This window comes from Camelus dromedarius, chromosome 8, assembly GCF_036321535.1.
Source record: "Camelus dromedarius isolate mCamDro1 chromosome 8, mCamDro1.pat, whole genome shotgun sequence".
NCBI classification, from domain to species: Eukaryota; Metazoa; Chordata; class Mammalia; order Artiodactyla; family Camelidae; genus Camelus; species Camelus dromedarius.
This window is the reverse complement of record NC_087443.1, coordinates 48834333-48893404: the sequence shown is the minus strand read 5'-3', so window position 1 is coordinate 48893404 and position 59072 is coordinate 48834333. Positions and strand designations below refer to the sequence as shown.

The window sequence follows — 59072 nt, the reverse complement described above, 5'->3', positions numbered from 1 at the left end:
CCATTCCCCACTGCCATACCCTGAGAGGGGAGGTACTTAACTATGTATACTGAGATCATAAATTCCTTGAAAGGCTATTTAGTATGGAGGCTAAAAGCACCATTTCTGGAGCCAGACTGTCTGCTTTCAAATATTGCTCTGCCACTTAACAGTTGTAAGATCTTTGGCAAGTTACTTAATCTCTTTGTATCCCAGTGTCCTCGTCTATAAAATGGGAATAATAATAGTACTTACCTCACAGGGTTGTTATGAGGATTGAGGGAGGATATATACAACACCTAGAACAAGACTGGCACATATCAAACACCATATAAGTGCTCCTTGTTAGCTGGTACCACTATTGAGTGCTGATACTATATCTAATTCAGTTGTATTCTCCTTGCTGCCATGTCTGACACCTTGCATATTATTTGACACATGGTAAGCTTTCAGTGAATGCCAAATGAATGACGAATAGCTATCAACTGTGCAAGATGGGAGATGATAAGAAAATAAGGGTTCCCCGGGTCCTTCAGGATGTCCCCAATAAACATTAATTTTTGTCTTTTATTGTTATAATCTTATGTCATATCAATGTTTTAGTTAAGAGTTTAAGTAAGCTGCATGTGCCTTTGAGTCATCCACAAGTCAGGTATGTTAATGAAATGGTCCAATCACATTGACCTGCCACATTCTTCTCTTAAGTCACATGTGCAACATTGTGACATGAGCAAGAATGCACACGATCTCCTTTTCCCACCCATACAAAATTCTCTCCAGGTTCAGATGTCACTTCCTCCATCGTCTTGATAGCTTCCTGGACAGTATCTCCTACAAACTAGCATGACAGTCCCAGCTGAACTATATAAAGAGCAAACTAGCACCAGCTTCCCAAGAACCAGCCTCATTCACAGTTGTCACAAGGTACAGTACTGCTTAGAATCAAACCCTCATCTTGACTTTCTAGTTTAAGCCCTGCCAACTCCTAACTATATCTCACTCTTTGCTTCAGTGTGGCTATCCTAATTCCCAAGTTTCTTGGTGGTTAAAAAAAAAAAGAATCTTGTGCAAGCCTTTGTGCTTCTTATAATGCCTAGCAGTTTTTTTTTTTACATATTAGATAGACACCCAGTTAAGTATTTATATGCTCAATGACTAAAAGACTACACACTGTTTCAAATATATACTTAATTATACAAATATAACTTATCAGCTGGATAGAACATAATCCTTAGATTATAATATCCATATATTACATATCATGTTATATAAACCTTTCCTTCTATACTTTGGTGTGAGATATAATCTGGAAAGGACTTTATCACTATTTCTATCTTTTTTCCCAAAGGGAACATCAACAGAGCAAATGTCAGGCTTAGTTAGTATTTTGTGCCCTGAAGAGGGGAATAAAAGGTCTATGAGGCCTTTTTAATTATAAAGCAAACACAGTAATGTACGTTTCCCTCAGTTGCAGCGTAGCTAACCAAAATTCCCCAGAATGTAGGCTCCTAATTCTATTCAAGAGGCCAACTTTTCTCTTTCAAACAAGTTCTTATGAAATTATTACATTCTAATATTTCTTCTTTAATTATGTCTCAGATGGATTGGCCAAATCACAACTGAGGTTTGATTTCACAAATCATTCTTATTAACTATGGAACAATGTAATGCTTTAAGAAAACTCGAGTGTGGGAGGTGAATACTACATACTCTTATTCCAGAACAAGTAATAACCTTTTTATTTTCAAGTGAACCAAGCAGAGTTAAGCCTTGTCTTCTGGCCAACAGTGGCAGAGCTAAAGCAGGGCCCTGGGGAGAAGGACAATATGGAAAGGCAGAATAGGAATGGGGACAGAGCAAGAGTACCAGGAAAAGATGGGAAATGGAGATGGATAAAGAAAAGGCACTCCCCTCAAGGATCAGCTGCCTCTTTAAATTCTGCTCCACTGATTAACCAAGATCACAAATGAAAAAAAATTGTGAAGAAGGGAAAAAGAAAAGGGGACAGATGAGATAGAAAAGATTAGTAGGGGACAAAAAGAAAAGAAAGAAGTCCATCTGTTGGAGAGCAATAGAGCATAACATGAAATTGCCTTAGGTACCAAAGCTCACGGATCTGCTCTAGAGTCTTCAGCCCACTTGAGACAATAGCCTAGTTCTAGCCTAGTTCCACTCCAATTATGAGGGCTCGTCCTTCACATTTCATGGTCAAGAATTATTAATGTTTTCTTTATTTTTCTATATGAATTTATTTAAAACTATTATCTGGAAAAAATAAGAAAACTCCTTTATCTTCTACTACTCAATTACATATATTTACTCAGCACTACTGTCTTTTCTTATATTTGACTGTGTTGTAAGTGAAAGAAATGGACTTTGGGCTTCTAACTATATGTCCTTGAGGTAAGTGTCTCAAAGACATAAAAATTGGCCCAAATAGGACCTAGGTCACTTAGCCTTGAGATTATTTACAGTAAAACATTAAGGAAATTTAGTCAAGGAGACTAGGGACCAAACAATTAAGCAGTATATTAATCCAAGGTATAAACATGTCAAAATTATCAATATATATTTGAGGTGTGTTTTATTATATAAACAATAAAAAATTAATTGGATCTGTAAAGCTACCAGTCTAGTTTTGGGGAAAGCCTCCCAGTTCCAGCTCAAAGAACAGCAAAAGCATTTCCTAATGCTCAGAAAGTATAGGAGAAATCTGCCATTTTTTGTTCTTTTTCTGTTCTCTAGTGCCCCAGGCCCCAGGCAATCCCACCAGCCCAGCAGCAACTGCAATGGCAGTGGGGACCCAGACACCAAAATCTCTGAGAGGGGGGAAACTTCCTCTATGGAGAAGCTGTGGTCTCAGGAGAATGGGCAGAACGCCAGTTGATTTTTCCTCTCTGTCCATATACTGATTGACCCTGGACATGGTACAGTCCCAGAGAGTATGCAACAGAGCAGGATCACTAAAGAACTAGCATTCTGACTGTAGGACTGAAAGAGGAAATCTAGGGAACCAGACAGTACCAGAGATCATGGAGAGGGAGGGTCTCAGGAAAGTAACAATGTTGATTGTAAACATCTACCCTCACCCTCAAGCTATACAAGGGGGCATTGGACCCTAAACAACATACCAAAGACTTTGAGACTGAAGGATATACCACTGCACATGTCCCAGACTGATCACTGAGTGTGGTTCCCACAGGAGATAGACCCAAATCGTACTGCAAATGTTTTGAAAACAAAATTGACATTGAAAACACGACCTACAGAGGGCTAGTTAAAATTTGTGGCCTGAACACAACCAGCTCTATTGCTTGCTAAAAATCATCATCACCATCATCAGTATTCTCCATAGGATTTAAATAAAACCCAGAGACTTATAATACTTTAAATGTCTGGGAGACAATTAAAAATTATTCAGTGCACAAATAACTAGGAAAATCAAAACTTACATGGGATAAGAGGCCAATGCTGAGATGCCATAGATGCTGAAATTAGCTAGCAAAGAACTTGATAATATCAAGGTCTGGTGAGGATGCAGAACAAATGGAATGCTCATACATTCTCATGGAAATGCAAAATGGTACAGTCACTGTGGAAAATAGTCTGGCAGTTTCTCAGAAAGTTAAAAAATACTCATCATATGATCTGGCAATTCTCCTCCTGGGTATTTACTCAAAGGAAATAAAAACTTCTGTTCACACAAAAACCTTACACACAAATGTTTATAGCAGCTCTATTCATAATGACCAAAAACTGGAAATAACTTAAATGTCCTTCAACAAATGAATGGACAAACTGTGGTACATCTCTACAATAGAATACTACTTAGCAATAAAAATGAATAAACTATTGGCATGTGCAACATCTCAGATGACTCTCAAAGGCATGCTAAGTAAAAGAAGCCAGCCTCAAAAAGTTACATACTGTTTGATTTAATTTATATGTGGCATTCTCATAAAGACAAAACTGTAGTGATGGAGATCAGATCCATGGTTGCCAGGGGTTGAGGCAGTAACTACAAAGGGGTAACACGAAGGAGTTTCTTAGGATGATGGAACTGTTATATATCTTGATTATAGCAGTGGTTATATAAATCTATTGTATTAAATTCATAGAACTGTAGACACATGCACATATGTACACACAATTTTACTATATGTTAATTTAAAAATAAAACTATAACATGATGTATTGTTGGTCAACATTTGAAAATAATTTTTATCAGAAGACATACATACGAGGAGATCAAAATTCAGAGGCATTCATCAATTCTTTCTCAATTGTACAGTTGAAGTATAAAATGAACCATTAAAGCCCATTCCTACTTAGAATGGAGCTAGATATTGCTTCCAGTCAACATTTTGTATTCTCATAAATCAAACTCATAGCACTCCAAAGGTACTAATAGAGGTTTCATAAAGTTTAGAGATTGTAAATCCAGCAGTGTTAATTTATCATGGTTTTCTTGCTTTTAATGAGTCCTTATAATCTGTGTAACAGAATTGTTTTTAATTTTGACAAATTTGGGAACAGGGCATAATGAGTATGCACACAGGCTCTGGAATTAGACATCCTGGTTCAAATTCTAGCTCTGCCACTTACTAGCTATTTGACCTGGACAAATTACTTAATCTTTCTGTGCCTCAGTTTCCTTATCTGAGGATAATAATAATACTTGCCACGTAGGGTTATTATGAGGGAGAATTCAATGAGTTAACATATGTAAAGCACTTAGAACAGTGCCTGGGACATACTAAATACTATATTGGTGTTTGTTAAGTAAAGGGCACAAAGTTCTTGTCCATTTGTCAGCTACATGACCTTACAGGTATGCCACATTGTATCTGATTAAATACTCAAATTATATTGTATGACTCAAGTGGAAATTTGCCAGTTTATTAGTTAATATGATAAAGATTTAGTTGTAAGGTTCTGCACTTGAGTCTCTTCCTCAAAACTGTGACAGGAACGGCATGCAGAACTCAAGCTCTGGCTACAGCACTAGTGAAGATGAACGGGCTTTAATTTACAGTAAATTCAACAGGTATCAAAAGAGTGGGTTTGAGGAAAAGGAAGCTAGTTTGATCCAAAGTTGTGCTGATAAAGCTAGAGTACCCACACTGGTTATATCACTCTTAAAGAATATATTCCTTTCTAGATTACATGCTTAATTGATTTTATACCCCTAATCTGTGCAGCCACACTGGCAGAAATGAAAACCACAGGAAAAGTTCTATGGGAAAAGATTTAGGCTCAGTAAAAGGAAGAACAAACACTGAAGAGTACTCCAAACATGAGATGGGCTACCTAAACAGTTAGTGAATTCCATGTTACCAAGAATGTTCAAATAAGCTTAATGACCAGTTGGGACAGTTATGATCACAAGAACCACAATCACTTACTAAATGCTTCTTATGCCTGTTCGAGGTCCTTTACAAACATTACCTTCAATCCTTTCACCAACTGTATAATGTAGTCACTATCCTCATTTTGTATGTGAGGAAACTAAGGCTCAGAGAGGTTAAATAAATTATCCCAAACACACAGCTACTAAGTGGCAAATCTGTGATTTGATCCAGGCATTCTAATTCCATATCATACATTCTTTCTACAATTTCACATTGTCTTTGGTAAAGATTCAATGGCTTTAATAATCTTTTCAATCCTGGTATATAACAGTTCCATCATCCTAAGAAACTCCTTCGCGTTACCCCTTTGTAGTTACTGCCTCAACGCCTGGCAACCATGGATCTGATCTCCATCACTACACTTTTGTCTTTATGAGAATTCCACATATAAATTAAATCATACAGTATGTAACTTTTTGGGACTGGCTTCTTTTACTCAGCATGCCTTTGAGAGTCATCTGAGATGTTGCACATGCCAATAGTTTATTCATTTTTATTGCTAAGTAGTATTCTATTGTAGAGATGTGTAGAGAGTGTGAGTCCTTGAAATTATATCTTTCTAGATATACACCTAGATCTTCCTGAACTATTTCCATAACACTGGAGCAGCTGTCTTTATGCAGGTTAAAGATGTATGTGTCTTTATGCAGGTTAAAGATGTATGTGTTAATGTTGGTTTGTTACTTCTGTGAGAGAGACGTGCTCCAAGCTAACATACCACCAGTATGTCAACAGACAATGAAATTAACAGTAAAATGGATTATGCAGAAAAGGTACAGAGCTTCTTACTCCTGAATGTACTTCCTAGATCATGAGATTAAAAAAAAAAAAGAGAGAGAGAGGTAAAATATTTTTTCTGTTAATAAAGGTACATATGAACACATAAGTAGAAATGAATCTATGTCCTCACCTCCTTACTCCTCCTCTTTGGCTAGTTTTCAACTAAACATGATTCATGAGAATCTATGTGAGTGTTTTCAGTATTTGTTACAGTAATCTCTCAACAACTGGGGGTGGTGATGGTTACATTCCAGAAAAGTGCCATGATAGATAAAACCTTCACTGGCAAGTTCAAGGATAGGAAATTCACAAGAGAATAAAACAAACAAAAAAAATTGGTTATAAAGCAGAAAAGAATCTTTCCCCTTAGTTCTTCACAAGCTTATATTCTGAAAGCCATGATCTTCTGTGCAAGATGGAGTTTATATTAACCACACTTCTTTTTTTAAAGTTCTTGACACAGCCCTTACTGTACTGATATTTAATGCTTTCTTGTATTTGCTTTCTCACTTGTATCACTTTCGCAAGCCTTGGCAACATTCCTAGTAGCCATCTGGTCTTTCCAGAAAAGAAGGGCATGGTTTTTCTAGGCCCGGCCTCCTACTGTCATGTTCCACTCATCATTTATGAAGAGGATGGTGAACAGCAGACCTCCTTTCCCTTCACCATCTGACCATAAGATTGGGGTAAGAGTGCACATGAGGGTAGGAATAACTGTAATTAAGTTCTTTCGGTTTCAAGGAACTAAACCTAACCATATATACATACATGGAGATCGCAGATTTTAAAATATAGGCAAACAAATAGAAAACCACATTGTAACAAAACTACGACTGGCAAAATAGCAGTTGGCAAGGGATTACTGCACAAATCTTAGAAATCTTCACAACTTCTTCATACCTTAGAGTAAACTCCCAAACCTAGAGTTCAAATTTAGCACTCATTTTTTGGATCTCAAAGGAGGAGAAAATTTAAAAGTTCTCTGCCACTGAGGTCAGAACGAACGAATCACAGAATCACAAATTATGAAGTTGGTAGAACTATTTCAGTTTCAGAGGAGAACACACATAAAGGCTACCTAACATGGGACAGATCACAGAGCTGTCATTTAGTACTGTTATAATTTAGAATTTCTCACATACTGTACTCAATAATCTACATCTTGCATGCTTTAAACTATTTTAAGAGAGGTTGTGTTTGTTCTTCACTTACCTAACAACCCTGTACTTGGAAAAACTTTTGTGTGTTGGGCACAGAAACAGAATTTGGGGATGTTCATTAAATTGGAGTTTCATAGACCCCATCTTCCCATGGAATGCAGAGAAAATATTGTCCCCCCTGCAGAGATCTTTAGTTGTCTTCTGGTTTTGGCCTATGAATGTGAGTTCATAGACTAGAAATCCTTATGATTGTCTCAACTGAAGATATATTATTCACTCTCCCCTCCTCTATGCTCACCTCCCCCCCCCAAAAAAACCCAAGACAACCACTGTATTTCATGGCTTTTTAGACACCATTCATTTAAACTATTTTCCTGGTTACTTCCAAGGGTCCCAAGGAAGTGGTCAGGGGAGGCTCCTTGAATACTAGTCTGAGAGGAAAACATGATAACAGACTATGGAAAGCCAATTTCTCTAGCATAAGTAGGGTTGAATGATGGATGGACTGGAGTGTGGAAGGTGGGACACTGTCTAGTCAGAGGTTCAAGAACATCCAGACAGAATTCCAATGCTGCTTTCAGCAGGTTAAGAATCATTAGCATCTTTTCAGCTTTCTGCAAAATACCACAGGAGAAGAGAACACTGTTGGGGAGTCGACTCTTTGTTTCCTTTCCTTTACTATCCTTTTTTCCTGATCCTTTGTTTACCTGAGAACTCAGAAGACATAAAGAAATAAGTGTGGGGCATGCCTCTGACTCTAGGTCTTATTTGGACCTTCAAAGCTCTCAGAATGACTCTGGTATTTAAACCTAGTAAGCAGCAGACTAGAAAAGAGAAGGTTTGTGAAACTCTATCAGGTTCACTATTTTGAAATTGAATGGGACTTTGAGCACTGCCATCCTAGTATATTTGATTTACTGCACTTCTCTAACTTAAGTTACAGGTTTTGCTTTTTTATTTTATTTTCTTACCCTTTTTTTCTGGTTCCAGAAACACTGGCAATAAACAGGTGGGGAGAGCAAATTTAACATTAGCTTGCTAGTGCACTACCATTGGGCCTCTCGAAGATGAAAGAAGAAGGTAAAGTAGGTATTCATTCCTAAATATTTTTAAAATTAGCAAGTTTTGTCCTTGCCTTTGCCTTTGCCTTTGGAAGCTATGCACTCAGTCTCTGAACAGGATATATCATTTCTTTTGCTCAGTAAAACTTCCTCAATTTTAGGAGTATTTCCATGAGTTACAGAGAGTAAGTAGTTTTTAAAAAACATGTTATGCTCAAATGGATTAAATTTTATGTGAAGAATAGTAGCTCTGATGTTATGACAGTCCTCAAGGGTAATAAAAGGTTGCAGTTTGTAAAGAAATGATAAGACATGCAAAGTACTGACCTCTAAAATCTCAAATTCTGTTCAGCATCTCATTTTCATCCATTGAACTAATTTCTTTCTTTTGTGTAAAACTCACTCAGCAATCTAAGTAAGGAAGTTTTCCCTAAACAAATAATGAGTGGGGATGAAATATAGGATAACCTCCTAGCCTAAAAAAAAAAAAATCAATAATTCTACGAGGACTTGCATTTTTATAAAATGTTTTAGTCTTTAGAACTCCATGAGAGCAAAAACTGTCAACTCAATAAATGGCTGTTTTAGACAGATGGGAACAACAGCCAATATTAATGATGGTCTTCAGTGAACTGAGAAATGTCCAGATAGTTATTTTCATGGATTGATCAATATTTGAAGCTTAATTATCTGGGGGTCCTAAGGATGGAATCCTATAGGTTTTATATAACTATCACAAATGGTTTATAGAATACTAATCAGTTAAGACTCAGCCAGAGGGGTGTATTAAGACTAAGCAGGAGAAAGGGGAGGGTATAGCTCAGTAGTAAAGCACATGTTTAGCATGCATGAGGTCTTGGGTTCAATCCCTAGTAGCTCCATTAAACAAACAAACAACAAACAAACAAACCTAATTATCTCCTCCCTCACCAAAAAAAAAAAAAAGAAAGAAAGAAAGAAAGAAAAAGCTGAACAGGAGAGAGCTAAGAGATCAAAGAGACAGGGGCATGGACTCCTCACAAGTCAGAGAAGATAAACATTCCCAGACAAGACACCATGGTTGAAAACTTGAGAGGTTAAGTCCTCAAGCAAACACTAAGGCAATATGAAGGAATCTTTGTCCTCACAGGTTTCTGGAAATGGGAGATTATCACTTCACAATATAATGAAAATATCATCTGTGGTATTACAATGATATGTTTATTGAGCACTTGCTAAGTGCCAGGCATAGAGCTCAGCACTTTCCATGCACTGTCTCATTTAATTCTCAACACAACCCCATGTTGGATGTACTGTTATTATCCCTCTATTAAAGATGAGGAACTTGAGGCTTAGAGAGCTTAATAACTTGCCCAAAGTCACAGAGCTAGTAAATAACACATCTTACATCCAAAACCAAGTCTGTTGGGCTGCAATGTTCATGTTCTTAAACCCTATGGATTCTAAGACTCATCCTGCTGGGACTGGCCTCTGGTGGACACATCAGGAACAAACCTGTCATGACAGAACAATAATATAATTACAGTCAGTAGAATGGTTTAATTGCACATGCCCTGTCTTTGGGCCATTTGACTTTCCTTCCTCTTTTTCCCCCTCTGGTCACCTTAAATCTATTACAATGGTACCTGAAAAGCCCCTTTAGATATGTCAGAAGGGGGAAACAGTTAGTTAAAACATTTGTTAAACCCCTCCTATGCCCTAGGTATTCTCTTTTCTCAAGAAGTTCACAGCTAATAGGAGAATACAAAAACTTAAACCCCAATTATAATTCTGTGAGCTGAACACTATGCCAGTGCTATGGACACAGATTTAAATGTACTTGTGTTTAGAAAATAAAAGATCTTGAATTCTTCTTGTCCATTTTAGTTTTATTTGTGCTTCAAGGTTACAAGTTATTTTGATAGAGAAATGGGGTGGAGGAGGTTTTATGCAATCTTAACTTTTAAAATGTTAAGCACTAGCTTAACAAAAAGTATTATTTTCTAAATACTTTCAAGGGCATTTTCCTAGAATCAGGTAAATGAGAGCAAGCAAGTGACCTACTTACAGCAAAAAAAAAAAAAAAAATGCTCCAGGTTAGAAAGGATGGGAAGCCAAGTGCATCCTGGAAACCACAGCATCTGGTCTTGTTTTATGCTTCATCTATCAATCTGCTGTTACAGGAACTGAGAATTAATGTCTCAACTACTGTTTCTTCTATTTTGGCTGGTAAATTCATATCTTTGTTCTCCTTAGCCAATCCCTCCTATCTTCCCTCCCATTTAAAATCATATGGAAAGGCATTTATGAAGTTCCCAAATAAATCCTAGAGAGATTACTCTTTCGTTTACGCCTTAAAACGCTTGCTAATGAGGCTACAGTAAGGTTAAACATCTTCCCAAGCAATTCCGTTTTGATCAGTCCTCACATTCCGCAGAGAGTATCACATGAACAATGTATTTTCAGTACTGTATTAAAGCTAAACAACAAAATATTGTAGATTTTAAAATAAATATCTAAGCTTGAGAAAATGTTTCTTGGTAGCACAAACTGAAAAAAAAAAAGTACAATTGGCAGTAGTGCTTGAGAAAAAGGATTATGTAGCAATGGAAGATTGCCTGCGGATTAGCACTACCCTGATAACATGACAAAATTACATCTATACTCATTTCTATATACACTCATTTTAAATTATGTGTAAGGTTTAAAAACATAAAAGCATGACAAGGAGATTTACAATACGTTCTCTGAACTTTGCTGTTCCATCATTTAGCTCTTTGTGCTTTTTATAAAATGAAGCTATCAATTCATCTTTCCACTCCTTCCAATCTGTTGAAATTTTAATTTTCCATTATTTTTGCCTTGATTCTTATTCTTTCTATTGGAGCTTCAAGCCCTCAATCTTAGTCCTTCTCAGTGCTTTCATGGCTCCAGGTACAGCTTCATATTCTTGCTTTACTTTTCTTTCTCCACCCATTCTATTTAATTTAACTTGTCAAAATAATAATTAAGATTATTCTTTTCCAATGAAATATTTTTAAAAGAACCAAGGTTGCCAAGTGACTGGCTAATTGCCGCTATATAAATTTATCTATTTGTTGAAGTTCTGCTCTTTCTTAAATCACCATCAGGTGAGTTACCTCTAATGAGCAATGACTAGGGTCGGTTTTACCGGGTTTATTTATCCAAACAGTACAGATTTGTTTTTCCTTCCAAAGATCTTTTATTCTGAATCTCATCATGAGGCTTCTTTGCCTTGATTTCTTGATGTATCCCAGCTGGCTTAATAGTTCAGCTGACCAGATAAGCTTTGGGGGCGGGGGCAGCAGAGATTTTTGTAAAAATACCTCTGAAATTATCACTGACTAGGGCAGAGTTTGTTCAAGTGTGGGCCCAAATTACCTATATCCAAAGTACCTCAGATGCGTTTTAAAAATGCAAATACCTGGGCCAAAAATCTATAAATCGGAATCTCTAAGCCTGGGACCCAGGAATCTGAATTTTGCCTAGGTGTCCAAGTGAACAGACTCAGTGAAATTCTAGAACCCCTAATCGATGGAATCCCTTCCCCTTCAAAGGTCCAGAGCATTGACTGACCTTGGCTGCAGAGCAAATTAACCACACCTCCATCCAACTAACAAAAACAAAGGAAAATTCATTTCCATGGGGAGAAACTGCCACTAGCTGTCTTTAAAAAACAAACAAAACCTTTCTATAACAAATATCATAATTATTTTTAATATCTTGATTCTGACAATCACAGAGGGAAGGTTCAGAAAGTCTATAAAAGTCTGTTGTTATAATTTCCTGATTAATATTACACATAATGAATTATTTATTGAGCCCCTACTGTGGGCCAAATATGGTGCTTTGTGCTGCCAGAGATTATATAAAGCTATCCTGGGATGAAAAGCATATGTTCATTCGGCTCTATTCTGGAAAAATCTAGTTGATTCAGTGATTGCTGGGAATGAATATACACGGTATGTGGGAAGGCAATAATTTGATATTGTAGGGTCTAGACATAGAAGGATTTGCTAAATGAAAACTAGGTCCAAAGAGTATAGGTGTAGGTATGTGGTTTATAGCCAAACCACTAGAAAAGGAACGAGTAGCAACATTTATTTGGGGTCATGTAGACGCTTTACAGGCAGTCTTGATTATTCTATCCAGTAATTTCTTTTCCTACACAATCATATCCCAGGTATTAAGCAGCTGAATTGAGACTAGATGCAACGATATTGAGAACTCCACCTGATGCTAGAATTCATTTACGATGTCCCTGGTAGAGTGACTAAATTTTCATGGCTTGTCTGAGACTTTCCCTGTTTGAGCATTTAAAGTCCTATGTTCTAGAAACCTCCTTAATGTCAGACAAACTGGGTAAGCTGATTACCCTGGTCCTTAGATGAAGGCAAGTGAAGTTCTTAGCTGGTCTAGTTTCACTCAGAGGATGACGGAAATCCATTACCATCTTGATAGGGGGAGGGTACAGCTCAATTGTACAGTGTATAGCTCAGTGGTAGAGTGTATGCCTAGCATGCACAAGGCCCTGGATTCAATCCCCAGTACCTCTATTTAAATAAATAAACCTAATTACCCCCCAACCCTCCCACCCCACCAAAACAACATTACCATGTTGAATTTCTCAGCTTATTTTCCTTACCAGTGGATGTGTTTATCCTAGTGGGCTACAAACCTAAAATATTTCTTTCCTTCAATAACCTCTACCTTTTAGCTTCGTCAAAGCATGTTTCCATAAGCATCCCAAGAATGACTTAGACAGAGGATAATCCCAGGGATCCAGTGATCCTGTGGAGACTCTCTTCCAAGACTTCCAAGACTGCTGACACATGGCTTGTGGGGACTTTTTTGTAAATATTGTCCTGGTCTCATAATCATTCTGTTCTCCAAGGTTTATCTTCATCTCTGAATAATCAGCCTAGCACTCCCAAACCTAGCTTCATGCCAATTTTTTTTAGAAGTTATTTTATGATTGTAGAGACACACATATAGATGAAAAGGCATGGATGTAAAACATGAACCATTTACTGTATTAAATTCCACTCTGATTTTTGTCAATGAAACCATAGTTTTTAAACATTCATGCTTTCCTGTCATCCCATCCTTACCCTTTAAAGACTTAAGTTTTGTCATTTCATGACGAAATGAAAGGTACCTCTTTCACCTAGATTTTAAACTGGTATTAAATTACTACTTCAAATAGAGAATGTAAAGTGTAGGGTTTGAATGAAATCTAGGTTTCAATGAAATTTTGCCACATGTTAGGTGCATAAGCTTAGGAAAGTTTATCTTGCTAAGCTTTAAAATTTGCTCATCCATAAATGATAAATAAAAGGTAAATAATGGCTATTTTAGAGGATTGTTTTGGGGGATTTATTTAGATTATGGATATGAAGCACATAGAAACATACTGTCTGACACCTAGTAGACACTGAGTAAACTGTAGCTATCATCTTCACTACAGAATCACAAGCTTGAAACAAGGGCAGCATTTGCTAAAGTCAACAATCAAGCTGCAGAATTTTAGCTATCAAGGATGATGCCTAAGGCAGAGAGGCACAAACTGCCTTCCCGAGGAGCGGAGTAAGAGGAATTGTCGCATTACTTCTTAGTCTCACCGTCTCTATAGGAAGTGATGCTTCTATCTGGGGACAGCGTCTAATGTCGTCTCACCCCCTAGCAGTCTGTGTTAAGGAGGCGCTGGCTTTCAGGTTTTCTCCCTGGGGACCTCTTGTGCCACGTCTCTCATTCTGGAAAGGGGAAGGGGTAAAAGAAAAGGGGAAGTCACCGAAATGCAAAATCTGTTATCAGATGCCCTATTTTGTCGCGACTATCAGGCCAACCTGGGTGGGCGGCACAGCCGTTTCGCAAAAAGATATGCAGGCGCCACCCCCAGCTGTTTGTCCGCGCAGACATGAGGGAGGAAGGTGAGCCCATCCTAAAAACTGAAAGACAGATGGTGAGGGGTAGGGGGTGGCCATGCGCGTCAGTACTTTGGCTAAAGGACTGAACAGCAAGTAGCGTGCGAGTTTACACAATGAGGAGGGGCGAAGAAAAAGATGAGGGGCAGAACTATGGATCAAGCAGAAGTCAGGGAAGAAATTTGCAGGGAACTGAGAGCATTTCTTTGCACTCCCAAGGTTCCCGGCTTTCTCAGTGTTGCGCCGAGAGCCCGCGAGCAGGGCAGACTTCATGTGACAAGCGCCTGACCCATTTCCATGTCTAAGACTCAGTAGCTAAACACAGAGGCTTGGGGAAAGCGGCAGGTAGACACACCCGCTTCGCAGGAAGTCTGAGCCCGGCAGAGAGAAGGTTAAGAGCCTGGTGCGCGACCTCGCTCTCCCTCCCTCGACCACCTCCAAAACCCGGAAACCAGGAAGCTTCAGGACTTCGGCCGCGGGTCGCGCATGCTCAGTGCGAGGGGGCGGGTCGCTGCTCCCGCCGGAAGCGTTCTTTCCCAGGCAGCGTTTCCTTCCTGTGTGAGGCTGGCTGAGGGATCCTGCGGCCGCTGTTTCTGCCTTAGGGGTGAGTAGCAGGTTCTCACGGGGCTTCGTGGGATCTTCGAAGCATCACGCTGACCTCCTTTAGGGACCGGCGAAGGATCTGGGAAGCCGAGCAGGAAAGGTCACCTCGCCGTCCTCCCACGCCGCACCTCAGTGCCGCCCCCCAGCTTCCCCCAGCCCTTGGTATCCAGCGGATTAACCTCCAAGGGCGTCCCGGGCCTCGCCTTGGCTTCCGGCCCGGCCTGGGCCCTAAGTTCTCCGTTAGCGCTGCCCCCAAGAGTTAGACCGTTTCCGAGGGCATCTCTGTAGGCAGCTGGGTCGCTGCGGGGGCATGGGGTCGTCCCGGCGACCTCAGAATCGGGGTCCTAGGCAAAGACCAATGGAATGAGCCGAGTCTGATTGTCTCACGGGCACCGCTACCACCTAGTGCAAAAGTGAAGGTGGTTCTTCCGGCCTAGACACGCTTTCGCGGAGGATAGTGCTGTTGATAACAATGTGTCCTTTATGTGAAGGTTGGCAGGCTTTCCTTGTCATAGGCGATGTTCATAGGGCATTATATCTGCAAAACTAGGACTTCTGGGGTAGAGAAAAACTTTGTAGAACACTGCAATGAATTAGGGGAGAAATGATATGGTATGAGTACTATACTTTCTGTCCTTAATCTGTCAGTAAACTGCTCATTGGCCAGGTGGTACGACTTTATAAAGTTTTCTACCCTGAAATGGAGAACTCTTTAAGATGAAACTATCTCGTATCATGTTTGCCTAACAGATAACTCTGAATTACAGTGTTTTGCCATATTTCTTAGTTGTACATGGCACCATCTATGTTTATGTGCATCTTTGTGTATTCATTTTGTTGATCCTAATGTTTATACAAAATTGAAATACAGTCCGTAGTGTTGTATGCACATGCAGCTTTTGTTATATATTCTGCTGTACTGATATAGTCACCGTAATGGCCTTACATTACAGGCATATCAATGTCATATGAATGATTGATGAGTGTATAATTAAGTACATATAGTTGCAACCTACAAGCAGGTGGAAGTTTCAGTTTCATTTCAGGATTTTGAAGTCATTTTAAAAGAGGGATGACTATTGTAGAAGTGGCTATAGGTCCAGAGTACTGTATTGCAGTTAATAATTTAAGTATAGGAAAATATATGCTTATCAGAGGTTTTTTGTCTTGATATTTTTTATTGGTTTAAAAATTGTTACCTTGATGACCGGGATGTGTACTGATAGCCCTAGTTGTTCATGTAGTTCAGTGAACATCCAGTAGATGGCAGTTTTATCACTACTAATTTAAACTTTAAATAAATGAAAACGTTTTATTCATTCAAATATCACTAGTTTAAGTTAGTAAACCTTTATTTTGCCTATTGGTTTATTTTCATCTATGAATAATGCTCCCACATGATACCACATATTCCAACTGATTTTTTTTCTCAAATTTATTGTGTTGGAATAAAGGCTAGAGAAGACAAATTTTCATTTTCTGTAAGAAGTAGAGTATTGTTAACACATTTTGAGGAATCCATGCTGATGGAAGAAAGCACACTTTGATTTATTCCATGAGAAATTTTAACTAGGTGGCTTCTCTCTAGCTTTATTTTTAAAAATATAATAATAACTGGACTGTGCATTTCTTGAGTAAAATAACTGTATCTTAACCATTATTGTATACCCAGTATATAGTAGGCATTATATATACATGCTCAATAAGTGCTTTATTGTATGAATTGAATCATTTAACATCCCTAGGCCAGTTTCTTCATCCAGAATGAAGGCTTTCAGTTATTTAGTTGTTAAGCTTAAGTTAAATAATATATTACTGTGAAGTCAGTGGCTCCTAGTAATGCAGAAGTTTGGAATCCTTGTCTTTTCTTTTGGAAGTCATTCAAAAGTCTGGCAGCAATTTTGTTGAAATGATTGAATGGGAGGTTTTTCTGCTGTTGCAGTTTAACTGTTGAGCAGATGATTATTGAATAGAGTCTTTTGTATGTGACAGTTATAAAAACGGGTAAGATATAAATTCTGTTGATAAGGATTTAAACTCTAGTTGAGTAGAATAAATATTACATAAGTTCAGTAAGAGGACCAAATGAATATTATAGAGGATTAATGTGATCTGAAAGCCTTCAGAGTGCATGTGAAATTGATTTTTGAAGTTTGGATAGAATTTGACTAATTCTAGATGGAGAGAAATGACCCATCCAGGGTACTGTGCAGATATGCTGGAAGGAAAATACATGTGGCCTTTTCAGATGCCAGTGACTCCAGTATTGAGAGTTGCTGTTGAGAAGTAGTGGAGAACTGAAAAGTGGCTTTAAAGTTGCTCTTTGGGGCTAGATTGGTATAGTCTTGAATGCTTGGGAATCCTGTAAATAAAGGGAATGCTTTGGGATCTTTTTGTTAGGGAGAAGGAGATATCTAAGAGGAATTAGAAACTATTGGAGCTATTCCAGAGACAGGCAAGTGAAGAGAATCTTTAATAACTGAACAGTAGTAGTGAGAAAAGAAACAATAATTTTAGAGCTGGAACGACCACAGATGTTAATCTGTGAAACGTCTGATTTTTACCTGTTTCTGAGCCAACTGTGTAAATTCTGATTTATTCCTTTTCATGAGTGCAAAATATACATTCCTTCTTCCCCACCCCCATATCATATAGCATTCAGCATAGTCCTGTGCTATGAGAGTATAATGACATTATTTGAGGCTGAGATTCTATCTCCAATAATGTGACAGTCGCATCATCCTTAACAAGCTATTTCTACAGGGTGGGCATTGTCGTTGACACAGGTGTACATGCCTCTTGTAAGCCAAGCTGTAGTTGGTGTAGCTGCTCAGGCATATCTGTCAAAGTAGGCACGTTGCCTTCTTTTTCCCTCTTTATTTTGGGTGAGAACTTGTATTCTTGTGGCTCAAACATTTTGAAGATTCTGTTGCTTCATATTTAGCTAAATTGTTGGAAATAATACGATGGCTCAAAAAATTTAATGTCACTTATTAATTGAGAAAATGACATGTATAAATTTCAGCGAAACTTGGAAGCCTTTAAAAGAAAATATGATGGAAAAGTGAGTCCATTCACAGTTTGTATTTCACTCAGAAATTACCTGGTATGTATTACACTTCATAGAAATTCTTACCAACACATTAGTAAAGTATTTCGTTTTGGGGCTGGCTTTTTTCAGTTGGATTAGTGTTATAGTCATTATTTTTCTGTATTCTCTGAAATAGTTATTTAAAAGCTATTTAAAAGAGGAAATGCTTTAAAATGTTTACTGTGTTTTTCAAATAGAGTTATTGTCTACTTAAATTATATGAGCTTTTAGAAAAGTTTATTAAAAATTCTGATTAAATAAACCTGAATTTCCAAGAGGAGCTTAAAATGTGTTTGTTTTCTTCACATTTAAAAATCTGTTTATCTTTAAATAAAACACTTTTTAAGGTACGTAATGTTAAATTTGACTAGAAGTTAGTTTTTCTTGCCTAGTTTATGCCACCTATCAGTCTCCCAGTTTTAATGAATCTAGTTATTACCTAGTGACATTTCTGTTTGTTTTTTAAGGTTAACAATCAAGATGGTACATGCTGAAGCCTTTTCTCGTCCCTTGAGTCGGAATGAAGTTGTTGGTTTAATTTTCCGTTTGACAATATTTGGTGCAGTAACATACTTTACAATCAAATGGATGGTAGATGCAATTGATCCAACCAGAAAGCAAAAAGTAGAAGCTCAGAAACAGGTATGATTAAAATATTTGAGAATCATCTTTCTTGGAGCTAGCAAATATTTTCCCATAAAACTAAGGATATAGTAGAATCATAAATTAATGAGAAATTATGTATGACCCATGTAGAAATGTGTTTTTATGTAATATTTAACTTCATCCCTAAAAACGTGTTTGCTTCTCAAATCCTTTTTGACTATTTAAGCATTTTATCAGAAGAAAAAATGATAAAGAATAAAAGTACTATACAATTTTGTTATTAATATCTTAAATCATTTTTGTCAGCTTGTAAATGAAGGAATCTAGATAAAATTTTTCAACAGACTAAACAAAAAATTTTATCTTCTGTAATGGTATGTATTATACTTTGTGTGACATTTGAAATGTGAGTAATACTGACAAGCTGTCAGTCTTACAGACTTACAAACTATGAATTTCTGATTAAGGGATTGCTAAAAATGTTGTTATTAATATAAGTTTATAGTATTTCTTTTTTCAGCTGTTGCCTCTTAAGGTTATTTTCTTACTAGGATGATAAATTTTTTTGGTTTCTATTCTTCCTCAAAAAATAAAAGCCTTACAGGAATCTTTCACATTTTTCATGCTGTTTGAGGGCAGAATGTTCATATTCATGGATTTTTAGCGTTCTTCTGTGAGTTTTGACTTTGATGCATTCAGTAAACAGTCATTGAGCTGCTAGCAAATGCTTGATGCCAAGGATAAAAGATGAATAAATCTTATTCTTTCAAAAAGCTTAAGGCTAGTTTGGGAAACTGGGATGTAAATAATTGACTGCTCTATAATGCTGTGCATAGCTCTTAAATTATGCTTACTGTATAGATCTGAGAAACAATTTGGACAGTTGTCAGTTTTTTCCCCTGAATTTGCTAATAAAATAGTTGACTCAAGGTCTAGGTTATATCATCATATCAGTCAATTCAGAATTCTCTAGGAAGTCTGAGCAGTGTAATTTTTTTTTAATTTGAGTATATCCATGTGTCAACCTAAGTGCAATTCCCCCCTCCCCATCTGACTCAGGAAAGTCAGCTTAAATCTGAGGTCAAAATATTAATTAGTCATATCATTTTCACAGTTTTTGAAAGCAGAGATGTGACTTCAAACAGAATTTTGCTGTTTATTTTTCTTGGCTTCTTAGAGCTCCTGGAACACACGTGTAGAAGACATGGAGGAAACCAAATATTTAATAGATATTTAAGCAATACATAAATGGATTATTATCATTAATCTTTTTGTGACAGTTTCAATATGATACACATTGAAAAGTATGTGTATAGTATTGTTCTAAATGTCAGGCATATGAAGTGTTAGACACTACATCTGCTCTCTAGTGCCCAGGGTAAGGAGAAAAGACTTGTCCATGACAATATAAATTTATGACAGTAAGTAGCATATTCTAATTGCCTAAAGAGTAGACAGAAGCTATAGCATTTAGAGAAAGTATTCACTAATGATTGGGACAGTTGAGGATGGCTTCATGAAAGAGCTTGACTTTAGAATAGGCAAAGACAATTTTAAGTAGAAAGAAAATCACGAACAGAGTTGTGATGGGGCTAACGATAATAAGAACTGTTAAAAGAAGAGTAAATAGACTAGTCAGTTTGGAGTAGAGGGTTTGCACAACTAACTAGTAGAACTTAGAGGGAGAAGTAAGGGGCTAAATGATAAAGGACCTTAAGTATAAACTCAGGGAACAGAGTGCTGATCTTTCCTTACTCAGTCCTAATGTTTTCATGGGTGGACAGAGGCTGATAAAAAATGCCACAGAATTTGAGAAGTCCATTATCATTTAACTAGGAGACATGCTTTTTGCTTGACTTGGGGCTACAGCTTCTCTGTTACCCTTTCTCTTTTCTTTCCTTACCTCCCTGGCCAACTACTTATTGAAATATGCTCTTGATCAGTTGAAGTCTCCTGTATAACCAGTGGTAAACCATTAAAGATTTTTGAGTAGGTAGGTGATAACGTACAGCAGTGTTTTAAGGATAATTCACCTTACAGTATCATGTAACAAGAATTGGAACCAGGGAGGCTAGAAGTGAGGTCTCTGTTGGTTATAGACTGCAATAATCCTGGTCAAGACCTAGAATAAGCGGGTAACAAAAGGAATGGAATGCTGGAAGGACTTTATGATGATAGGGAAAAGAATAAGGACATCTTACAGATGAATCCAAGATTTGTCTGGGTCCTCAAAGACTCATAGGATCTTTTATAGAGTTCTAGAATCTTTAGATAGGGCAAGCTTATGGGAAGATGACATTTGATTTGAGCATATTGAGTATGTGTTGGTGCTATGGATCCAGGGGAAAATGTTCATTCAACAGGTGAAATTGTAGGTCTAGATCTCAGGAAAAAGGTCAGTCTCTGGAGGTTCCTTATCAGGTGCTCATAGTAGTTAGACTCATTAGAGCAGTGAGTCTCACTGAGATGGAGTAGGCCCCACGGCTATTCCTGGGAAGATACGTATCGTATCATTTGTGGGTTTTTTCCCCAGACTACTCTTCCACTTTCCTCCTGCCACCATCAAGATATATACATTCAAATATTTGTTGAGAGCTTATGTAGTTGTCACTATGATAGATGCTCATAACTGTACTGAGAGTGGTGAGGTCTCTAAAGGAGATGTTATAAAATAGAAATAGTCAGCTGAAGAGCAGGACTTCATTTAGGGAATGAGAAAGTTGATGTGAAGCCAGTGGAGAATGAATAGGTCAGTATGGGTAGCTAGGTACCTGCTGAAAACAACAATCCAGATAGGATACTTTAAATCTTAAAGGTATTTGTGAACTAACAAGAAAGTAAGATATTCAAGTAAAAAATTTAAGGCAAAAATTCAGAAAGGTAAGATGAGCTTGAGGCCAGCTTTCACATTGTGGGAATTTGCTGAAACTTGAAATTGAGTTTCTGTTTTTATGACCCAGAGGAACTCAGGATACAAAGCATAGTACTGATCTAAAGTGTGGAGCATCTCAGAGATGATATTCCCATAAATCTTTGACCCCAAAAGACAGCACCCTTTAATTTCATTAAAGACGAAAATACAGAAATGGTTTAGAAAGATAAAGTTAAGCCGTATACTAGTTGAGGTGACACATAAAATGCAGATACAGAAAGGTTGAAAATAAGAATTTGGAGCATGAAAATAGATCACAAATACAAAAAGAAGGCTGGTTGAACAAAAGTAAACTTTAAGGCAAAAATATAACTAAAAATTCAGTTCACCAAGAAATAATAACATTTCTGTATGTGTGTGCATCTATTAATGTGGCATCAAAAGACATAAAGTAGAACTACAGGGAGAAATAACATATCCATCATCACAGTGGAAGATTTTAAACATTTCTTTCAATAATTGATGAAATATTTTGAGAAAATCAGTGAGTGTAGAAGATTTAAACAAATAACAAGCTTTATCTAGTGTCCATATATAATACATTACATTTAAAACAAATGCAGAGTACATTTCAAGCATGCATGTAAGATTTGTGAAATTGAACCAAATATAATCTATTATAAAGCAAATCTGAAGTTTCATAGTACTAGTAGCGTATTTATTACATTCCCTGGCTATAGTGCAGTACAGTAAAATCATTAGAAATATCCAATAGGTTTAGAAAGTAGGAAACATTTCTAAATAGTTCCTAAGTAAAAGAAAACATAATAGAAATTTTAAAATATTTGTAATTGAATTAAACTTAAAATATTAAGTAGTATTTAGAGAGAAATTTATAGTCTTAAGTATTTATATTAGAAAGAAGGTAGGAAATAAAGTAAATATCCAACTTAAGCTGGAGAAAATATTTTAATAGAATGAAACCATAAATAACATAGTGAAAGAATGGGAATAATAAACATAAGATAAATTAATAGAAAATAGAATATACAATAGAGAATGAATAGAAATGTAGAAAATAAATACATAATGGAGAAAATCAGTAAAAGCAAAAAGTTGTTTATTTGAAAAGACTGATAAAATTGACACTTCTTTAAAACCAAGAAATAAATGAAGCCACCAATAAGTATTACTAGAAATGATAAAGGATGTAATTACAGATGCTGCAGACATTAAAAAGAAGGACAATAACTATGCCAACAAATTTGAAAACTTAAATAATATGGACAAACTTCAAAAATCATGAATTGCAGCAACATGGATGCTCCTGGAGAATATCATTCTAAGTGAAGTAAGCCAGAAGGAGAAAGAAAAATACCATATGAGATTGCTCATATGTGGAATCTAAAAAAAAAAACAAACAAAACATAAATACAAAACAGAAACAGACTCACAGACATAGAATATAAACTTGTGGTTGCCAAGGGGGCGAGGGGTGGGAAGAGATAGACTGGGATTTCAAAATTGTAGAATAGATAAACAAGATTATACTGTATAGCACAGAGAAATATATACAAGATCTTATGGTAGCTCACAGAGAAAAAAAATGTGACAATGAATATATATATATATGTTCATGTATAACTGAAAAATTGTGCTCTACACTGGAATTTGACACAACATTGTAAAATGATTATAAATCAATAAAAAAGTTTTAAAAAATCATGAATTACCATAACTGATTTAAGAATTAGAATACATGAATTGTTAGTTCCATAACTATGAAATAAATTAATATTGGAAAAATATATCCATAAAGAAGACTCCAGGCTTATAGAATTCTGCTGGCAAATTCTAGCAATATTTAAAGAAAAATTAATAATAGCAATTTTATAGAAACTCTTCCAGAGTGTAGAAAAAGAGAAGACACTCACCAAACCTTTTTATGAGGGTAGCATAAGAACAATTCCAAAACTTCTAGTGGGCTGTAATTTATCTCATTTGTGAATGAATGTAAAAATCTTAAACAAAATATTAGCAAGCTGAATTCAGCAGTGTGTAAAAAAGATAATAAATTGTGACCAGTTGGATTTATCCCAGGAATTAAAGGCTGGCTTCATTTGAGGAAAACAAAATACATGTATAATATTCTGTGTTAACATCTCAGTCAGTCAGACAATCAATGCAGAAAAAATCCTGTGTTAGTCAGACTTCTCAGTCAGTCAGACAATCAATGCAGTCAGTCAGACAATCAATGCAGAAAAAATCCTGTGTTAAAATTAAACATTCTTGATTTTTAGAAAATCTCTTAGTAAAATAGAAATAGAAGATAATGTCTTTAGCATGCTAGAATGAATTTACTTCAGGAAACATACTTCACAGTAAAAAATTGAAAACATTTTCTTTATGATTAGGAGCAAGTCAAAGAATCCTATTGTCATTGCTTCTATTTAACATTTTACTCATTACTAACTAGTGCATAAGTCAAGAAAAAAGATAAAAAGGTAGAAGTATTGGAAAAAAAGAAACTAAATAGTCATTATTCACAGGTCATATCATCTACAGAAAGCCAAAGAAAGTCTATAGATAAACTATCGGGATTAATAAGAGTTTAAGGGCTGCTGGATACTAAATCAATATTCAAAAGTCAACTATTTCTGGATACCTTCCACAGTTGGGAAATGGAATTTTTAAAAGGTAACTATTTACAATAGCATCAAAAAATATACAATAATTGGCAAACATTGTACAACACATTTATAGGGAAAATTGTGAAACTATTGAAGGCTTAAGTTAAATTCAGTGTCAGTCTAAAAATACCAAGAGGCTTTTTTTGTGTGTTGCATTTTTTTCCCCTAAAATTTATATTGAAGAATAAAGGTTTATGAATAGGCAAGACACCCCTGAAAAACAAGACGTGTTTATTGGGAGAGGAAGGATTTGCCTTGTTTTATAGTAAGACTTACGATAAAGCTTTACACAGTGTACTATTGGCACAGGGATGGATTGGCAAATTTAGTAGAAGAGAGTCCAGAAACAGTCCTATGCATTATATAGAAACGATGTGTGACACAGCTGGCTTTGCTTTGTACACTATTGGAGAAAGGATGGATTTTTCAATAATAATGATATTTAGACAGTTGGATCCATATAAGAGGAAATAAAATTTTATTTCTCTTTGATTCCATACGTAGTAATCACTTCCAGGGATTAAAGACTTAAATTTATTCATTAGACAAATATTCATTGAGCACCTACTCCATGATTCTTGATACCTCATCTCTGTGTTCTGAAGATACCCTTTTTATCTCTCCAATTTTGATAAAAGCACTTTAAAAATATAATAAATAACCAAAGGAGTAGGAATAAAGCCAGGATAATGTAAGTTATTCATACCAGTCTTTCCCACCTCAGCATACCTTGAAGTATACAAAAAACTGCAGGCTGTAATAGTGGTTCTTTTGTGGCATTTGTGAAACATTAGAATTTGAGGACATTGGTGGGGTGTTAAATATGATTTTTAAAAGCTCCTTACATTCTCTCCTGTTATCTGTGAAATTACTTGTATGTGTAAAGTCACCAAAACAAAGGGGAAAAAAATTACAAAAGGTAATTGGTTGTAAATGTGTTATAAAATGATCTAGGAGAAAAAGAGGTTGTGAGGAATGTGATCGAAGAAAGTGATCAGTAAATTTATTGAAATTATTAAACTTGAAGAAAGCAGTTTCCATTCATTGGGGACAGCAAGTATAATTTGAAGTAAAAGAACATAGTCACTCCGGAGTTTGCTGGGTGAAAGGTAAAGAAGGAAAGGAAAAGAACTAGTGGAGGAGGTAGAGAGTTGCTGACAAAGAGGATGGAGGTAGGTTCTGAAAGAACTGGGAGGGGTTGGGATCAGTAGTTATGGGAATATTTTAAATAGAGTTAATTATTTTATTCTCAATGAAGGGGAGAGGTGTGTGGGAGTGGAGGAGATTTGGGACCTGCTGAGCTAAGTATGTGATCAGTGTTTAACGAAATAAATCATGGTAGATTATGAAATGTTACGGCATGATTGAAGAAAGCATGTTATTGGGAACTCAATTGTTTTGTTTTTATTAATTTTTTGAGGATTCCTCAGCAGCTTGGGAGCAGATAAAGTGAATGGTGGTGCTGAACCTGCTTTGAAGACAGGGCTAACTGGTGTAACAAATGTAAGGAATTTTATGTTTCTACAGAAGACGTTCTGTGGTTCAGGCCATTTAGGAAACCAAGTACTGCCAAATGAGGAATAATTTAGTTGGAGTACAGAAAGGAATTAAGCAATTAGAGTGCACATTGAGGACAAAGATGAGGTGTGAATGTGGGAGGGGAGAAAGGTATGACTTCTGTGGTCACAGAGGAAGAGCACTGAATGTAAAAATTTAGGTAACATTTTGAGATTACCAGATAATCCGTGGGCCTCATCTGAGTTTAAAGGCCATGCAGTTTTGAGATGAAAGGTAAAGGGTAACAGATGTGTTCAAACCAGAAACAGTAACCTAGAAGTAGTCTTCATTTGGATTAAACAGGATATTTGGAAACAATTTCTAGCCTGAAGACTTATGAAATGTGGGATATTTAATTGGTAATAAGGACATAATTTCAGCAGGGTTATACAGGGACCAGGAGTATTCTGGGCACATGCTGCTGTTGGATCATATTGGGATGTAGCAGACGAGTTTTGATAGTTATGTCTGTGATGAAAATTGGGATGTAGAAAAATGGAATCTCTAGGTGTACTGTCTATTAAGGAACTTTCAAAGACAGGATGAATAACTTATTGATTGACCTCTTCTGGGCATTTATACATACAGTATTTTGTTTAGCATATTAATTATATACTATTTAATATTCCTGAGATTATAGTTTAGTTGTCAAGGACCTGGAAAGATTCACAACCTAGAATTCATGCACATGAAGGTCATATACTGTGACCTTAGTCATTTAACGTAATGTCTTCCTATTTTTAGTCCTATCGTTGATATTGTAGGCTTCAAAACTTTATTTCGGTTATTTTGATGGAAATAATAGATTAAATAGTTTGTGAAGGGATGGTACACGGAAATCTTAACATGGAACTCCTAACTGCCAAGGATTTTTAAGAGCAGCCATCACAGAAAGCCAATTACCATTTGGAAGAGCTAATATTTGTTGACACTAGGAAGCCATTGTGAACTGTGGCCCTAAAACTATGGTTACTGGAGCTGAGTCTTAGAAGACTGAGAAGCTGAAGTAAATAATGAAATTGAGATAGGAAATTAGTGAGGAATAAGCAGTTAGTGTTGTCTCAGAGGCCAAGGAGATAGATCGAAGTGATGAGGAAAGAAAAGCAACAAGAGAGAAACTTAAGAAAAAACCCAGTATATTGTAGTGTTTTATACACAAGCCTAGTAGAAAGCCATCTTATCCAGCAAGTTTTGGGATATACACGGTAAAGTCAGAAGAAAGATGTAAGTGTACTAACTCTTAAAGAGAAGATAATTATATCCACGTGTCTGGAAAAGAGTGTTTGTTAGAAATTTAATGTAAGTTTGTGGTAAAGGTTTATACTTAATATATAAAGATAATTATTCAAATTCTTTGCTATTTCCTATTTAAATGTATTTTTAAAACTTTGTATTGTTAATTTTCTCTATCTTCACTTAAATTGGAGTACTTCAGCTGTGACCTCAGTAAAAGGTTTCTGATATAAGTTTAATTAGTTCATCTTTGCTTTTTCGCTCCTAACTTGTTATGTATGCCATCTCTTTCTAAAATTATTTTTCCAAAAGAGCCAATTTCATGAATCTTTTGGAACCTGAATGGAAGGAGTGTTTGTTTTCTGCTGCTCCTTTACTCCTTTTCCTCCTTCCTTATTCTAAGTAGAAATATTAGTTCACTCTTTCCTACCCCACTTCTTAACTTTAAAAATAATACTTCACATGGAGAAACAGTGAAATAGCTTGAAGGGATAAAAAGTACTATGAAAAAGATTGGTATACAGTAAAAAGTAAGTTTCCTTCTACCTCTGACTCCTCTCACCCGCAGGCTGCCAGTTTCCCTACATGTACAAAATGGGAGAAACATCCTTTAAAACCCAAGCAAACATTGGTGACTAGAAAATATAATTGTCATTTAGCTGTAAAGGAATGCATGAGCATAAGCCATTTTTCAAGTACTCCAGTCTTAACTTTGTTTTTCTTGGTATAACATTTTACAAATAGGGATTCAGTTAAAAGTGTCAAAGCTAAACAGTTGGATAACTTATTCCTGGAGCACAGTTTGGTATTGATATGGTATATTTTGGAGTGCTTTCTTTTCATTTGTTTATTAACCATGTTCTGCTCTCCCAAATGAGGAATGTTAGTGTTTCTACAGAAAATGAGCTTTGAAGTTAGACAAATCACGAGTTGAGCTCTGGTAATGCTAATTCCGAGCTGTGTAATCTTGGCAGTTCTTTCAATTTGTCTAACCCTTGAGTTCTTCATCTGAATAATGAGGATAGTAATAACTACTTCTCAGGATGTTTTCAAGGGTTGATTCCCTTTAAAGTACCCAGCACAGTGCCAGGCATGTGGTAGGGACTCAATAAATGTTAATTTTTTTTCTCTTTTCTATCAATGTTATTAATGCAACCCGGAGACATTGTTAAAGGAACTACTGTTGTGGGTAAAAGATTCTAGGTAAACTCGACTATCACCATTTTCCATCTCTGTAAACTAAATAACACAGTTGATGATTTTTATTTGGGAAATCCCAGATACAGATAAAGGTAGCAACAGGCAGTTGTAGCCTAGAGTAAAATTTTAAGGGCAAGTAGCTAATTGGGGGGAAAGAATAGAGTTTCTTAAATATTGACATTTCAAGCCAGGTAATATGGGCAGAGGGTAAGCTATCCTGTGCCTTCTTGATTGTGCAGCAGCATTCTTGTCTCTGCTGCCTAGATGCTCTGCTTCGCCAGTAGCGCCCTCCCCCCTACTCAAGTGTGACAACCAAAAATATTTCCAGACATTGCCAAATCACTCCTGGTTAAGAACCACTGTTTTAGAGCATGGCCTGAAAAGGATACATGTGGAATGACTTCACATTTATGGAAACACAATGAAAAGAGTAAATTAATGTTATTATACGTATGAAAAATAGGTTGTCTTTTGTAGCTGACACTTAAAAAGATTTAAACTCAGTGAAAGAGAAGATATTTGTAAGAGAGAGATAAAAGAATCTGGAAAAGGATGCTTCATCCATTGATTCCATAATTTCACAGAGGGCTGGCTAAATAGGAAAAATGTGGTTCATAGCACTTTTTAAAAATGCTGTATTACTAGGATATGATCAATATATATCCTAATCCTCTCTCTGTAATGCTGTATGATGTGAATTTTTTTAAGAGCAGCAGTACCCCTGACAAAAAGCAAGATTTTATGTAGTAAAAAGTACTCTAGGAATAAAATAAAATAAAATAATAGCAATAAAAATTTAGGTAAATATGATTTATCAGAGAACCTTCATTTCTGAAAATGTTCATTTAATTGAAATTTGAGTATGTTATCTCTAGATTTTTAGGGAGTCTCTGGTGGTCACTAATTCCTATCATGTGTTTGGGGAAACCAAGACAATGTGTGTGATGGTTAGAGTATCATCTCTAGAGTTGGGACTGCCTGGATTCACATGTTGCTTTTTCCGTTTGCTAACTTTTAACCTAAGACAAATTACTTAGTCCAAGCTGAGCTCAGTTTCTTTTTCTGTGTTGGAGAAAAATTGTCCCTACCTCCAAGATCACTCTGAGGATTCAGTGAGTTAATCCATCCACAGTGTTTTGGCATAATATGTGGCACACTCAGTAAATGTTTACTCTCATTATTTTTATTTTAATTGAAAATCTTGTTGCATGGTAGAGCATATAGGTTTAAGGCTAGTTTTGCCCAGCTCTAGAAATATATGCAAGTATACCTCTAATTCAAAGTTATTTTTGTTATCTCTGGTTTGTCTAGCCCCAGGAAGTGACTTTAACTAAAAAGGGTAGAATCTCAGAACAATTTGAAATTAGATAGGCGTGAATACCTATTGTAGATACATGAGTAATTTTTTTAACTTTATTTTTTATTGAAGTGTAGTTACTGTACAGTGTTAGTTTCAGGTATACAACAGAGCGATTCAGTTACACATATACATATGTATATATATTTTCAGATTCTTTTCCATTATAGCTTATAAGAAATTGAATATGGTTCCCTGTGCTATATAGTAGGTCCTTGCTATTTATCTATTTTATATATAGAAATGTGATACATAGGTGATTTGAAGAAAGTCAGGCACCTGTTTTCAGATACTCTGTTAATTTAAGAGGAGAAACTCCAATTGTCCATTTCTTGGTATCCTTAACTCCTTGGTCTTTCATCTTGACGTTTCATCTGCCCTGGCATGATAATCCTGCTAGGAAGGAGAAATCAAGGTGGGTCCTAGAGTCTCATTGGAGCTATGCTAGACCCTATATATATCTCTTTGACCACACACCCCATTTTTTTGTTTTCCCTCATTTCCTAAGAGCTGGTTTAAATTGCCCTGGTTTCTGTGGAGTAGACCTTCAAATCTTTTCTTTACTTAAGGATTTATGTTGGGGAAAGATGAAATCAAAGGGCATAAGAATATCCCTGGAAAATTCTTGTATGTCTGTTCCTTGCGTTTTAGACTTCACAGATACATGTTTTGGAGTGCCAGTGTCGAAATACCAAACTAAAAAAGGTTGCTTGTTTTTTCTTTCTAGGCAGAAAAATTAATGAAGCAAATTGGTGTCAAAAATGTGAAGCTTTCAGAGTATGAAATGAGTATTGCTGCTCATCTAGTAGACCCTCTTAACATGCATGTATGTATCTTTAATCTTATTTTTTTTTTATTTTTTATTTTTTTGTCTAGCGTTTTGTGTCAAGGGTCCCAAGGACCACAACCAAGTTTGAAGATTCTCTAGAGGAATCACAGGATTCAGTGTAGTCATAGTCATGGATATAATTTATTATGGCAAAAGGATACAAGGCAAAATCAGCAAAGAAAGAGAGGCATGGAAAGAAGTCTGGTGGAAATCAGACACAAACTTCCATGTCTTCTCCCAGTGAAGTCACACGGAATGCACTTAATTCTGCCAGCAGCAGGTTGTAAGAACACATATCAAATGCTGTCCCATCAAAGAAGCTCATTAGAGACTTAGGGCCCAGGGTTTTAATTGGAACTGGTCACATAGACTCCATCTTCTAATGTGTATCAAAATTCTAGACTCCCATAAGAAAAACAGGTATCCACTATGAACCATATTGTTTGCACAGTTTAGCTATTCTTATCAGGGAATGGCGGGAACTCTCCTAAAATCTAAGTTCCCATATTCCAGCCAAGGGCCAGCCTTGTTAAGCAGACCTTTCTAAGGATTATAGTCTCAGGCCTGCTATATTAACTTTTTTTGTGTGCACATCTGTTTAGTTAAAACTGTACCTTTATATATTCACTTTTCTGGTATATAAAATTACTGTTCTAAGTCATGTGGTTATTTGATTTGGAGTCTAAATCTAGATTTCTATTTACATTTAAGGTGTGATAGACAACACAAGATTCTGAATACCAGTTTTTCCATTCATGTCCTTAGCAAATTGTTTCCTCTTTGAGTTTCAGTTCCCTTGTGAATAATCCATGGATACTGTAATAGCTGCTCTACCTACTTTTAAAGGATTATTTTGAACATCAGATTAATGTAATTTATGAATTCTAAAATCCTATGAATATTTATAACAATAGATATAAATAAATAAATAGAGTGAAATATATATCCTTAGCTCCAAATCTAGAAAATAAAAATCTACAATGTCTATTAATATCTGCGTGCACAGAGATACATCATGCCCTTCCAGAATTAATCCTCCATTTGAATTTGATTTATAAATTTACAATGGCACTTTCTTGAAGCCCTACCTATATTGATTTCTGAGTAAGGCTATACTAATGGACTCAATTTTTTGTTACAGCTACAGTGAAAGTAGGTGATTTTTTTTTCAGATCTGGTTATAATTTTTAAACTTTTTTCTTAAGGTGAAAAATAAATAAATCTATTGTAAATATTGCTTCTGACCAGCCCCTTTAACTCTGCCAGATTACAGCTGGGTTGTTTTTGTTTTTTAGGTCTTTTTCAGTACCCCTCCCCCTAGATTTTTAGGTTGAGTCAGCAGGCTTTTAAAATACATAAGCTGTGTGAATTTTGAAAGCATGTATCCCCTGTTTACTATTTAAAAAGACGTAAGTTTTGACACAGTTTTACTTTTGATTTATAAAATTCGTAAGCCCAGTTTGGTGAGTATAGACCTTATTTCTAAATTCATTCCTATTATGTTTGACAGCTTCTTGTGTGAATTAGGAACACTCCTGATGAGCTCTCCCCCATCAGTTAGTGCCAAGTTATCTGTCTGAGCTGGTTCTCAATCTTCTTGGCAGAGTATTTCTTCCTCTTAAATGGAGTGAATTTAGCTTGTTTAGGTCCCTGCAGAGTTTTGAGTGCTGCACCTAGTCTTTTTTTTTTTTTTTTTAATAGTAGATAATTGACTACTCCTTTTTGCGGTCCATAGTAGTTTAATAATTTGAGTATTGCTTAAAAGTGCTTATGTTAATATATCATTTTAAACTTTTGTTATTTATGTATAAAGCTTGCCATTTTGGAAGGAGTTTTTTCTACTTCAGTGAAAATACATTAGTTGTAAAAATTTATGTTGACCTTACCTTTTACCAGGTTACTTGGAGTGATATAGCAGGTTTAGATGATGTCATTACAGATCTGAAAGACACAGTCATCTTACCTATCAAAAAGAAGCATTTGTTTGAAAATTCCAGGCTTCTGCAGCCTCCAAAAGGTATGGTAAAAGTTTATTTTTGCTAAAGTATTAAAAATCTGGGAAGCATTGGAACTTTCTGCCATTATAGAACTGGTGTTTTTGAAGTTGGATTTCAAGAGAATGCTAAGATACAGTGAACTGTTTTATGAATAATAAAATAATTGTTTTAAAATTTTTAAAGAAATAATTGTTCATTCCTCAGCTTCCAAATTTAGATAAAATTTTCCCTGTGGTTACATGTCAAAATAATCCTTTATTTCAAATTCATTTTTATTATTTACAAGAAAACAAAAATTTGGGAAATCAAGGATAAAAAAGAAATCCAAAGTAACAATATGGGTTTTTGTTTTCAAGGTAAGACTTCTTTTTGTTGTTTCATGATTCTAGTGATTATTTTTCCTCTTGGTAATTCTGTTTATTTTTAGATTGCAATTTTTTTTTTTTGAATAGGAAATAGTGAACTACAGATGAACTAGAAGTTAAATACTATTTATGTTTAAAAAGAGAAACATTTTCTTACTCCTAGTTAGTAATTACTTTGAAAGCCTCGGAACTCAAGAATCGAAAGTATTTATAACTAGGTCCTTAAAGGTAATACTTTTGCTCTTCTTCATTTAAGTATTAATCATGTTTTAGGCTTATTAAAGGCAATTCAAATGGAGAGTACATGATGATTGATAGTGAGATCTTTAGAGTTGTGTTGCTATGGCTTTCAGATACAAATGCTGTCGTGTAGCTTATTTTTTCCCATCTAGTAGAAATTTTTCTTCATTGTATTGCCAAAACTAGGCAGGTTGCTAGTCAAGACTGAAATCAAATTATTAGACACATGCATTTCTCAAAAAAGTGGGATCTTTAGAAATATCAAAATAGTATAGGTTGAAGTTGTTTATAATCTTACTAATTTTGCAGCTATATCAGAAAGTGCATTAATTTATATTTCAAAGGTAATTAAAGCCAATATGTGTACATTTTTATGAAGTAGATAATTTAATTTTTTGTGCTATAGTGGTCTTAGTTTGTGAAGAGGGAGGGCATTAGATGATTTTGTCAACCATTGATCAAGTGGTGTGAGTTTGGATGTTAAGATGATTGTCTTTAATATCCTGAACTAGACCTTTTCACAAAGGGAGGAAGCACAGAGATGCTATAATTCCAAATACTTGTCATCACTGACATGAACTTAGAATATATCACCTTCCTTTCTACTATAAGAAAAGATAAAATGAAAGTGAATATTGGGAAAAATTTTAGTATAGGCAGAATTAATACTATGTTGATTATCACATAAACTAAAGCAAATATCTTGTTCTCTTTCCAGGTGTTCTTCTCTATGGACCTCCAGGCTGTGGTAAAACATTGATTGCCAAGGCTACAGCCAAAGAAGCAGGTTGTCGGTTTATTAACCTTCAGCCTTCAACACTGACTGATAAGTGGTATGGAGAATCTCAGAAACTGGCTGCTGCTGTTTTCTCCCTTGCCATAAAGCTACAGCCTTCCATCATCTTCATAGATGAAATAGGTATGCTTTGTTTTCTATGTAAGCATTTCAAAGGGTGGTGTTTAGATGACCAGATTTAGTTTTGTTTCTTTTTTTAAATTTTATGTATTTAATTTTGTGGGGGGAGGAAAGTAATTAGTTTTATTTACTTATTTACTTTTTTTTTTTTTTTTCCGAGGAGGTACTGGGGATTGAACCCAGAGTCTTTTGCATGCTAAGCATGCTTTCTACCACTTTGAGCTATACACTCCCCTCTCAGATTTAGTTTTTAATATTTGTTTAGGCCAAATTAATAAAAGAGATAACCAACATCCTAATTTGCAATGTCTGACTTCTGTGTTATAGAATAAACCATAGTCTGTTTTTTCACCCCCTTGATACTTTTTTCTGTCTTTTCTCTTTTATAAACAGTATGCAGTGGACTTTCATGTACATGTTTCCTCATGCAGATATGTTTGTCCAGGGTACATGAAGTTGAACCATAAGGTTGTGTGATGTGTTTACCTTCAGCCTCACTGGGATGACCAGATCTTCAGAGTGGTCATACCCATTTTCACTCTGACCCGTGTATGGTTGGCTTGTACTGCCCCAGAACTTATTTTTTCAGACATTATTGTTAATTTTTGTCAATTTAAAGAGCAAGAATTATTATTGTTTTGTGTTTCCCTATTTACTAGTAAATTTGGGCATCTTTTAACATGTTGATTGGCCATTTAGGTTTCTTTGCTTATAAACTGCCAGTTTTTCTTTTGGGTTATTTGCATCTTTTTTAGTAATTCTTTGATGCTTTATTATGATTGCAAATATTTCTTAGACTGGCTTGTCTTTTCACTTTATGATAGTTTCTTTTACATTTAAATTTAAATGTAGTTATATTTATCAAGTCTTGTGTCTCGTTTACAAATCCCTTCACTACCTCCATAAATACTCTCTTTTTTAAAATACATAACATGAAGTAGGAATCCAGTTTTATACTTTTCCATATGGACAGCCAACTTATAAAACAGATCTTCTCTCCCTGAATGTCATGACCTTTATATTTGTGGACTTTTTCTACATTTTATCTATTATCTATATTTTTGTTATAATAAGCTATATATTATAATAAAGCTATAGTAATTAAACCTATAGTTTTGAATTACACTATTTTAATTATATGTAATATGATAGGCTATATAATAATAGAGAAAGATAGTTATAGATATAAAGTATTTTGCCTTGTGTATCTTTCTCATCAGTTTATTCCAGTTATTTTGGGGTTTTGCTTTGAATTTTGCACAAAAGAGCATATAGCTGGATTTTTTAAAATTTTAATCTAAGACTTTTTAACTGGGAAGTATAGTCAGTTTGCTTTCATTTTGATAGCTAATGTATTTAGGTTTATTTCTAACAGACAATTGTATGCTTTTTATTTACCAGTCTAGTGGGCTTTGGTGCTTTCTTTATTCCCTTTTCCCTGGTACGGGTTTAAAAGTTATATACAATTGACCCTTGAACAACACAGGTTTGAACTGAATGGGTCCATTTGTACGTGGATTTTTCTGATAGTGAATCCTATAGTGCTGCACGAACTGTAGACATGGAGGAGCCATGCATGTGGAGAGCCAGCTATAAATTGTGTGTAGACTTTGGATTGCGGGAGGGATCAGTGCCCCACCCCCACCTGGTTGAAGGGTCAGCTGTATTCTCTCTTAGCACACATTTAGCATAGCTACTTGTCTTAAAAGTCTAGGCTAATTGTTTCTCCCCTCCTCCCAAATAATACAGGGACCTTAGAACTTTTAAGTACTAATCATTCCTCTTATCTCTTACATGTTGTTAATGGCTTATCTTATTTTTTACTTTCCATATTAGTTATTTTTATACTGACTGCTTGTTTAGAGATCCACTGCCAGTTTTTTGGCTTACTATTGCTTCTTACACCTGCCTTTTCTGGATTTAATTTCCTTCTTACTGAAATCTGTTAAAATTCTTTCAGCAAAGATTATGAGTTCAGTGAATTTTGTGTGTCTTTTGTGTGAAAATGTGTTAATTTTGTCTCTACTTTTAAGTGGTACAGAATTAATATTCTTTCAACATTTTGAAGCTTGAAGTCCGTTGTCTTCTAATCTTTCTTGCTGCTTTTGAGAATTCTGCTCATAGCCTAATATTTCTTTGTAAGTAGTCTGTCTTTTCTCTAGTTGCTATTGAATGTTGCAAGGCTTCTATATATATATATATTTTATGCAACTCTACTTAATTTTGAGTCATTTCCATAGTTTTAGCATCTGGTTCTCTGTTTCATCAGTTCTAAAACATACTGTCTTGTTTTGGGGTTTTTTTGCATTTTAACATCCCTGAAATTGGGGTAGCATGTTATAATTTAATTGGCAGTTTTTTCTTCTTTTAGTATCATAATTTAATTGGCAGCATTTAAAATTTTTTGTTTATACATAAAGTAATTGTGAAAGTCAAAAATCAATCAATCATTGAGTAAGTTACAAAAAGCAGTTCTTTGCTTGGCTATGTTTAATCTCACAATCATTGGGTTTGTAGTCTGTTGATTACATTTAAACTTGAGAAATTCTATGTTTCTCTGAGATTTATTTATTATCATTGTAGCTTGTTTTTTTGTTGGAATTCCAGTCCGTTTTGTCTTCAGAATTTAAAACATACTATTTTAATATAGTTTTTTTGGATCATTTTATTGTCTGAAATTCTACTCCTTTGTATCATTAACTCTCTCTTTCATAGTAACTTGTTTCCTTGTGTCATGTCTAACATTTGATTGCTTATGACTTATTTTTATATGAGAATTCTATGTTGCCTAAAACAATCTAGAGTAGTTTTTCTGTCTTCCACTTAGAGCCTTTCGGCTCTAATTTCTCAGCTTGGGTGTTCCTAGACTGAACGACAGTACAAATTTAGACTTCAAGCCTGAGAGAGAGAGCCCCTGTGGTCCTGGCTTTTAATTTTTCAGGGGGGATATATTTCCCCTCAGGGCCCAGGCCAAGACAGACAAGCTTCCTTAACTCCCTGTAGTGATGAGCAAAATTTTTTTCTTGTCTGTACTTTCTGTGAGTGTACATCGTTTTGAGTATCTTGGCTTCCACATGGAAGTTAACACCATGGCAGAACCTTCTAATGCTACCCATGCATACCTGTTGGGTACACAAGCACACACACAAATAGTGGCATAATCACCTCAAGTTCTCACCATTCTTGTTTTCAGTTCTCTTTTTTTCTGATCTTTTTCTTTCCTTCTTGCAATCTCAGATATTTATTAACTTCTTTTAGATTACTGGACTTTATTTTTTAGAATGGTTTTAAGTTTATAGAAAAACTGAGCAGAAAGTATAGAGAATTCTCATGTACCCCCTCCCCCCATACACGATTTCCCCTATTATCAGTACTTTGCATTAGTGTGATGCATTTATAATGATTAGTAAACCGGTATTGATAACGTTGTTACTAAAGTCCATAGTTTATATTAAGGTTCATTCTTTGTGTTGTACAGTTCTGTGGTCTTTGACAAGTGTGTAGTATCATATGTCTACCCTTACAGTATCACAATAATTTCACCACCCTGAAAGTCCCCCATGCTCCACCTATTCATTCCTCCCAAACTCCTCCCTCCCAAACTCCTGGCCACAGTGTCCTTATAGTTTTGCTTTATTCAGAATATCATATAGTTGGAATCATATAACATACAACTTTTTCAGACTGGCTTCTTTCACTTAGTAATATGCATTTAAGGTTCCTCCATATCTTTTTGTGGCTTGGTAGTTCATTTCTTTATATTGCTGAATAATATTCCATTGTTATGTTTGTACCACAGTTTGTTTATTCATTCGTCTAATAAAGGACATCTTGGTTGCTTCCAGTTTTGTGCTATTATGAAAAAGCTGCTAACAAAACAGATATACAAGATTTTGTGTGGACTTAAGTTTTCAACTCAACTGGGTAAATACCTAAGAGTACAGTTGCTGGATCAGATGGTAAATCTGTGTTTAACTTTGTAAGAAGCGACCAAACTACATTCCAAAGTGGCTATTTGCGCTTCAAAGTTCCAGCAGCAGTTCCACCATTTCGCAGTTCCCCCAGCAGTAAATGAGACGTCTTTTGCTCTACATCCTCTCCAGCACTTGGTATTACCAGTGTTCTGGATTTTAGCTACTCTAACACGTGTGTAGTGTTATCTCATTATTTTAATTTACACTTCCCCAGTGACATATGTGTTGAGCTTTTTTTCCCTATGCTTATTTGCCGTCTGTATATCTTCTTTGGTACAGTGTCTGTTCAGACCTTTTGCTCATTTTTTAACTGAGTTGTTTTCTTATTGTTGAATTTTAAGAGTTCTTTGCATATTTTGGTACAAGTCCTTTATAAGTTATGTGTTTTATATATATATTTTTTACAGTCTGTGGCTTTTTTTTTTCAACAGTGTCTTCCACAGGGCAGGAATTTTATTTTTAATAAGGTCCAGCTTATGCATTTTTTTCTTTGATGGATTGTGCTTTTGGTGTTGCATGTAAAAGCTCATTCCAAAACCAGGGTTCCAAAGATTTTCTCCTTTATTACCTTCTAGAAGTGTTAATAGTTTTTTGTTTTACATTTATATCTATGTTCCATTTTGAGTTAATTTCTGTAAAAGGTATAAGGTCTGTGCCTAAATACATTTTTTTTTGCATACGAATGTCTAATTGCTCCAGCACTGTTCATCAGATACTCATTAACTTAAAAAAATATTTTACTCAAATTTTTTGTTAGTGTTTACATACATGTCTTTTTCCATTCTTTTCAGTATCCTGGGCCCTTCCTTATATTTAAAGACGTGTCTATGGTTAGCAGCACACTTTTTTTTTTTTAATTTAGTCTAATATATTAAAACATATGCTTGGAGACGTTAGACCATTTATATTGAGTCTAATTACTGATATAGTTAGGTTATTTATATTTAACCAGCATTTTAAGTTTTTTATTTTGTTTTAAGCAGCCATCACAAGAACCACTTCTTAGCAATGAGGATAATTTAGGAATAATTAATAGGAGAATTACGGTGGTTAATAAGTAGGCAGCTGAACTTACACAATTTATCATTGAAAAATAAGTGATTTTTAAATGACTAGATTTTCTACATCCAGAATAAATTTAGTTTTATACATGGTCCAACAATGGGACCTATTAAGCAAGATTAGAATTATAAAAGAAAATCCAGGATATATGTTTGTCATCATAAGAGTCTTATCACATCATGATAATGTGGTTTTGCTGTAATTACTTTTTTTTAAGTGTTTTTTTAAAGCTTGGACCTAGCACATGAAAAAGCATTTTGTGTCACTTGGATGTACGATTCACAGACTTCAAGTTTTAGTTTTAATGTGGAAATGTGAAAGTTAATCAGAAATACTAGTGATTTGAAGAGATGTAAGACAAAAACATTTGAAATAGGGTTGTATTAGAAAATCTTTTTTTCATTCTTAGTATGTACCACCTTTTCAGTCTTTTTGTTCTAGAAGGAAAATGGTTTCCCCATTTTAAAAGCATTTCGTGTTCATTGTAGATAATGTGGAAGACAGAAAAAGAATTCAAGGGAAAATTTAAATTGTCCTTAAGTATCACTGAGAGATAACCAAAGTGATTAGTGTTTTGCTATATTTTCTTAGAGGCTTTTTTTTTTTTTTTACCACGTGTAACATATATGTACATGTGTGCTAGCACGTGTGTTTTAAACAATTTTCTCTCATTTTCCCACTTAATAGTATTGACATTTTCCAATATTTTTATTTATTACCAGTAAAAATGTATGAGGAAAAAGGATGTGACCCCATAATTAAGAACACCACTAGGATGCAGACAACCTGGAAAGCTAGGGCCAAAGCACACGGACTTTCTTCAAGACACTATTTGATCCTTTTTTAGCCTGTCAGTACCAAATCATTTCTTTTATATTTGTTCATATGAATGTATTTTTAGGGAAGAAATGAAGATTGTGAATTGTTTTAATTTGCCCAATAATTTGTCAAAATGATTATATTAGAATAATGTGTGAAAAGGCTTAATTGAACCCTTTGTAATCTTTCATAACACTGTCAGCTTTAATTAATGATTTGAAATTATATAAAGAATAAATAATTTATTATTAACTTCTAAGGTTAAGGGCTTTTTCCTTCTAGACTCCTTTCTACGAAACCGTTCCAGTTCTGACCATGAAGCTACAGCCATGATGAAAGCTCAGTTTATGAGTCTCTGGGATGGATTGGATACTGATCACAGCTGCCAGGTATTTGAAAGAAATCTGCCTTAAACTTGTGTTATTGTGATGGTGGTGTTAATAGAAAAAATTGTCTGCTTGTTAGGCTTTTTTATAAAATTTTTTTCACAACTTGCACATATCAATAATTGATGGGTATCTGAAAAAATATGGTTTATATGTGCTTTCATCCATTTTGAAGACTCTATAATTAACAAAATGTTAACGATTTCCTAAATGCCCCAAACGAATAAAACAGAAGAGAGAAAACCGGGGTACTAGAACCATTTATGTCAAGGAAAAGGAAGTGACTAGTGGCTATGGGTATTCTGTATGTTTCTTTCAACTCTTACCATAAATCCTTATAGCCTTTACTCTCAGTTCTTATGTCACTTATTTTTATGTTATTGTTTTAAATTAGTTTACTGAAATATATACTTACCCACTTCTGTCACGTGTACCTTCCCAGTTTATACTCGACAGTCTTCTGTCTTAGGCTTTGCCTCTTTACCCATAAAGCTGTGAAAACCAAAACTAAGGTCCCTTGGTATGCCTTAGAGAGAAAACCAGCTATATTGTTCAGTTTATCTCTTTGAGTTCCTATTTTCACTTAGTTCTTTGCCTCCATACTTCCTTGCCAGATCAATGATATATTTTAGAAGAAAATTTAAAGAAAAAAATTCATCCAGCATGTTTGTTTTTCTGCCCATATTGCTGGAGTTGGAAGTTCTAGAACCATTTTTCTGTTGTTTGTTTTCCCCTTCCATGAATCACCTATTTTATATTTCATATATATATATATATATATATATATAAACTTTTCTCATAGGGAAGTTTTGAGAAAGTTAATAAATTGTTCCTTTGTTGTTTTAACTTTTTTAATAGGTATTTTTTATTTTGTAATCTGTTTTTGCCCTTTTTAAAAAACAACTAGAATCATATCTTTAATCACTTCTTAAAAATGTAACCATTAATCCTTCAAATATTGTTTCTTCTCCATTCTCCTTGTGATATTATTGAATGCCAATTGGACATACCTTATTTTTATTCCATATATTTTAACTTTTCTTTTGAAAATTTTCTCTCTGTGCTGTATGCTGGGTGATTCCTTTACCTCTTCCGATGTGATGATTCTAGCTTCATTTGGATCCCTTCTGCTATGTAATGCTTTCATTGCACTTAATATTTCAATTGTAATATTTTTCAGTTCTGAGAATTCTTTTAGATCTTTTTTTTAGGTCTGCCAGATTAGTTTTGATGGTCTCTTGCCAGCTGGATTAGAAAGCAGAGTCCTACAATCAGTTAGCTTTGTGACCTTGACCAAATTACGTAATCACTCTGCATAGAGGTTATCTGAGTATCTTTAAAAAGGGAAGAATACTTTCCACTTCAGAACTGTTGTAGGTTTTTAAGGATTTAATCTGAGTGAAGTGCTGATAATAATACCTGGTGTATATTTACTACATAAGTATTTGCTGTGTGATTTTTTTTTTGGTTCCTTGTTTATTTCTTTAAATAAGTTAATACTAATTTTATAGTCTGTATTCAGTAATTTTAACATAGAAGTCTTTGTACATCTTGTTCTGTCACTTGAATTTAGAGTGGTTATTTCCATGCGTGTTTTGTGATTTCATGGGGGAAATCACATTTGGTAGAACTTTGTGTGAATTTTTGGAACATATGTTGAAGGTTTGCTGCTCTAAGAGGGTTTTCTATTTGTCTCTGCCAGATTTTTTTCCAAAGACAGGTAGGTAAATTCAGGTCCAAGATCCATGTTAGATGTCCATGAGCCATGAAATCTCACGGATTTAGTGTGTGTATGTATTTATGTGTTTATATGTCTTAATAAGAATCCAGGCTTGACTCTGCTGGATAGATTTTCTAATATTTCACCACTTTTCTCAGGCTGTAGTATTTCATAAGCCCTGGCTTTGTGTAGGGTGGCCTCTCATCAGGCTATTTGGCCTGTAAGGTGTCCAGTGCACACCCCACTCTCTCAGATCTGTACGTGTCCATATGGTATGTGGTCAACTTTGACCCTTGCTTACCTTCCTACAGCATAGGCTTTATTGTTGACTTCAGCTTAATTCCTTTACCTTTTTGCAGATTTGTTGGTTGAGTTTTTTCAATACTGTATTATTTTTCATGTTTTGTAGCCAGATGGATTAAGGATTTCCTGTGTCCACCACATTACCGTAAATCAAAGTCCTGAGACATAATTCTCAAGGAGAAAGTTAAGCCCCATGTTGTCTTTTACATCACCTTTATGAAAATATAATTTCATTATGAGGGAAAATTGCCTTTGGTGTTTTTTGGAATGTTTAGTGAAGAGAGCACAACATAGATAAATTTAGGTGACATTAATAGAAGCAGTTTTTATCAATATTTGGTTCTGGTAAATCTGTTCAAAGGGATTAGTTTACAGATTTGCAAAAACTAATTATCCTCCTAAGCAACAGTGTTTAAAGCATGCAGACAGCTGAATAGTTAGCCTGTGTAAGTGAAAATAGTTTAATATTATATCCTATCAGAGTATAGTTTTAAAGCAATGGAAATAATGATAGTTGTATAAAATATACTCCAGAGCAACTTCATCCAGAGCCCCACAGCATGGTCCTGATATAGAACAAATTAAAGCTGAATTTTCAGAACATAATTCCTTATTATACTGATAGTATTTTCTGTTTTTACTATGACAGATTTTCAAGGGAGCAAATAAAGATACTGCTTTTTAATTAAACTTGGGTAACAATTTTTTTAGCTGTTTTGTGTTGAGGGGTTTAAAATGGATATTATTAATTTGAGTAATAGTTTTAGACATGTTTTTTCATATGAACCAGTTAGCTTTTCTATAAAATTGTCTATTCTTTGACTATGGATGGAGCCCAGTACCCCAGCTAACTTTATTTCTGTGCCACAAAGGAAACAAAACTAGTTGAATGGCCTAATTATCTGTCACCACTACTGGAAAATCCACGTTAGTTACTGATAAATTCTTCATTTTGAGAGACATGAGGTATAAAAGATAGCATTATTTTTGAGATATTCATTGACATAGTTAAACTTTTGAGGCATAAATTTAGATCTCATTATTTTAAATGATAAAAAGTTTATGTCAATACTTTGTTTTAAAGATTTTTAAAAGTCTTAATGCCTAAAAGGTGCATTAATTTTGCTGCATAAATATTAAAAATTTACTGTTGCTTCCCATTTTTAATCTTCACTTATTTGCACTAGAGTTAATACATATATATATGAAGGTTATCTTTTTTGCCCCTTAAAATCACTCCTTAAAATTTGCTTCTTTAATTTCATCATGAATGCCTTGCTTTTTTCATCATGAATATCTGTTATTACCCCATATGTATTCATTAGACCGTGTTGTGCTAGATTTATTTAGATTCCTTGATCCTAATCTTTAGCATTTCATCTTTCATACTGGGTTTTTTGTTTTGCTTTAGACTGGCTGTTTACCTAGAATGTTTCTCAAAATACAGCCCGTTTTTTCAGTTTTTCTGAGGTATACCTTCAACCACGGTGCTCTTTGTGATTCTGTACAACCTAATGTGGTCAGTCTTCAACAATCTTGCATATCACTTTAAATCTCTCTTTTAACATTTAGTGTATGCTCTATCTCAAAATGTACATTTATGTTCATCCTTTATCTTATGCAATTAATTCATTTGATTACTTTTAAAGACTTTTTTGTTTTACATTTGTAGAAATTTTCTTATTAATTTTATACAGTTGTAGAAAGTCAGTAAAGAAAAACAGGTAAGAGCATTAATATTTTGACATTAGGACCACTTAACCCAAATTAACACGATTGTTGCATTATGTTGTGGAACTAACATTTCTCAAATTTGCATTTATATTTTTTTCCCTCTAGGTGGCAACCTCTCACAGTTAATTAAAAGTAATTTGGCTTTTGAATAATGTTAAATGTGAAGAGTAGAAATAGAGTATATGATTTGGTGGATTTTTCAACATGTTCTGAAGTTAGATATCAGATTATTTCAGAAATCTAAGACCTCCGAGGCTGAATTAAAAGTTTTCATTAGAATACCAGTAAATTTCTTTTTGGATAACAGGTATATCCTTACTGGGTTATACAGAAATAATAATAGTGGTAGTATTGAAGCCTTTCAGAAATTAAATTGTTTTGTTTATATTTGTCTTTATTCTTGTTGATTTTCTTCATCTCTTCTAGACCCAGAGTTTGGCAGGGCTACCAGTAATTTTTTTTTTCTTTTCTTTCTTTTTTTTTTTTTAAGTCAAACTAGCATTTTGATGTTTGCTTTTATTCAGTTGTTCTTGTTTAAAGTTGGATTGCTTGAAGTTTTATTAGCACTAAGACATCCCCTGCAGTGCTGACGGTGCCATGAGAAGATAATGTGAAATCTAGAGAAAAAAAACATGGTACCTGTTACTATTACCAGAATTCTCAGATTCTGGTAGGGGAAATTCTCTCCTTAATATTATTAAAGGGCTTGAAATATTCCCCTCATATATACTCAAGCTGTAACATAAATAACTTTCAGTTATTCAACGTATAGCCATTGAGTAACCAAATTTTGCAAAATATAATAGTTTTTCTTAATTTTTATAATTCTTCAGTAACTGAATAATGCATTATTTTAGTTACTAGAATCTGGTGAAATGAATCAGTCTTCGGAGCTTTGCTATCATTTGTTCTATTTAGGATTAACTTTGATTTATATCTATAAATATTTGAGTAATACTGGATTACAGTCAGATTTCTTATAGAAGATTTAGTTTAAACCCCACTTTATTTCCTGTATCTTCTAATCTCTAGTGATAACAACCTAAAAGGAGTATTATTGGTAGATTTAATACCTTTGTTTTCCTTATGTATTTAGGTCATAGTGATGGGAGCTACTAATCGTCCTCAGGATCTTGACTCTGCTATAATGAGAAGAATGCCTACAAGATTTCATATCAACCAGCCTGTAGGTGGATTTGTTAGTATTATGAGCAGTTAAATTATTCACTTTTTCCAGATCTTTATCTGTGATTTCAAGAAGGGAATGATTTTTTAAATAAGATTTACTTACGACAGACAGGGTAGGAATAGGGCAAGAATCTTCATAATTACTTTTGTCCTTTCCATTCCCTTCCTGGCTTTTTCTTTCTTTCCTATGGTTAATGTTATTTGCTTCTCTTCAAAGTATATAACTCCCTCAAGTTTGCCTAGTCACTTTAGGGGTTTTCTTTAGAATGTAGCAAGTTATCTATAGAAGATACATAAGAAAATCTAAATTGTGGTTTTGATTTAGCATAGGATGAAATTAGGAGGTTTCAGGTTTAAGAATTGTTCTGTTCAGAAGGCCTGACAGGAAGAACACCTGTTATTTATTTGATCAATTATTGGCGGTTGTAATTGGTGCTTTCCTCTGACAGGATTAATAATTAACTAGTAGCTAACATACTGTACTTTACCATAAGAATGCAAGTATAAGGATAGGATTGAACTATCTTTTTTCTAGTATTCTTTCTGTTGGTGAAGATGTACCCTCAAGTAAATGATTGCAACTTATTGATACTCTAATTTTTGCACACAATCCTCATATCTTGGATTTTGTCTGCTTTTAGGTTAGAGAAGAAAAAACAAACAGTGGTAGTAATAGAATATAAACACCATCCAATCAGCATGTTACGTGCAGAGGAACTTTCACTGTCATTCCTGTCAAAGTTTACAGTAAATCTCTGGCTTAAAAATATTTGTCCTATTTTATATTCTTCAATTTAACAGTTTGTGGCACTAAACATGATTTCCCAAAACTGGTGGTTGTGACCTCTATAGAATTACTCTGATCTACTGTTTGCTACAGCTACAAACTCTGGTTCCTCTGAGGGTATGCATAGATTTAAGCAGTCCATTAAAAAATTTACCTGGTAATTCAATGAAGAGATTTTTTTAACATGATGTAGGAGGTTATAACATTTATTTAGTCTGACTAATATTTATTGAGCATTAGTATGTGTCAGATACTTTCTAGGCTCTGGCGAATAGAATATGGCCCCTGTCCTAAAAGAACTCTGTTGCAGGGGAGCCAGACACATAAATAATGTAAAATGTACTTTGCAAAGTTATGTTTAAAGAATTGGGAGAACCTGAGATGATGATGAAAACTAATAATTCTGTCTGAGGAGTTAGTGAAACTTACAGAATCCAGCTGGGCCTTGAAAGATGAAGCATGGTAGGAATTTGGTGGCCAAGAGAAGCAAGGAAATGCTTTTCTACCAAAATGAACAAAGGCAAGGAGGTGTGGAAGCACACATTTAAAAAGGTGACTTGTGGGGGTAGTATTTTATTTTGTTACTACAACTTCAGAGTATTTTTGGAGAAAATTAGGTTGCCTCAGTTGTTCTGAAGGTAAAGATTACATTGATAGAACCTCTGCCTGCAAAGTGTTTTGATGTACAGTAGAGTAGAACATAGGGTACAGCAGATGGAAGTAGCCTTTACTGAAGTTCTAAGTTTAATGTATTTATTATGTGAGTTCAGAATGGGCTGTAACAGATTTTATCAAATTTGTATCCTGTTAATGTGGAAACTGGGATTTTGTAACCCTCTTTTCATTCTGTTTTTAGTGAATGTACACACACACATACTTTATAGGGCAATTTTTTTCTTATATAACTATGATATCAAAGTATATTATTAACATTATCTTGAAACTCCTTTCCAAGTTAAATGTTTATTAATAAAAAATACTTATTGGTAATCAAATATACCAAATTAACCTTCATTCTTAACACACTTGAATTATAGAAACAGCAGACTTTAGTTTTGTTTTTTGGGTCATTTGATTTGATACTCATTGTAAAAGCTCGGTTTTTTTCGGTGGTTGTGGGAATAGGGCTGAGTTCAGCCATAATAATTTTTAAAAGCATTCATATTTACTATATATGTAGGTATTCTCTAAAAGCTTCTATTCTCTAGTATAATAATATGAAGCATCACTGGGGAAAAAAGCAGACAAGCATGTAAACAAATACACTATCAACACTAAATAAAGCTCACTAATGTAAATTAGTGAACACGGAAGTTACATGTTGAATGGAAGAACCAAGCGGGTATTGTTGCTCTCTCTTCCAATTAATGGTAAAAATTTTATGGCAGCAGTGAGTTTTCATAAGGTTCCTAAATGAAGAAAAGTAGATTTGCAGAGCTTTAGAGGAAAGACATTGGTAATCATAGGTATTCATTTACTCACTCAAGAAATATGTAAAGGGATGTTATTTCCCAAATATTGTGCTAGCCACTGGGGATTCAGAATAGAAGATCATCTACAGATGATCACTGTATAGAGTCTAGAATCTAAACCTTGTTTTAGTCAGAAGTTTCCATGACCTGTCAGAATTTCTGTCATTTCACACAGGTATTGCTGGGTAATTTATAAGGGAAGGGAAAAATATTGGGAAAACTAACTGATCCATATTTTTTCAAAAATGCTAACTGGAAATTATCCTGGTTTTAGGCTCTAAAACAAAGAGAGGCAATCCTGAAACTCATCTTGAAAAATGAAAATGTAAGTAGAAAATTACAGTTTTTCCCCATCCTATAAATATTAAAAAATTACAGGTTTGTAAAATCATTTTAGACAGAAATGAAAAGGGAACCTAGGAATAATGTAGCTTTGCACTTGTTACAGATTACTGTAAAACTATTGACTGCTCATGTAACTCAGTTACTGTGGTATATTGGAACTAACTAAAGGTAATCTGGTTTTTAAAAAGCCACGTGTTTTCATATTTACAGATTAAAATTTAAATCCTCATTGATATTTTTCAGACTGGTTTCTGGTTATATAAATACATTTGTTTTTGCAGAGAAATATGGGGAGGTTTTGTTTCTTATTTAATTGCAATATTTTTTTGAAGTTGGAATTAAGAAGGTATGACAATCAAAATCTTCAGTAGTTTATATTTAAGATTTTAAAAATAGGTAATATAGTCAAATGTTTCAAAAATTAATATACATATATATTTCATGCTATACAAGGAGAAGTCTCACTCTCCTCTATACTTCTTTATTCTTCAGATGACATTATGCCTGTACAAGCAAATTAGAATAAACTGTTACTCCTCTCCCCTTTTCTACATAAACCTTATTAATAAACCATATTCAGTGTTCTGTGCATTGCTTTTTTCATTTATCTTTGAGATTCTGTATTAGCATACAGTTTCCTTATTCTGTTCTCTCTTTCTCTTTTTCTTTCTCTTTCTCTTTCTTTCACTGCACAGGATTCCATTGTACAGATACAGTACAGTTTATTTAATCAATGCCACAATGAAGGACATGTGGGTTGATTCCAGTCTTTCACTTGTATAAAAATGCTTCATTGAATAAACTTGTACATATGTTATTTCACATGTGTGCCAGGAGTATTAATAGGATGAATTCCCTGGAAGAGGAAATGCTAGATCAAAGGATAGGATATTTATAATTTTAGTAGGAGTTGCCAAATTGTTCATGCCAGTTTACTCTTATATTAGCAATAGTAGAGTTTCTCTTTCCCTGTAGCCTTGCCAGCAGAGTTATGGTACTTTGTGCCAATGTGAAAGGTAGAAGATGGTGTCTCATTGTAGTTTTAATTTACATTCTTCAGGGGTAAAATGAGCATTACATGTTTCAGAGACTCCTGAATTTTTTCTGTGAAATAGCTGTTCATCATCTTTGTCCATTTTTCTATTGCAATATTCTTTTTCTTACAGATTTGTAGGAACTCCAATGTATTAGAGAGATTTGCCCTTTTTTAATATGATTTGAGAATACTTTTTTCCCAGTTTGTCTTTTGATTTTACTGGTCCCCCCCCCTTATGGCCTTTGGATCTTGATCTTTTTCACTCGCATGTTTGTGCAGGAATTTTCCATATTCTCCAGCTTTTGCTACTTGTTTTTCCAAAAGTCTATAACCAAGTACATTTTAATAACGTGATATTCCTCACTATCGTAAACTTTATACCTAACTCACTATTTGAACTTGCTATATAAACTAAGAAACCAAATAGCTTTCCATACTGCAGGATACTCAGATTTCAGTGGTTTTCCTCACTCCTTGAATCACCGTCATCCCATGGCTACTTCTGCTCTTTTCATACGCTACTTCCTCACCTCTCATGTTTTCCCAGCATATCTCATCTGCAAATATTTTAGTTATAACTCTAAAAGGAAGAATTCCTTTCTTATCTAATAACTTCATTGCCATTATTATACTTGGCCAAAAAATGACAACAGTTCATTACTGTTGTTGAATATTTGTTCAAATTTTCTAAACATCTTTTTTTTTAACCATGTGTTTAACTCAGGATACATATAAAGTTTATAATTTGCAATTATCCCATAGTTTTTAAATCTCTTTTAATTTATAGATTATAGATTGTCCCTTTATCTCTCTCCTCCTTTCCCTCTTCCCCCTTTCAATTTGTTGAAAAAACTAGGTTGGTTTTGTCCAGATTTTTACATAATCTGAATTTTGCTGATTACACAAGGAGCAGTAATTCCTCCAAATTGGTAGTTGTATCAAGATACTGGATGAGATTCAGGTTCAGGTTGGCAGAGAGGAGAGACAGGACTGCTTCTTAGGTAGAATCATATTCTTTCTTTAGGAGATGCATAGTATCTGGGTGTCCTTTATGGTTTTATGTTTTAGGTTTGAATCTTTGCTGTGCTTGGTTTTTATCCCAATATTTAATGTGCTTTGAACTTTGCTTTAGTTTTTCCAGATAGATGCCCGGTTATCCCAGCACCATTTTTTAAATAGTCCATCTTTTTCTCATTAGTGATGCCATCTCTATCATAGGCTAAATTCTCATATGTATTGGCTGTGTTTCTGGATTTTGGATTCAGCTCATTGGTCTTTTCTGCGTTTATGCACTGGCACCACCCTTTTCATTTAAGGCTTTGTAAGTTGACCCCTGGCCCACATTTTCCTGGTTATTTTTGCTCATTTATCTGTATGAATTTTAGAATTAATTTGTCTTATTCAAGAAAAAACAAACGCCAGTGTTTTCAGTGGATCATAATTTAGGAGAACTAAGATCTTTTTTATGTTGAATCTTTCTGCCCGGAAGCATTTATGTCTTTCTGGTTGTTCAAGTCTTTCAGTGGTATTCTGTTCATTTATTTCTTTAAAATATATCAAAATAACATATATGCTGTTTGCTAAAGTTTAAAGACTAGCAAATTACAGAGATTAGATCATTGCTTACTAACCTTTTGGAGGATCATAAAGAGCCCTTTAATAAAGAGATAAAAGCTATGTAGTCTTTCCTTTAAAAACTACATATATACATGAAATGTTTTGTATGATTTCAAGGAATTTCCTAAAATCTTTCATGCATCCTGGGTAAGGAACTTTTGTCCTAGGTGAGTGAGAAATCAACAAATTACATTTTGTCTTTTAATTGAATGTTTGATAACTGCTTTCAAAAAGACATTGTATAGTTCTAGTACTGTTTAGATAAAACAGGCTTCATGGTCAGTCTTTGACAGGGATAGGTATTGATGAAGAGAGAAGAAAACAGAAGATCAAATGATTTCACAAGTTCTTTTGAATTAAAATGGCTGTGATGTGGCTAGAAATTTAACAAGCTTTAGAAGGTAGTTGTGGACAGTTTTGCAGACTTCAAGTTAACAATTGTAATTATTCAATTAAAAAAATTTTTAATAAAGTGTGGCTGGAAATTAACAGTTTTGAACCGTGTGTATGTGGTCCAGTATAAACATAGGTGATGCAGATGATTGGTGTGTGTATATATATATAGAATGTAAATGATGAAATGTAAGCTCTTTGTCTCATAAGATAGCCATAGTTTACATAGGCTTTTTAAGTTTTTAAGTTTTAATATCAGGTAGAGCCAGACACCTCTTACTGTTCCCTGACGCACAGTTTCCTGGTTATTTACTTTACACAGGCTATTAAATGTTAATGTTTAAACTTAAGAAACTACTCATTATGCCTAATTTAAACTTTGATTTTAGTATTCTGCTTTTTTTTTAAACAGTATCTCTGGAAATTCTTTTAGAATTACATTTGTCATGGGTACAGGGAATTTTTAGCGTTCTGTTTCTTATTCATGAAAGTACGAAGGATTAGTCTCTAGTTTTATGATGCAAAATATGAGTGCTCTAGATAATTGCTGGCCTGGGAATGTCTGATTTTCTACTAGCTGGTATTTATATGCCGGAGGCATTTGTTACTTCAGTAGAATCTGAACTAAATTAATGCAATTTTGTTAAAAGATGCCTCAAGTCAGTAGCACACACATTTATTTAATAAGGTGAGCACCATCATGGTTATACATTCCTGAGAAGAATTAGAGTTTTTGATGCAAATAGATGGCTAAACTTTTATATTTCAAGTTTTTTTCTTCTCTGAAGAAAAGAATGAAGCTTTTGAGATGATACTGTCTTCTAGGCTTTAACAATTCTTTATTGATAGATCCCTAGCACAGTTCACTCAATTAAGAAAGATAGTATACTGGTTTTGGCTTAAGGTTTTAAGTATGAAAAGGATTAGCACTAATGACATTTATACCTAATACAAGTATCATGTCTGACACTAGTAGTGAGGCTAGTTTTTTTCCCTGTACAGACTAACCTGAATTTATATATTTTCTGTAACAGCAGGAATAGTTAACAAGCATGGTTTTAGGAGAGAGACTGTAGGATCCCATATTCTGGCTTGACCATTTCCTGCTGTGTGACCTTGGGAAAATATTGTTAGCATCTCTCTGCCTCATTTTCTCACTTGGAAATTGGAGATAATGCCAATAATCTCATAGAATCATTTTAAGAATTTAAATGATATATATAAAATACTTTGAATACCATGCGGTGTACAGTCAATGATAAATACAGTAAATAACTGCACACAAATAAGTGTTACTCTTTCAAGCGATTTTAGAAGTTTGTTAGTTTATTCCAGTTTTGCTCCCCGTACTCAAACTTAGTTTAACTTGGGAATTGCCTGCATTCTTGCCTAATGAAAATAACTCTCATTACTTTATGGTTTATCTACAGCCATTATCTTAAAATATAAAGGGCTACTTTAAGAGTGCTTGCTGTGTGCCAAGCATTGGGGTGAGATACACATTGTTTTATTTAATCCTCAATTTATCTAAGCAGTATTTGTTAGTACTGTTTTACACTTGGGGAAACTGAAGCCCAGAGAAGCTAGTTGCCCAAGTTTATTTAGCAAAGTAGTGATGGAGCCTTTCTCTTAACTATTATGGAATGCTGCCTCTGTTTACTGATCTTGCTCCTCTGATGATCAGAATCTTCTCTTTGTTCTTTTCTTATACTTGTTTTGTTCATCTTTGTAACTTTATCACCCTGTCATGCACAAGATTTGTGAGTGGTCAGAACACAGCATGGCCCAACGAAGGAGTGAGGCAAAGGATTAGGTACAGGTGTTGATTGTTTGAGGCAGGAGGGCTAAGTTTTACTGTCTCAGAGAAAAATTTGGAAGGTCTTTATAAGTTTTTGTTTGTTTTGGGGGGGCAGTAATTAGGTTTATTTATGTTTTTTTATTGTTTTTGTCTTTTAAGTGGAGGTACTGGGTATTGAACCCAGGACTTTGTGCATGCTAAGCACCCACTCTACCACGGAGTTTAAGTTTTAATTTTTTTAATTTATACAGTATTTTAAACATATAAACCAATAACTGTAATCTACCACCCTGATTTGAAAGGTAATCTTAACATATTTTGTTTCATATCACCCCCCCACCACACCCCATTTACACACCACCATTGGTGGCCTGCCTGAAGTTGGCAGTGTGTGTCAGTTCCATAAATATGTGTGGATAGATACATAATACTTGCACAAGTATAGGCTATTTTTACTCTTTGACTATTGCAAACAGTAGAGAAATTAGATCCTTATATATGTCTGATTTCTTATGTATACCTGTAAGAAGAGTTCCTGAGGCACAAAGAAAGTTTAAACTACAAAGAGAATAGAAAAGTCAGACTGTACTCAGACTTAATGGCTTCTAGAAGTATGACAAGATAAAATGAACAAAGTGAAACAACAGGCCACTGGGAAAACATTTGCAGCCCTGTAACCAACAAAGAGCTAATATCCAAATTGTATAGAATTCCTGTAATCAGTTTGTCAAGTTTTATGTTTGTACATTAGATCACAGATAGTAACTGTAACTAGCCCTAGGAACTTACTGTCTGATTTGTTAATATAAAAGACGTAAGTTCCAAATCTCCAAGTGTTATTGTGTATTTGTCCATTTGTTGTATTTTTCTGGTAAATTATTTTTTATCATTATGTAATGATTTGTTTGTTGTGATTACTGATAAATTTGGATTCATTCTTTCTTATTTTAGTGCCTTTCGTATATCATGTTTTTCTTTGTTTTCTCCCTGGACTGCCCCTCCATCCTGCCCACACCTTCTTCTCTCTCCCTCTAGTTCTCCTCCCACCCCAGTCCTTCGTTATGCTCTTGTGTTCTTTATTCCTTTCTCCCTTTTCCTCAGCTCATTTGGAAGTTACACATTCTCTTTTAGTACTACTTTAAAATTTTTGACATGCACACATAAAGTCTAAGGTAATATTTCTGCTCTCTTTCCAATACTATAATTTTAAGCCTTAAGAATACCTTAACATATATGTCACCTCTGTCTTACAAGTTTTTATTGTCTACCATTTTAGTTCTACATAGTTTCTCTACCCCAAATTTAATGATTATTATTCCTTTTTATATATTAAAGCTTATTTAGATGTGTGTGCGTGTATATATATACACACACACACATGTATATATAGTTTACCATTTTCCTTACTTGCTCTGCATCTACCTTCTGGGTTCAGTTTTCTTTTTATCAAAGAATATGTGATTTCTCTTCATTTAATCTCCACAATTTAGGAATAAGAACACTGTCATGTGAGGTCACAGTTGCAGAGTTGACCCCTTGTTGTCTTACCTCCAAGTCTCTTGTCCTCGTTTAGAGTTGCTGTTCTTACTTAGCATTGGGACTTCCACAAAGACAAATGGGAATTTAGTAACAAGGTGACATTTCAAATCAACTTGGGGGAAGTAAATGTTAAGACAAATGGTTAGCTAGATAGGGGAAAAAATATAGCTGGAGCTCTACTACATTGTGTCCAGATCTTGGCTCTGGTAATGGTGTGACCTTGGGCAATTTATTTAACCTCTCCAGGTTTTACTGTTTTCTGAAAATGAAAATGAGAATACTTCCCTGACAGGATTAAATGAGAATAATCCATGTTAAGTGCTTAGTACAGCGAATGACAATACATGGCAGTTACTATAAGTAATTTTTTCTTCCTCATTTTCTCTTTTTAATCTAAAGATATAAACATGTAAGTTTAATGTGGTTATATTTCCCACGTCTGTTATGTGTCCAGGAGATCACTTAATTGGCTTAACTATATAAGCTTCGGTTGGGGAGCAAAACCATAGGTGCTGAATTAGTGTTGAGCTAGTAGAAACCAAGCATTACAGTTAAAATGAAGGTTAGAATATTTCACTGGAATATGGTTTTTGTAGTGGGCTTAGGACTTACTGATACAGGCTATTTGCCAAGTATGTTGAAAAAAAAATATAGAGAGAGAGAGAGAGGGAGAGGGAGAGGGAATATATTGTCAACATGGAATTTCCTAAAAACTATTAAAGTCAAGCCAGCAAGCAGTGTTTGAATGTCTGTTCTTCTCCATCACTCTGTGATAAGTCTAGTGAGATTTATTTCTGTTTTGGTCATAATGACATTTACTGAAAATTAGATTTCAGAATTTCAAGCTTTATGGTTAGAAAAACTTCTGGAAACTGAAAGTACTTTCTAATGATTCTCCTCCTATGCTATTCCAGTGTGCTTAACTTTCTTTAATTCTAAGAAAAGTGGATGTATCTTTTGCAGTATATTTTATATTTGTTTTTAAGCATATTTTATATTTGTTTAAGGTGGATAGACATGTGGACCTGCTAGAAGTTGCCCAGGAAACTGATGGGTTTTCAGGAAGTGACCTAAAAGAGATGTGTCGAGATGCTGCCCTCCTCTGTGTCAGGGAATATGTTAATTCTACTTCAGAAGAAAGGTATGTGTATTTAGAGTTGGCGTGTTAATATTTGTCAAGCCCTTTTAGGGCTTTTAGATTAGTTTCTTTTAAAAATAAAAGAAGTACTTTACAATACCAACTCTGCTCGTGGAGTAAAAGGTAAATTGGAATTTAAAATCACCCTTACTTTATGTATTGCCTCTTTTCTGAAGGAAAATTCTGGAAATGAACTTGCAAGGGGGGTGGTTGTGGGGAGCGTGTGGAATGAAGAGAAAGAAGTAAAAGCTGAATTTCTACTAAAAATCCACGGACTCACAGAAAGCTGACAGAAACCTAGGCTTACCCATCTCTGCCAGGAAAACAGCTGCTCTGGTACCCCTAGCTTGCTTTTGTTTTTTAAAATTTTTGAATTTCATTTCATATGGAAATGAGTGCCTTGTCTTCCAGAAATTTCATATTTATGGAGACACAGGGGTGTTGCTGCAAACTAGACTTCAACTTGTTGATAACAGTGTTTTTATTTTACAAAGAAATCATTTGTTACTGCAGCAAACTATTTGAAACCAGTTTCAAAGTATTATGAGCTTGAGAAACCGGTTTTATACCTGCCATATTACTGAGCTGGAATAACTCAGCCCTAAGGAGCCAAAGCCCCCTGTTTCCCATAAGGCCACTTGCCCCGAACCATATGACCCTGTATTTCTAAACCCCTGTACAAAATACTAACCTTCTAACAAAGAATTTCTGTGACTCTTAGCAAAACCAGTATACTCTGAATGAGTTCTCTACCTCTTGCCCCATTATTTCCCAGTGTCCCTTCTTCATCCTGAGACTTTCACTCCAAGTGATCTGGATTTGCCTGTCTTACTCATGTGTTTTATTACATTGCATTGCCAAAGCAAGCTTAGCCAAAAAGCTTTCTCTTGATATAAAAAGGTTTGTAAGAACGCTACCCTATTAACCAGTAGCTATGCATACACGAGTTCTGGACCTATCTTTCATGTTCCCTTGGACCCTGTAGTGAAGAAGTAACTCCATTTATTTATTGCCAGATTAATCTAGCTACTGTGGCACTAAAGTTAGGAATACCTTTGACCTCTGTGTAGCCAAGAACCTACCTTCCAAAGGTTTTTATTCTTCTATACAAGTTAGGAGGAGGAAAAAAAAAAAAAAAACCTCATGAATATATTTTGCTTAAATTAATTACATTAATGAAAATTCTGTTTTTCTGCTGTCCTTAAAGCCCTGAAAATTTTCTATTTCAATATGAAAAATCTGAGTAATGAACTTAGGTTATCATATGTTCTCCTAAGTGTTTGTAAATTACAAAGGAGATATGTATTGGATTGTATTTTCCTCCTTATTGAAGTGGGGAGGACTTAGAGTAATTGGTTTTTATTAATAGCAAAGAATTTCATTTTTGGTTCATCAAAAGCTAAATATGGAGGGAAGGGTATAGCTCAGTGGTAGAGTGCGTGCTTAGCATGCACAAGGTCCTGTGTTCAATCCCCAGTACCTCCATTAAAAAAAGATAAATAAATAAACCTAATTACCTCCCCCCCCAAAAAAAAACCAGCTACACTTCAAAAAAAGCTAAATATGTACATTAATCTATACCTAAGGCTGCTACTGTTTAGTTCCAGTTTTCATAGGAATAACTTGATTCCTTGAATTACACAGCAAGATAAAAATTATTAGAATTACAGTCCCATTTATATCTACTGACACACCTTTGTATTCTTAGTGTGAACTATTTGATTTTAGTTACCACAGCTATAATGTTCATACCCAAACATTTTAGCTTCCTACCATTTTAGCTTCTCTTAACAGTTAGTGCTTTTAAAAATAAATCTCTTAAGACACTTATATGCATAGATAATTCCCTGGAAGAATTCACATGAAGCTGTTAGTTGTGGTTGTCTTTGGGATCTTGGATGGGAAAGAGACTTCATTTTTTATTCTTGGTAAAATATTTTAGGAAGGTATGTTCTAAAGTTATTTGACTATTTGGTGGATTTCTTTTTGCATTTTAGCCATGATGAAGATGAAATTCGACCTGTGCAACAACAGGACCTGCATCGGGCAATTGAAAAGATGAAGAAATCAAAGGATGCGGCATTTCAGAATGTTTTAACACATGTTTGTTTAGATTAAGAGTAAAGATCGTTTGTACAGTTCAACGTGATCTAGTTTGGTGTGCCCTCTTATCATTAGTGGAAGTAGAATGGAAGGAGGAGTGTTCTTTAAACAATGAGGGAGTTATGTGTTCATGACACTGGTTTTATACTCTGAATTCTAAGTTATTGAGATATAGTTGTTATATAAACGGTATTACGACTTGTGAAAAATCATGAGAAGGAACAATTTAATTAGCCTGAGTGTGGGTGCTTGTGTTTGACCTCTTTAGCCATATGTTGCAGCCTTATAGCGTCTAAGCTGGTCTTAAAGTAATAAATGATTCTCTGAGTCATTATTGAAAACTGGGGATGTGGTTAAGTGCTGGTTTCTAGATATGTGTGTAGGTGTACGTGTGTGTATGTGTGTGTGTGTGTGTATTAAATGTATATATTCACACATTTTATATTGACATTCTGTAGATAGATTTGAATACAGAAACTTTTTTTTACCCCAACTACTGAATCAAAAAGTACCAAATAGCATATAGCAAAATTAAGATTAATGGTTGTGTCTAAAAGGTACAATGATTCAGCTGTTCCCAATTGTCACTTGTTTCCTTTTTGTTTTGTTTTGCTTTTCTGCTGTTGAATAGTTGGAGTCAGGCACATCTGAATACTTAGTTGTGGCTCAATTATGGTTGTCAGGATAATCAAATCAAAATACTGATCAGTGATCAGCTTTGAATGGTTGGCAGGCGGTTGTGTGATCAACACTGATTTCACCTCTTTCTGCAAGCATACTGAGTAGAGACATTTTTAAATTGATACATATAAAGGTGGATTGAAAGCCTTTCAAGAGAATGGCTTTGAAAAACCTCAGTGCCATTCAATACACCTATGTGACTTTACTTTCTTCGTTTAATGTAACTTCTGTTGTAACCATGGTTTTTTCATGTTATTTTAAACTTACATGTTTTTTAATTATGGTCAAATATAATTTGGTCATCAAAAATGAAATGATAGTTTAAAACAACTTACTAAATGTGCTAAAAAATACTCACTTTGTAATTTTAATTTTTTGTTTTCTTAGCATATTGTAAATTATGCCCTACTTAGAACAAATATATAATCAAAATCCCCATATTGTATCTGTAGTTATTTGATGCTACAAACGTAAAAAATGACACTTTTTTATCCAAAATTTCACTAATTAGAATTCTGTTATAGGCACTTAAACACACAGCATGAGGAAAATGGCACAATACAATCTTAAGGTGTCTTCTGAATCGTCAGAAAGATTAGATTATGCTTCATATGTTTTTGTTTTTATTGTATTTCTTTGAAACCTCAATCTTTATTCATGAGTTGTTGGATTAATGTCTTTGATAGTAAGTCTCTCACTAGAAACCATTGGTTAGTTTGTTTTTCAATTGTGCTTTGAATGGTGGGTGAGGTAGGTTCAAGTTTTGAAAAATTGTGAAGATGATTGGAAAATTGAATGCAAAACACAAGATACCAAAAATAAAAAAATTTGTCTCCATTTTTAATAAGTATATTATACTGTTATTTTATAAATGTAATAAAGAGGTCCCTCTTAATTAAGTTTTCTCTAGTTACTCCATGTTTTTCAGTTATGTAAAATTTTCTGGGGTTTTGGTTTGTAAAATTTGCTCTTGGACTGTTTTTATCTTGCTGTGTAGCTTTCACTCTTTAATAGCATACATTCTAATACCTAACCATTATTTTGTTTTAGTATGAATTTCAGTAGTTGTTTAATTTTAATCTGATGGCATATTGATAAAAAATAAG

General features: G+C 34.7%; 1 protein-coding gene and 1 long non-coding RNA gene across 3 annotated transcripts; one reads left to right on the top strand and one right to left on the bottom strand.

The window, feature by feature from the left end:
* Window positions 1–9586: 9586 nt before the first annotated feature.
* On the bottom strand, window positions 9587–14831 carry LOC105088957 (uncharacterized). Its single transcript, XR_837129.3, has 3 exons — window positions 14671–14831; window positions 14013–14144; window positions 9587–9885 (listed from the first exon to the last, which is right to left on the bottom strand). It is a non-coding gene; the product is annotated as an uncharacterized LOC105088957 (long non-coding RNA).
* Window positions 14800–58861, top strand: ATAD1 (ATPase family AAA domain containing 1). 2 transcript variants are annotated; one of them, XM_010979935.3, is made up of 10 exons: window positions 14800–14919; window positions 18477–18651; window positions 30252–30350; window positions 32250–32370; window positions 33674–33874; window positions 40009–40115; window positions 44966–45055; window positions 47591–47641; window positions 55052–55185; window positions 57180–58861. In XM_010979935.3, the coding sequence occupies exons 2-10, from the start codon at window positions 18490–18492 to the stop codon at window positions 57298–57300; spliced, it is 1086 nt and encodes a 361-aa protein (XP_010978237.1). In that variant the 5' UTR covers window positions 14800–14919; window positions 18477–18489; the 3' UTR covers window positions 57301–58861. The 2 variants fall into 2 exon arrangements, with proteins under 2 accessions (XP_010978237.1, XP_010978238.1); XM_010979936.3 differs by lacking the exon at window positions 14800–14919 and adding an exon at window positions 25598–25680 and having other exon boundaries at window positions 18519–18651.
* Window positions 58862–59072: the final 211 nt, after the last annotated feature.

Bases quoted from the DNA above. Each gene is read 5' to 3' on its own strand.
- ATAD1 (XM_010979935.3), top strand. From the start codon at position 18,490: ATGGTACATGCTGAAGCCTTTTCTCGTCCCTTGAGTCGGAATGAAGTT. The intron at 40,116-44,965 runs GTATTTGAAAGA...TTATGTATTTAG, and splicing joins ATACTGATCACAGCTGCCAG to GTCATAGTGATGGGAGCTAC. The intron at 45,056-47,590 runs GTAGGTGGATTT...TCCTGGTTTTAG, and splicing joins GATTTCATATCAACCAGCCT to GCTCTAAAACAAAGAGAGGC.